We start from the raw sequence: 60948 nt of genomic DNA, 5'->3' as shown, positions 1-60948 counted from the left end.
GCAGAACAGACAGATATATCTTATCACACAGCGGTACACGCACGTGTCGCGCCCCAGATACCGACACAACACCTCCTCCCCTACTAGATCAAAAACGGTCATAGCCCCAACGCTCAGGAGGTCGCCTTTCCCGATTGCTCCTTCTTAATGAAATGGGTTCATTTTCAGATGGCAACCGGCCCAGTGGACTGGGTGCCACCTGAGGCTGCGCTGAAGGCATCGGAGGAGAGGCGACCTCTGATGCGTGTGGCAGGCATATTTCATTTGCAGTTGTTTTTTCATCATCAAGAACGGAATGTCGCAAATGATCAGCATGCACAAAACGCACTTTGTTTCCAATGACAACCAAATACGTAGTGGGAGACTTTACACGCACAATTTTGCCAGGACGCCAGTTCACCGAATCACCACGCACAGAGCGCACTAGCACCCGGTCACCAGTCGCAAAGAATCGCGGCTTCGCTCTTCGCTTATCTGCAGCCTGTTTCACCCTTTCGCTTTTCTCTGTCATTGCACTGGACAGTTTTGGTCTCAACAAGGAAAATCTGGTTCGTAACTGTCTTCTTAAAAACAATTCAGCCGGTGTCCTTCCGGTGAAGGTGTGCGGCGTTGTTCGATAACAAAATAGGAAGTTGTCTATTCTGTGCTGCAAGGTTCTTGTAGTTCCCTTTTCTCTGTCCTCCAGCAACTGCTTGAACAGTGCTGTCTTGGTAGTCTGTACAGCCCGTTCCGCCGACCCATTCGACTGTGGGTGGTACGGAGGGGTGCAAGTGTGCTTTACTCCATTTGCTTTCAGGAAGTTTTCAAACTCAGCGGCACGGAATTGCGGCCCATTATCAGTTACAACTTCAGCAGGTAGACCATGAGCAGCAAACATGGATCTTACAACTTCAACGGTTTTAGCTGCCGTCGTCGTTGTACACACCTTCACTTCCAACCACTTGCTATAGGCATCAACTGCTAAAAGGAACATTTTTCCTTCCTTCTCCGCAAAATCGAGATGAACCCTTTCCCAAGGGTGCTCGCACACTTTCCAGGGAGCCAAAGGCGCTGATTGTGCTGCAGGTTGAACACTTTGACAAATGTGGCAAGTTCGCACCGTTCGTTCTAATGCTTCGTCGATACCTGGCCACCACACCATTGACCTTGCGACCATTTTCATCTTCGTGATTCCAAGGTGCTGCTCGTGCAGCAAGTTTAGTACAACACTGCGCAAACACTCCGGAATGATTACTCTGTTTGTCCAAATAATGCAGCCCGCTTCAATAGAAAGTTCGAAACGTCGAGCCCAGAAAGGCTGCAGTTCCTGAGAAACAGATTTTGGCCAACCATGCCATATCATGTCGCGAACCGCAGTTAGCAGCGTATTGCGCGTTGTTTCGCGTTCAATGTCTTTTGCCGTCAAAGGAAGCTCGTCAAGTGTAGAAAAATAAAAAATGTCTTCAGTGTGCTCTGACGTTTCTGGCAAAGGAAGTCTAGATAAGGCATCGGCTTGGGCAATTTCCGTACCGGGCTTGTGCGCTATCTTATAGCTGTAGTTTGCGAGGAACACAAACCAACGGTGCACCCTAGCAGTTGCCACAGCACTGCTTTTTCTTTTCGGGTCGAAGAGTACGGTTAGTGGTTGGTGGTCTGTCAACACCTTAAATGTTCTACCATAAAGGTAGTTATGAAACCGTTTCACACCAAAAACAATGCTCAAAGCTTCTTTTTCAATTTGGCCATATTTGCGCTCTGCAGGTGACAGTGACCGGGATGCAAATGCAATTGGTTTATCTTTCCCGTCCACGACGTGCGACAGTACAGCACCAAGACCATATTCGGATGCGTCACATGTTAGTTGTATTTCTTTTTTGACATCGTACAACTCCAGAACATGCTCGTTAGTCAGCATCTCTTTAGAAGTCTTAAAGGCAGTATCACATTGACGCGACCAGTGCCATGCAGTTTCTTTGCGCAACAAGTTATGCAGGGGTTCGAGAACTGTAGCCAGATTAGGCAAAAATTTTGAATAAAAATTGATCAAGCCCAAAAAAGCCTTTAGCTGGGTCACGTTTCCAGGTTTTGGTGCGTTCTTTATGGCTGCTACTTTATCAGCTGTGGGATGTAATCCATCTCTGTCGATTTCATGGCCCAGATATCGTATTCGTTGCTGGAACAGCTTACATTTCGCAGTGTTGACCCTTATGCCATGTTCTCTTAGACGTATGAGCACCTGCTCCAATCGGTCATGACACTGCTTTTGATCTTTTCCCGCGATGACAATGTCATCTAAGTAGCAGGCTGTGCCAGTCAGCCCGTGTAGGACTGTGTCCATAACGGCTTGAAACACTCCTGGCGCGCAGGCTACGCCGTATGGCAAGCGTCGGAACCGGTAAAGGCCGAGGTGTGTATTGACGGTGAGCAGTTCTTGCGCTCGCTCGTCTAATTCCAGCTGCAAGTACGCCTTCGACAAATCTAAAACTGAAAAAACGGACCCGCCTTGTAACATTGTAAAAATGTCCTCTGGTAGAGGGAGCGGGTACTGGTCAACCTCAATTGCAGGATTTACCGTGACTCGGTAATCACCGCACAGCCGAAGCTCCTCACCATTTTTCTTTGGAACAATCACCAGTGGTGTCGCCCAAGCACTGTGGCGCACCTTATATATGACTCCAGCTTTTTCCAAATTAGCCAATTCCTGCTCAACCCGTTCTCGCAGCGCATACGGCACTGATCGCGCCTTACCAAATACAGGGGACGCATTTTCCTTAACTACAATGCTCGTCTTGAACCCTTTTATCGAACCGTAGCCAGGCTCGAACACTTCGCGGTATTTCTCGGTCAAGGTCATCAAGGGCATTTCTTTCGTCAGTGGCTGCACATGCATCACTTCATTCCACCGAATTTTGATTTTACTCAGCCAGTTCCTGCCAAACAACGTAGGCATTCTGGCGCCTTTCATCTCTTTAACAATTACTAGAGGCAAGTGAAAACACTGATCGTAGTACTTCACTACAACATCAATTATCCCCTTGATATCAATAGGCGTGCCATTGTACGTAACCAGTTCGACGTCTGCTGGCCTGAGCTCGGTGTTTGGAAAGTGCTTCGCGCACTCTGCCTCCGACATTACGGAAACCGCTGCTCCTGTGTCCAACTCCATGGGTACGTTTTCCCCATTTAACTGCACACTGACTACAATGGCAGGACTGGCCGCACGGTTGTCGGTGTGGCAAAGGGTCAGAAGTTCACTGTCCGACGATTCCTGCTCTAGTTGATGCACAACTCTAGTTTTGCACATTTTAGCAACATGGCCTTTCTTTTGACATTTGAAACAAACACTGTTCAAGAACGGACAACTTACAGGTGCGTGCCGCCCACCGCATCGATGACAATTCGGTTTAGTCCTTTGAGTCGTATCCTTTCTTTTTGGTTGGTCGGAGGCGTGACAGCTGTACGCCGTCGACGACTTGCTCTGCCAGAGGACATCACTGCCGCTTGACGCGTGCTCCCCACTGGTTTCCGACATCATTGCCACTGTGTCTCTCGCTGCCATTTCCATGGCCGTAGCGACGCTGCAAACACGGTCCCAGGTGAGCTCGGTGTCGGTCATGGCCAACAGCCGGCAACGTATCGCCTCCGAGTGTAGACCAGCAATCAGGCGGTCCCGAAGGGCTTGTTCCAGGAAGCTGCCGAAGTCGCATGAGGCTGCCGCTTGCTTGAGCTTCACCACAAATTCCGCGACACATTCTTGAGGTCCTTGCTTCCTTCGATTAAAATCATATCTTTCGCTCACCACAGACCGCTTCGGAGTGTAGTGCTTCTGCAGAGCCGACACGACTTCCTTGTAAGTTGAGTTGCTGGGCGTCTTTGGAAGAAGCAGGCTTCGGAGCGTCACATACGCTTTTTCTCCTATGGCGCTGAGGAACAGATGCAGTTTCTTCTCCTCGGCCACTCCATTCCCTGTGAAGTACAACTCGAAGCGCTCGATGAAGACGTCCAAGTTGCCGCTGTCAGGATCAAACTCCGGTAGCTTGCCGACTGCGAAAGCCATTCTCAGTTCGGGTTGGATCCCATCCTCGTCGCCAATTTGTTGCATTCCCAGTAAGCAGGCGTAGGCTTGACGAAACGGCTTTATTCACAGTGCTGCATACTGGCAGCTCGAAAGAAAACTCCCCCCGAGTACAGCACATGACACGCATATATACATATACTCAGCAGCCCGGCACATGCGCAGAACAGACAGATATATCTTATCACACAGCGGTACACGCACGTGTCGCGCCCCAGATACCGACACAACAAGCAGCAGCAGCCTGACTACACCCACTGCAGGGCAAAGGCCTCTGCCATGTCTCTCCAATTAACCCTGTCCTTTGCTAGTTGCCGCCCCTGTATCCCCGCAAACTTCTTAATCTCATCCGCCCACCTAACTTTCTGCCGTCCCCTGCTGCGTTTGCTTTCTCTTGGAATCCACTCCGTTACCCTTAAGGACCAGCGGTTATCTTGCCTTCGCATTACATGCCCTGCCCAAGCCCACTTCTTCCCCTTGATTTCAACTATAGGATGTCATTAACCTGCGTTTGTTCCCTCACCCACTCCGCCCTCTTCCGATCTCTTAACGTTACACCTATCATTTTCCTTTCCATAGCTCGCTGCGTTGTTCTTAACTTAAGCTGAACCCTCGTTAGCATCCACGTTTCTGCCCCATAGGTGAGTACTGGTAGGATACAGCTGTTATATACTTTTCTCTTCATGGATATTGGTAAGCTACCATTCATGACCTGAGAGAACCTGCCATACGCGCTCCACCCCATTCTTATTCTTCTAGTTATTTCCCTCTCATGATCCGGATCTGCGGTCACTACCTGCCCTAAGTAGACATATTCTCTTACTACTTCTAGCACCTCGCTACCAATTGCGAACTGCTGCTCCCTTGCAAGGCTATTGAACATTACTTTGGTTTTCTGCATGTTAATTCTTAGTCCCACCGTTCTACTCTGCCTGTCTAGCTGATTGATCATGCTTTGCAGTTCTTGTCCTGAGTGGCTTAGCAAGGCAATGTCATCAGCGAATCGCAAATTACTCAGGTATTCTCCATTAACTCTTATCCCCAACTCTTCCCATTCCAGTCCCCGGAATACCTCCTGTAAGCAGGCAGTGATGAGCATTGGTGAGATCGTGTCTCCCTGCCTGACACCTTTCCGTATTGGAATTTTATTGCTGACTTTATGGAGAACTATATTAGCTGTGCAATAGTTATAAATATCTTCCAATATTTTCACATAGCACTCTTCCACACCCTGATTCCGCAATGCCTGCATGACAGCTGAGGTTTCCACTGAGTCGAATGCTTTCTCGTAATCAATGAAGGCTATATATAGGGGTTGGTTATATTCTGCGCATTTCTCTATCACCTGCATCCGCATATCCGCATATAGCGTATGGTTTATCCCTTCGTCAGTCCAATTGTGGCAGTAGGTTCTTCAATGCCAGGTTGAATAAGAAAGGAGAGAGCACTGAGCCCTGCGGAGTTCCCTTGTCTCCCAGCTTAATGGTTTCCGACTTGATGTCTCCTAGATTTATTTCTGCTGTTAAAGCTTCTCCTGAATCATGTGGCAGCCAAGCAACACTGGCGCGCTTGTGGTTCGTGACGACTGACAGTCACGTGCTTGGTGGCATCTGTACAGCGCGTAGTGAGCACAGGGGAGTGAGTTGTTCGTTGTTCAGGCTAGGGTTCCGGAGGGAGGAAGGGGGAAGTTGGAGGGAGACGCACGCAACGCAGGTCTGTGTCCTTCCCTGTTCTATCTACCTTCTACCCGGTGTCGGCGACTTCATCACAATGTGCCACGGCCGCGTTCGGCTCAGCACCGATCGTGCGCGCGGCAGTTTTGAAGCAGACGTCGGCGCTGTCAGTTTGTGACGTCACTAAGGCTCCTTCAATATGGGCATTGCTGCCGGGGGGAGGGGATCGTAGAGCCTTACTTCTTTTTTAAGTACGCGTAATAACGTCGTGGCTAGTAGCTGCAACGTAAAAGCACGATTTGGTGGTAGACTATGTCATGTCCCCTTTAGCCACGCCTTAATTTTATCACGCGGTAGCGTAATGGGATAATTTCCATATATGAGGAAGGTCGTTTTCTAGTTTGCATTCATGGATCCCTGTGAGTCCTCACAACCCTTCTGGCGCAGTTGTGCAGCGTTTAAGTAATGTACGACTGCCCTGAGATGCCAGGTGCTCCCAACGCTGGGTCTTGTGCGACCCAGGTTGCTCTTTCCAAGCGACATCATTAATCTCACTGCCACCTGCTCACGGTCGGAAGTTGGCGCACTATCCGGTGGGCAGGTTGTGATGATGTCGCAAGGTCACGTGACCTAGGTGGACCACGTGCATCCTGGGTTGCTTTCTGGGGACCACCTGCCAGAACCATGGTCGTGATTTTTCGTTCACAGTGGTGCCGCCGACAATGCCGGCGCCTTTAGCGCTCTAGCGTTAAAACAATGGGCTCTGCTCATTGATGCTTACTCTGGATTAAAGATTTCATTTTTTACTTGGTCTGGCCCAATGCTTTGCAAAGCGAACTCGCACACAAAATCAAAGCGGCTAAACATTTCCCCGCAGAAATTTATTTGTTCACAAGGTCAGCTCGAGGTTTTCATTATCGGGACCAGTTGCAACAGCCTTTCAAGCAGCCACAGAGTTTCCGCTTGCGCCTTCGACACCACGCACAAATACTCGTGTTCCGTCTGCACATCCTCAACTACGGCCTTCACATCTGTCGAGCAGATAGCACTGGCGGTTTTACGCTGCCACGCCAATATCTACCCTCGCCGTGTAATATTGCCTAATACGCTCATAGCCACTTGGGACGCCACTTCCTTTTCCTGTGTAGGCGCTAGCAGCGATAAACGACGCTTTTCACAGAATGCATTCTTTTAAGTGTACAGTCTGCCCCGTGACTTAGTCGCACCGCGTTTCGAAAGAAAGCCTGCTGCAGAATACGCGTCAACCCGCGGCATCGCGCACGCTGCGAGAGCAAGGTGCGTATTTTTCTATTTTTCGCGACGTGTAGATAGCTTCAAGAGCCGCTTTCTTGGTGCTTTAAGACCTCGTATACAACTGTGAAAGTCCGCAGTTTATCGTATGTGTTGGAGTTTGAACGCATGTGTGATGGAACCAGAGCAGTGAAGTATCAGAATTATCACACGGAAAATTCTTCTGGTGCTGGCCAACTCTTGAAATCATAGCCATGGTTTTTCGGCAGTCAGCCATGATAATGAAAATCGTGCTTACCCCATGCCAAATATCGCCAAGAGCATGGTATTGAGCTTTCAGTTTAAATACGTGCTGTTATTTATTAAAGACGCTGATTTTTTCCCGAAGCAATAATCGCCAAATACCATGTGTTTAAATAGAAGCCCGCTGCCACTAAGTTTTAAATACAGGCTTTCTGAGGTAAAAATATTGTTTGTGTGGTATTGAAATACCAGCACTGGCCGACATTGGAAAACAGGTTACTGATGTTAACTAGGAAGCTGATCGATTAATTGCTTATATCTAACTATAGACTAGTACTGTTAGGAGGGTGGTCGCAATTACAAAGTTCTAGGCGGCCGTAAATAATAGTCACATCATTTTTTATGATTTCGAAAACGCGGTTGTTCTTACCGCTGTGGGTTAACAAATTTTGGCGAAAGATGCGCGCCATCGAAAAATGCGCCTCGCGGGCGCACGCAAAGCAAAGGCAGTGCCCCAGCCACGTCACCCCCTGGGCTGGGGCATGTGACAGGCCACGTGACAGTCCATGTGACAGGTCACGTGACATGTTCGCAATGGAGGAAGCATAGAGTTTCTTACTATTATACCTAGAGGGAAAGCTGGCGGCGCTGCACTTCAGCCACCATGGACGCTCAAAGCATCACCGGTGAGCTACTTGTTGCGGAACAGTCGTAGTTTTTCAGGAACACGGAGTGTCATTACTAAGATGTTTCATTCCAAAAACGCTGTCCGTGTGTGCGCAGACGACTTTCGCGCGAACGCAGTGTGCAAAAGCCATAGTAGTGGAAACGCGACGACACACGACGCCAATAAAAGGTTTTACTCTTCCGAAATGCCATTAAAAAATCTCTTAAAGTATCTAAGCAACAACATTTTTTTTGAAAACATATTTACTTTTAAAAGTGCGCCTGTTAATTACGCAATATTAGTTTTTTTAGTGTTCATCACTTGGCCAATAGGAAAGCTAGTCATCTCTTATTTTGGGCAAACTTTGCACTTAAATGCTTTTCTGCTCGTTTGTTGCAATCATTAGACAAGATATTGAATGTTAGGACATTCGTAGTTATCGAACAGCTTTATTTTTCTATTATTTTTTGGCCAAAAGTTGTAGTTCTGCAGTCGGTAGCTCACCGCCCCATGATGCTTTGAGCGCCCATGGTGGCTGAAGTGGCCTCGAGGGGCCTCCATGCAAACTCCCATAGAGGGGTCGCCAGCTTTCCCTCTAGGTAACAGTAAGAAACTCTATGGGAGGAAGGGGTGCAAGTGGGAGGTCACTTCGGGAGCGCAAAAGACACGCGTTTTTCGATAGCGGGAGCCTTTTTTTTGCGAGAGCACTAAAATTAAAAAAAAAAATGTCCAGCCATAACTCTGTTGGTAATCACGTTCTCGAAATTACACAAGCTGATATGGCTATTCATAACAACCGGCTGCAGGTATCCGCAGATCTGCAGATGCTATGTTGAACCACAACCTTCAACAGGCATTAAGTGTTTAGACTACCGACTCGTGTTCAAGGCACTAATGGCTGTCAACTTGACCAGCCGAGGCATCGAAACTTTTTCCGTCTCACTGGAAAACGGCCGCTCCTGTCACCATATGGCGTATTTTTCCTGCTACATTAAAATCCTTAAAACTGTCCACCTTCAAAATCTATCTCTCTTAAAAATTTTTCGCATGGCAGGCATGAAATCGCGCTTGATTCTTTTCACCTATGGCTGAGTGATTTTAAAGAAAATGATGTGTATACTATGGCACACATTTAAAAGAAATCGCTACCAACTGCGTAGAAAATTCTATTCGCAACAAAGTAAAGAAAATTCGGGAAAAAAAATTCCTGGATTACTCTTATAGTCTTGCACTGAAAACCCAGACTGAAAAGATTGACACGAACGTGTGTCTGCCGAAACGGCCGAAACGCAATGCAAGCTTCCCTGCGTCAGGCTGTTGGCCTTTCAAAGCGTCACTGTACTTCGACCACACACTGCTGAGCTTCATTATGAGTGCTCCGCAGATATTTTGAAAACACTTCCCTCACCTGCTTGAACCCTTTTCAGAGCCGACAGTGTAATATCAATAATTGAAAGCAGGTGCCCAACCTTCATATGTAGTTAGAAAGTTAATATTCAAAAATAATTTTAATCACCTTACGAGTAAACCTGATTCACCTGTTTTCTGCTGTCCTCCCAGATTGGCATTACTATGGCGCAGAAGTCATCCTTATACTTCTGAAGCCTGTTTTTAAAAATCAGTAGGGGTCTTTCCTGAAGCACCACTGGTACTGCGTACGCCTAATGCTGTGCTTAAGCGCAAGATTTCCCAGTGAGAGCTATAAGCGGCAAAAGAGATAGTAATGCAAACAGCATTCCGCGAGAGGTCATTGTATTAGCAGCTAGAGGGAACCTAGGGAGAAAATAAGCTCAGGTAGTGGTTTGCTCAAACGCCGCCATCTTTTCTTTCAGACGGAAATGTGCATGAAGATTGGAGCTTTACTGTTGTGGGCTGTTACAACAGCCTGTGGCCTCAGCACGTCAATGAACTGCACCCACATCGCTCCGTACGCAACGCTGCTGCAGCCCTTAAAGCGCTGCAACGTGACCGTTGAAAACGGATACGTCCACGCCGTTTGTACCATTCTTGTAGGGCTGGAGCTTCCGAAATATGTCACTCGTGACCCCGAGACGCTGACGATGGAACAATTGCTCGTGTCCGATGACCCTGTGGACAACAAAACTCCTCAGGGTAGTACCGTCTGCATGTCGCTCCGATCAGTCAAGATTCGAAAATCGGACAACTTTCCGCAAGCAACTGATAAGCAGTACGACCGATTCCTTACGTCCGAAGACCGCAATTTTCACCCCTTCATCATTTACTCCATGCTCGTATTCATTCGCCAGATGACACTTGAAAGCACGTTTGGCAAGCCTCCGCAAGCCGCTGTCGCCGTCTGCAACGGGACTCTATCCGACGGAAGCTGTTACTTTCACGTCTACGGCTTCGTCGACCGTTATAGGTACAACTTTACCTCTGAAGACAAGAATGCAGATTTATTCATTGAGTTCTGGAATATTCGCACCGTCAACACCGAGGCTGTGAACGTCACGTTCAAAAGCACAGTCGAGGAATTCCCTGCAAATGAGCTTCATTTTTTCGCCCTCACTCCTATAAAGCGTTTGTTATTCTATAAATGCAACTTTAATAGAATCGTACTTCAGGGTATACCGCAACGAGTGTTCCAAATCGAGCGCCTCGAGTTTTTCCACGCGCCCATTCAGATGATCCATCCACTGGCGTTCCGCAATCTGAACGAAAGTCTCAGGTATGCCTCGCTTATCGGCACAAAATTACCCGAAATTCCAGAGGCAATCTTTTTCTTAGAGCGGCTAGATACGCTCGACATGTCCGGTACCATTGTGCCACGTGACTTCGAGTTCCAGTACTGTCCCGGGAAATGTCGACGTAACAGCACCGTGCAGAGGCTAATTATGAGCGGCACCAATCTCAACTCTTTACCTAATAATGCCTTCTGCGGATTTCCGCTCCTTAAGAAGCTCGAGCTAAACAACTGTAATATAACTAACATTTCTGGGTCGCCATTTGAATGCTTGGAAAACCTCAACAATCTCTCTATGTCTGGCAACAAGATTACGCATTTGGACGGAGAAAACGTGAAGGGACTTAGAAAACTTATTTTTCTAAACCTCAATAAAAACCAGATTGTGCACTTCGAAGGCCCGCAAGTATTGTCCACTTTGATCTCCTTGACTCGACTCATACTGTCTCACAACGAGATTAAAGAACTACGACTTGGTGCAGTGGAGTATGCGCCTATCGAGGAGTTAATACTTGCGCATAATAGAATGTCAGAGTGGAAAGGACCTTTATTTACCCGCATGGGTAAACTGAAATCCCTGCTCTTAGAGCACAACGAACTGTCCACAATAAGCGAAGACATGTTGCGTGACATCAACCACATCGACTACGTGAACCTCAGCTGGAATCCCTGGGACTGCTCAGGCTGCCAGCGGATGAACCTTCTTTCCCTGATTCAGAAGCACCCTGCTCAGTGTACCGACTGTTTTGTCTGCAAAAAACCTAATGAGTACGAGGGAAAGCGTGTTCTCGAGGTGCCCTCGAATGAGGACGAGTGCGCCCCCCCTGACCACTACAGAATTTACGGTGTTCCTGCGCTCCTCTCTATCCAGGTCGCCTCCTTGATAGCCTACGCCGTTTACAGGAACCGGTGGTACTGCATTTACAGCCTGCTGTACCTCAGAGTAGCCATTAAAGCATATCGAAGACAGACGGACACAGAACGCTTTCTGTGGGACGGCTTCGTCTCGTACCACGCCTCGGACACCGAGTGGGTGCGAGACGTGCTCCTCCCAAAGCTCGAAGCTTCCATGAAGTTTCGTCTCTGCGTGGCCGACCGGGACTTCATCCCGGGCCTCCCGATCACCGAGAACATCTGCCGGGCCATATCGCGGAGCCGCGTGTCGCTGTTCTTGCTGGGCCGGGAGTTCTGCCGCAGTCGCTGGTGCATGTTTGAGCTGAGCCTGGCGCAGCATCGGCTGTTCGAGAACGACCGCAACGATGGCATGGTGTTCATAAGGAAGAACGACGTGGTGGAGTCCGAGATGAGCTCCATGCTGGCGTACCTCATCAAGTCCCGCACCTACGTTCAGCTACCGCCCGACGGCTCGAGCGAGGCCCTGAACAACCTCTTCTGGCTTCAGGTCCAGGCTGCTCTGCAACAGTAGCCATGCGGCTCTAAACTTTCCTGCTTCCAAGTATTGCGCTCTCATGAGGTTTCGGCCGTTGTTGGTGCTACTAGCCTTTTATTACACTACTACCAGTGCTGCCGCAGCGACATTCTCGATAAATAATAGAGACTCACTATTCGTCTTAGAGTCCACACACCGCTGACGCTGATAGTTCAGGACAAGGCTCGTCATGATGAACCAGGGGAAGGGCGGTTCGTCCACTTCTCCCATACTAGTTATGGACTTTTTTTCTTCAGCACATGTGCGGATTCTGAAAGTGTACGCTGTGTGTTCTGGTGTATATTTCCGTCTGTTGTACGAGCTTTCATGCGTTCGTTGTCGTCATTTTGTCACCAATCAGTGCGTGTTGTATATTTTGCACATGGTAAGCAATGTATTGAAACTGTGTTTGTTTGTCGTCTGTGCTGCAGCACTAGCCTGCCATCATATTCATAACGTCCTCCTTTGGTTCACCATCTTCGATAAATTCTTTTGTCTTCCAAACACATTTTGAGATATGCATTCTTAATTTTTATGATCTGAATGTACATGTTTCATGCGCACTGTGTACATAGCTATCAGTTCTTGTCTTTGCATAAGCATTCAATCATTGACCTTCTTCTTTGTATGTGTGTAAGAGAGAGGGCGAGGATCTTTCTTTCAAATGGGTGCCATGTTACTTTTGCAAAGCTGTTCTAAAGCCAGACAGTTGACAATATCGTGTTAAAAACTGTGGTATACCCCGCGGAGTTGTGCTGGAGATACCGGTGTGTGTTATCCTCATCTGTAATAAAGGAGTTACTGAACTGTTGCATTCACGATGGCTTTTTCTGGATTCATAGTTTTTAACTGCTTTCCTATTTTAAGCTGCAATGGCTTAACTGCGGAAAATGACACCAGATAATGAGGACTTGTGGCTTTAAAACCAGTCGTGTGACCACAACACCCCTTGAGGAATTCCGGCTGTCGTTAAGTGCTTGGAGAAACGGCCGTAAAATAAGTTCTCGGGTTGAGCACAAAAAACAGTGGGGAAATGTTTGTCCTGTAGAGTGAAACTACAATCTCATCGTGGTTCGTTTCTGCAATGAGCTGCAAAACGTAATAAATGACACTATAAGAACGATTATAACTTGGGGGTCATGCCCGCATTGAAAGCGTGATCTGAAGCGTTCATTGTAATCATCATAATCAGCACCCTGACTACGCCCACTGCAAGGCAAAGAACTTCTCCATATCCCACCAGTTAACCCTGTCTTTTGCCAGTTGCGCCCACCCTGTCCTCTCAAACTTCTTAATCTCATCCGCCCACATGCTGCCACCTCTTGCTACGCTTGCCTTCTCTTGGAATCCATTCCGTTACCCTTAAGGGCCATCGGTTATCTTGACTTCGCATTATATGCCCCGCCCAAACCCATTTCTTCCTCTTGATTACGTCTAGGACGTCATTAAACCATGTTTGTTCCCTAAACCATTCTGGCCAATTCCGGTCTCTTAACGTTACACCTGTCATTTTTTTCTCCATATCACGCTGCGTTGTCCTTAACTTGAGCTGAATTCTTTTTAGTTAGCCTCCACGTTTCGGCCCCATAGGCGAGTACAGGCAAGATATTGCTGTTGTATACTTTTCTCTTGAGCAATATTGGTAAACTGTGATTCATAATCTGAGAGAACCTGCCATATGCACTCCAGCTTAACCTTCTCCTAATTATCTCAGTCTTGTGATCCAGATCACTACCTGCCCTAAGTGCATTTACCAGAAATACTAATATATAGTTGCAGCCTAATAGTTGCAGCCTACAACATGTATTCCGTTACCGATTACAACACCTCGCTACCACTTGTAACTGCTGTTGTCTTCGGCTACTGTTAAACACTATTTTGGTTTTCTGCATACCCACTGATCTGCTCTGCCTGTCTAACTTTGATCATGCTTTGCAGTTCATGTCCAGAGTGGCTTAGCAAAGCATTGTCATCGGCAAATCGCAGATTACTAAAGTATTCTGCATTAACCCTTATCCTCTGAATACGTGTTGTAAGCAGGCGATGAAGAGCATTGCCAAGATCACGTCTCCCTGCTTGACGCTGGTTCTTTATGAAATTTTATTGCTGAATCTATGGAGGACTGGGATAACTGTGCAGCAGTTCTATATGTATTCAAGTAGTTTTACTTCAGGTTCTTGTACACCCTTGACTGAGTAGATGCTTCGCATTCTGTGCGTCTTCCTTAGAGAGGTCACTTCTGAATATGTTTAGCCATTGTCACGCTAGTTAAGGGTTTCATAGGAAATAAAAGCGAGAAAAGAGGCTAGTTGGTAATGCAATTTCAGGACTTTAATCCAGTGAGTATACAGAGAAGGAGGACGCACGAAAAATAACACAAACTGCTCGTAGCGTAACGATCAACTGAATCTTTATGTGGAAAACGAAAAACATGCATTTTATGTGCAAATGGGAAGGGCCTGAAAGCACTGAAAAACCCTGTGCGTGTCACAATTTTGATTCTGTTTTCTTTCTGATTCACCTCTTGTCTGTTAGTGTTCTAAAATCTAATCTGACCAGTGGTCAACACTCTTGAATGTGGGAAAATGCAAATTGCTCGTGTTTTGACGATTCTGAAATATGCCCGCGGAATTCTCCGGCTATTCCATCTTTACTGGTCTGGTTTCAAGAGGATAAACGTCCCATAGCGGCTCAGGCTATGAGGGAGGCCGTAGTGGAGGGCTCAGGATAATTTCAAACTTCCGTAGTTCTTCAACGTACGCTGCCATCGCTCAGTGCACGGGCGTCTACATTTAGCCTGCATCGAAAAGCGACCGCCTTCGCTGGGATTGAAACCGCCTTTTTGGGGTCAGTAGTCGAGCACCATAACCACTTAGCCGCCGCGGCGACTTCATATTCATTACTTACATCTTGTCGGTACACATGTTTTTTTCTGACAGTGGCTTGCAGTGCTTGCAACTTTTGCACTGGTTTGCAGGCGTTGATGACGCGTTGTTCTCTTGCAAAGTTCTCGAGTGCTCCTATAACCTGACAGTAAGGCAGCGGATAGTCCACCCCTCTTAACTGTACCGCAGGACAATTTGAGGCTTAAGCCACACCCTGCAAAAACTGCCACCCTTCTCGATAGTAATGCTGTTAACCCACCTACAGATTGACTCACTTTGCTTTCTTTGTACATTGGGCAAACGTGTAAGTGCTTTAAAAAACACGCGATGGAGCACGCAAGATTCGACAGCAACGCCTCGGAGGACATTTGGGCCACCACTGCAAGAATTGCGAGCCCACCGGATGGACACACTGCTGCGCGAGTCTACTTTTTTGGCCAAAAAGAGCGAGCGGTTAATACATGAAGTAGCGGAAGCTATTGCGATCGACGACAGCAGGGAATCTTGCGTGAATACCACATCCGTAGCCCTCACAGATAGAGAAAAAAAAGATACTTTAGACAGTTTTAGAAATTTATCGCTCCACTTTATGACAGAGTGTCGTTTTTGTTGCGCCCTGCTTTCTAACTTTTTATTTTGTTATTATTTCTTCGCCGTTTTGTTAGCCTCATGTTTTATTGCTTTGGTTTTAGTAAGTTTGTATCACTTCTAATAATTAATCTGGATTGGCGCTTTATACCTCCCGTGTTTTACTCGTGTTTTTTCCTTGTTACTTCTATTTTATCCGATGGCGTTGACCACTTCTGTTTCATCGCGACTGCGCAGTGTTTTTATTTTCTTGTCTCCTCCCCCATTTTCGGCTATATATGCCCCGCCGCGGTGGCTCAGTGGTTACGGCGCTCCTGACCCGAAAGACGCTGGTTCGATCCCGGCCGCGGCGGCCGAAATTCAATGAAGGAGAAATTCTAGAGGACCGTGTACTACGCGATGACTGTGCACGTTTAAGAAACCCAGGTGGTCGAAATTTCTGGGGCCCTTCATTACGGCGTCCCTCATAACCTGAGCCGCTTTGGGACGTTAAACCCCAATAAACCAAACCAAACATTTTCGACTATATATTGTTCTGTGCGCCCAAATAAACATCAGTTGTTACCCTTTTTGTCGGGATTCCTTGCTCTGTGCTGTCCCTCGTTGGCGGATTTTTTAAGTGCAATTTTAAGGGATATGCGGTAAATTAGTGTCACCTGAACATATTGTTAATTTCACTGCTGGTTCAAAAGTTTGGTGGTGGCATGAACTAAAATATAGTGTCCTTCAACTTGTCGCCTTATGCTCCACTCTTCCCTAAATACTACAGACTACCTTTGTTAAAGCAGCCTGAACCCTGGAGTCATTGACTTAACCAGTAAATGTTCTGTTAGCACAGCGACAAGGCTGTCCCGCGTATAGAAATGTTCACGAGAAAGGATGCGGTAAAAAAACGTCTTTAATGCATTTTCATAGGCGATTTGAAACTATAAAGAACACCTTCGAATGTCCTGCCTTCTAGAAGCGGCCACAAAAGCTAGCAGGATTGCATGCGAGAGAGGAATTCACTTTCAGAGAATTTTTGCCGCCTCGTTCTTGACACCGTCGTAAAGGCTGTTCAAGTAAAGAAAGATCGCAACTCGTTCATTCAATTAGGATTATTTCGCGCTCATTACTTCCGAAGTTTCTATTCTCGGGTAGAAATGACAAATTGGTGGACAAGTACACTTTAAAATTGCCTGCATTGTTTCCCACCAAATGTGACGTGCAATTCGTGATGACCTCTTCACATGCACGCAAAAGGGGGACTATCAGCGAATATTCACAGTCTGACTTGAGCTGTTTATTATCGTGTTACGAATCAAAAGAATGTGGGGAAGTGATGCAGTTAATTCAAGTAAACCCCAGCCGATGTTCATGATGGAAAACGAGCTGGAGCCCATGTGTTGTCGCTGATGACCTATGCAAATTCATCGATGGATTGCGTTAGGATAGGCTTATGATACTGAGGCAGACTTCATTAATTCAAACTTCATTACTCCAAGAAAAGTTACATTACCTCTCTGCATATTAAGAAACCTTGACCCAGTTACGGCACTGCATTTGATGCAACCGTAAGGGATTGTGAAAAGATTTAATTTGTAGCTCTTCGGTAGCGATCGGGGTTAATTTCCATACGTTAACAACGGAGTGGAGTAAGGGGATTCTGGCGAAAAACACCCTTGTAAAGTTTCGGGCATAGAGAAGATGTTTCTACAAGCGTGCATTGGCTGCCTTAGTTAATGTTTTTGTTCCTTGTGCAGGCTTTCACCAGAAAAAAAATACTGATGCATCAAAGTGGACAATTTTCAAAAAAACCACTTAGTGATGGGTGGAAGGACATATTTTATTTGCGCACACGTTGATGAACAACGAAGGCGGTACTTGGTTGACTTTCAGCGTAAACTGAAGCGCAACATCAAAAATATTTGCACTAACCTGCCAAAGGTACACAATACACGTGGTGCGAAGTAAAACAATAAAACTTGCATTATTTCTCTGTGACGTGTTCTCGTGTGCTCGCCGTTTAACAGAGGGTAAGATCCCCGGACGCGTGTTCGCCAAATGCAGCCGGTACAGCCAGCGATGACAGCGCCGCCCACCGGCGGGTAGCAGCCACATTAGGGCTGGTTATAAATATTCATTCAGAACGAGAGCTTGACATCGCTGCTATGGCGCAGTGGATTAGAGGCTCGTTTTGCGTATAGAAGGTCGGCCGTTCGACTCCGCTCTCTCTGCTGTAGTTTTATTCTTTTTTAATTTCATTTTTTTTTTCAAATTCTCTCCTTTTAGGTCGCAAATCGTGATGCTTAGTGCCATATAAGGCCGTTTAAGAGGATTTATTATCCCTTTTAGGTAAGGCGTTGTGACAATCTTCAGTCACCGTGATCAATTCACCGTGGTTTCAAGCCTTGTGGCTGTACAGGCTGCAGTTGGCGAATACGCTCCCCGGACCGTGGCCACAGGAGTCAACTGTCCCCAGGACCTACCTGGCACTGTTTTGCTACCTGATAGGGACTAGCTTCGGTAACAAATTCTGACTGTGCTCTTCGCTCCTTCTCCCTTTCCTTTTTCAATTTCGTCGTCTCTCTCCAGGGCAGCCAACCAGCACACGCTTCTGGTTAAAAATCACTGCCTTCCCTATTCGCCTTTATCTCTTTTTCTCTCGCTCTGCAAAACGTGAAATGATTTAGTCTTAGTGAAGCTTTCTCACATGGGCTTATAGCTTTCTAACAGGAATTTAAGTCTGCGCACGAAACGTATCGGCAAGTGGAGAAGCGCAGGCAGTATGTGCGGTAAAGTACTTAATATTGCGTACGCAGAAATTTTGCACAACCGCATGATTTCTGTGAGAAGTTGTTTTTCAATGCTGTTCTTTAGCGTGCGGTAAGACAGCACCATAGCAATCAATATGTACGCATATCCCTCCTCGAAACGCTAGCAGAGCACTTTTCTGGCTGAAAATGGTGAGTCGTACATCGCCCTGAGAGAACACATTTTCAAACTGAGGTCTTCAAGTGCAGGTAAAGTGCATATCTCGTGATCCAGAAGACAATAAAGGGTCCTACCGTCCCATGTAAAGGATTTAAGAGAAGGTTTACCGATGAAAAAAGGGCTAGATGGAATATAATATTGGGGCTTCGGGCTGGATCCTCCATATTTGGGTACTCGAAAGTACGGATTTAAAAAAAATGCCATGAGAAGTGACCTTCAGTTTAAGTCCAGAAAGTAAACGTTGCTGAAGTTGTACCCCGGCAAATGCACGCCGCCCGTAAATCGACTCAAGCTTATAGCTTCAGTCTTGACTTGGTGCACTCTTGTCGATTTCCCTGCGCCTCTGAGAACTTGCGTGAAAGAACAGGCGCAAAATATAATGCGTTTAGAATTTCCCAGCAGAACCTTGCCACGTAATGTACGTGATAGATTTTCGGTGCCTCTTGGAAATACCTGATTTGTATCGTGCCATGCACGTGACGTACAGCCCTCAAATGTTTGGGCATAAATTTTATAGAAGGCGTAAATTTGATCATCGTCTGCATTTATTCTCCCTTTTTTGGCTTGACTCGCTGATGATGACGCAAATATATCGATGATGTACCGCCTTTCGTTTCGGTTGATCAGTTCAATGAAAAAGAGCATCAATGGCTCACCAAACTGGAGAATACGGACGAAAATTTTCAAATTAAATTTCACTTCATCTGATACTTTCTTCAGTAGATATTGATAACAGCATTCGAAGCTAAGGTCGCGGATCGGGAGACATTCATTTCCATCCTGAAGAACTTTCTCCTCCAAGAATTTTCATCGGTATGTAGCGGCTCTCCTGATTACAGCAGCCTGACGGGCGAATAACGACTGAATTTCTGTGATGACGACGCAGCTGTCATGAACAATGTCATGATAGAAAGAGCTCACGAGACAGAAAGAGCTCATCACCTCGATTGTCACTCACAAGTTAAAAATCGTCCTATAATCGTGAAATTCAAGAGTTGCAAAACTAAAGAATCCCTCCTATGAAATGGAAGAAATCTGAAATACACGGTTTAGAGGTTTATAGTGTTGGAGAGGACTTTTCGCAAGCCATTCGTCACGCGCGAAAACAACTTGCTACATTTGCCACAGCCAGGTCTACCAAGTTTTCCTTGCGATTTAAAACACTTCACATTGGCTCGAATCGTTATATTCTTGACACTTCATCTAACACCGCAAAGCAACTCGCGTAGCAATCGTCCCATCACCCTGCGCCAATAAAACGCCAGCGCGCCACACCCTCTAATGTTCTTTCGTTTCCGTGATATTCACTAACATCCGCAGCTCCCAGGTGGGCACGGTGACTGCACCTCAGCGCAGCCATCTATCCCGCTAATCTTTGCGATGCAGACGATCAACCGGCTGTTCGCCAGCCTGCTGTTGCCTACCCTGGCAAGCATTCTTTCGGGTGCGTCGTTTGACTGCGCACCACCATGCTCCAGGGACGAGCCGGGACGCTACCACTTGCCGCTCCTCAGCTGCCCGCCCTGGATGACTGCGCCAACAGAGGAACAGTGGCTGCCGGCATCGATGGAATCATGGACGGCCACATCATCACGGACATCAACAGCTTCGCCGCATATAAAACCGCCCCCCGCCGCCGATCTCTTGCCTCTCCTCTATCTGCACGTTGGCAGCGGTGGTGGCTTGGCTAGAGCCAGTAGCAGGCCCGTGCAATTTCCTTTTCATCCTTCTCTCAGTCACAACAACAACAACAACAAGTCGCCGAAGTATCTGTTAAGGGCGAGCGCGGCTTCGGCCACGAGGAGTATCTGTTCTCGCTTCGGCGAGCGCGGCTTTTTGAGCAGCGTCCGCTCCGGCGGACGCAGTTGTTGCTGCGACGCGCGTCTTTTCTTGCCTTTATCTCTTTCTTCTGATCTCTTACCTCTCCTCTATCTGCACGTGGCAGCGGTGGTGGCTTGGCTAGAGCCAGTAGCAGGCCCGTGCAATTTCCTTTTCATTCTTCTCTCAGTCACAACAACAACAGGCGTAGCCATAGAGAAATATATTGGTAAAGAGCGGACACTCGGCGAAATCTGGCCCCAGGAAATGACGCGCAATCCTCCTCCTCCAATAGATAATCTGCCGCCTCCCGGATGGCGCCACCAGTCATTAAACGCACGCACGCGCGCGGGCGGGTGGCCGGCGCGGCGGCGGCTAAGACCCATCCGAGCAGCAGAGGGCGGAGAGTGGTGGGGGCAGTTTTGTGTTAGTGAAAGCGTGCGGCGTATTTGTTCGTGCGGGCAGACCGCAATTTTTTTCGTCTCTTGCCCTTCGACGCAGAACTCCTCCTGTTTATGACGGCGGCAAGGTGAGAAATGTTTATTTGTTGAAGTACGCTGCATTGCAAGCAATTTAGGCGGCCGCGCCGGCCTGCAGTTCGTGAAGCGGCGCGCTCGCTCTGTGGCCAGCCGGCTGTTGTTCATGGCATTCTTGCAGTTCGTGACAAAGTCAAGGAAGGAATGTTTTGTTTTTGCAAAAGTACGCTACATTTCAAGCACTTTATGCAAAATTACGCTGCATTTCAAGCACTCTAGCTTAGTACGCTGGCGCAGTTGTGAAGGGCGCGCGCACGCTGTGTCATGCTACGCCGTGGGCGGGAGCGGCGGGAGGAATGATGTTGTATGATGCAGCCTCGCCGGTCGGTGCGTAGAAAAAAAAAAACGTGCCCACGGCCTGTGGCCCGACGCGCTGTGCTTAGCGGTTAGTTTTGCTTGGTTTGGCGCTGAGTTTCTCGGGACGTGACGTTTTTGTATGGCCCCCGACAATATGTAACTTCTTTTGGGTGACATTTGTAGCTGTAAGGTTAAAATGTACAGATGGCAAATCGCATGTCTTTAAAAAGCGAACTGTCTGTTCCGCACCTCTCAAAGCCGCTGTGACCAGGAAGTCAAAAAATGAGAACGAAATCCTATAAGTTTACCTGCACATGCTTACATGCAGACCATTTCTAACCAAATGTTATCTATAGATATCGCTTGTTGAGCCCGAAACACGCCCAGAGCGTGTTCTAGACATGCGTTTTGCCCTCTGTACTTTTTTAAAGTGAGCGAACGGCGAAGACGACCGTTCCCGCGCAGCAAGTACGGGACCGTAGTTGGCAAGACTCGTGGATAAAAGATGACGCACGAAAAGCTCAAACCTTACTCTTGTACGTATGTACTACGTGTGAAAGACTCCGTTATCTGCGCTCGTGGAAACGCACATTTCACCCGTGCATTGACAACATAGGAATGCGCTTTTGAAAACCGGCAAAAAAAGACAACGCGTCGGCCTTTGTAAACTCTAAAGAGCTTGAAAACCAGGAACTGTTGCGGCGATAGTTTAATTTTCTATGCTTCTTAAAACATACGTTGCATCCGTGTATTTCTCAGTGCTCCTAACACATTTTGTACTTCTAGTTCGTAGTTCGTGTTGTGGCCGTCTGTGTACGAAATATTTTTCTCGAACAAAACGCGTACTCTGCTGTCCACCTAGGTATTAGAAGGTAGACAATAACGTCGGGGAATGTAGAAATGCTTGCAAAAAGTTGATTGGCATCTGCCGTGTAGTAAGTTATGTGTATTGTACTTTGCGCAACGACGTTCAGCACGCGAGGTTCGCAAAAACATGTTGACTACGCTCGTAATTTCATTCCCTCGCCGCTTTCGCAGCTTTTCACTGTTTACAGAGTTACAATATAAGGAGACTGAGAATGACCATACTTGCGAATTTTTCAGGTGATGCCACCCGTCGGCAACACCTGCTGTGTGCCGTGGTGCCGCAAGAGGAGTCTCCACATGATGCACCAAATGGTCAAAATTCATTGTATCGGCTTTGTTTATGTTGCACAAAATAAATGTTCTCATTTCACACAACACCTGGTGTCTTTTGTGGAGTGCTAATATTTGGCAAAGGCTGTGATGCAGCTGCGTTCATGGCTGGTAAAAAGCACTCGATATCTATTTAATTATACGCTGCCAAGGGCGCAGCGGGGCGCGGCGTATGCTAACATTCAAACCGCGCGCCCTGAAACCGGAACCGGAAGTCGCCTCAGGCAGCGAAGCTCAGCGCATGCAGGCATTCAAACTGCGCGCGCCAGAAACCGAAACCGGACGTTATGAGACTCCGCCCGCTTGGTGCGCTGCAGTCAAATGGGCCGCTGGGCCCTATGGGAGTGTCCGCTGTTTACCAATATCTTCATAGAGTAACATAAAAGTAAAGAGCGGACACTCGGGCCCTTTCGCGGCCGAGTTCGGCGCTTCCCCGTTTCCGCCAGATGGCACTGAACGTGCAAATAAAAAAAAAAGAAAGAGTATGATCTTGGCATGTCTTGGCTTCCTTCTGCGGAGTGGCTGATGCGCTCATTGTCACCCTGACAGAATGCACGTAGTAGGTTCACTGCCGCTTGCCAAGCGCACGCGATGCGTGGCATAACGCCTTTGCGGCTTGTGGGTGACGTGTTCGCCGCGGCGTCCAGGCAAGCGATCAAAGCCAAACGCTTTTGACGAGCGTTGCACGTCGAAACCTGGATAATCGTTGCGTGCTCCGTAATCGTCACGCTGGTGGCCGGCTGCTCAGCTGGGCATTGTGACACCGCCTCCTCCGCGAGAGTGGAGAACGCACAAGACGCAATGAAAGTAGAGCCTCCAAGATTCCTGTTATTGTCTATCATCTCTGAGGCCAGTGCGTTTCCCCGGGTCCGCTAGGTGTGCTGTGCACAAAAGTCGGCCGCTGGGGCCTACGGGAGTGTCCGCTCTTTACTTCTGTATTACTCTATGATATCTTTCTCTATGGCGTAGCGTCCGCTCCGGCGGACGCAGTTGTTGCTGCGACGCGCGTCTTTTCTTTCCTCTGATCTTTTAACTCTCCTCTATCTGCACGTGGCAGCGGTGGTGGCTTGGCTCGAGTCAGTAGCAGGCCCGTGCAATTTCCTTTTCATCCTTCTCTCATTCATAACAACAACAGGTGAAGCGAGCGCGGCTTCGGCCGCTTATCTGTTTTTTGAGCAGCGTCCGCTCCGGCGGACGCAGTTGTTGCTGCGAAACGCGTCTTTTATGCGAAGCATACTAGCCGCACAACCGAGCTCTTGCTGCGCCGCGCGCGGCCGCGTAGCTACCACTTGACCTACATCGGCGCACCACGTGATATGACGTCACAACAGCTGTGAAAGCTGGGGCTCAACTCGTGCGCTCGCTTGCGGACGCGCAGCCTCCGCCGGCGGTATGCTTCGCATCCTAGGCTTAACCATAAGCTAAGCCAGGCCATTTTTCTTTCCTTTTTCTCTTTCCTCTGATCTTTTCACTCTCCTCTATCTGCACGTGGCAGCGGTAGTGGCTTGGCTGAGCCAGTAGGCAGGCCCGTGCAATTTCCTTTCATTCTTCCCTCAGTCGCAACAACAACAACACCGTTCCTCTCATCTTTTAACTCTTTTCTATCTGCACGTGGCAGCGGTGGTGGCTCGGCTGGAGCCAGTAGTCAGGCCCGTGCAACTTCCTTTTCATCCTTCTCACAGTCGCAACAACAACACAACAACGGCACCGTTCTGTGGGCTCGGTGACTGCACCTCAGCGCAGCCATTTCACCCGCTGATCTTTGCGATGAGGTTAGTAAATCATATGCCTCATTTGCCAAAAAAATTAAGCAATTATGTTCTGGTGCAGTTCCCGATCCCACAGTGCTTTGTTGCCATTGCCGGCGAGTGTGCTACTGTTATTCATTCTTTGCTATCGTTATCAGGAGATATAGAAACTAACCCTGGTCCTAACGACAGCAGTACAGTACTCGCGGAACTCCAGGAACTAACCGCAGACCAAACCCAATTAATAGCCGAAGTACAGGGCCTGAAATCCGAGCTCACTACTACGGCTAAAACCATAACCGACTTATATGGCCGCTCTGGAAACACACTACCAAGCACTACTTCCGCTTCGAAACGACATTGAAAAGATGCACGCTGACACAAGCAACATGGCGCGTATAATCCAGGAAAAAAGCCGCATAGATGACGCTGAAAACAGGTCACGCCGTGACAACCTCATCTTCTAATTGTATCCCTGACACTACTGATAGCGAAACATGGGCAGAATCTGAAAAACTAATATGTGATGTTTGCCGTAATAAACTTAAAATAAATGTGGAACCTCACGAGATAGAAAGAGCTCATCGCCTCGGTCGTCTCTCACAAGATAAAAATTGTCCCATAATCGGGAAATTCAAGGGTTGCAAACTAAAGAATTCCTCCTATCAAATGGGCGAAATCTGAAAGTCACGGTTTATAGTGTTGGAAAGGACTTCTCGCATGCCGTTTGTCACGCGCGAAAACTACTTGTTACATTTGCCAGAGCCAGGTCTGCCAAGTTTTCCTTGCGATTTAAAACAGTTCACATCGGCTCGAACCGTTATATTTTCGACACTTCATCTAAAACCGTAAAGCAACTCGCGTAGCAATCGTCCCTTCACCCTGCGCTAATAGAACGCCAGCGCGCCACACCCTCTAATGTTCTTTCGTTTTCCGTGATATTCACTAACATCCGCAGCTTCCTCCCAAAGCGTGAACTCATATCCAGCGTAATTTCGTCATCCAGGAGCAATATACTTATATTAACTGAAACTTGGTTGAACAGTAACGCGTCCGACGCTGAAGTTTTAACAGATTTACCCGAATTCAACGTCTACCGAAACGATCGAAAATACTTGCGGGGGGACGGTGTTATTGTTGCAATTCACCGAGGTATATCATGCTCTATTGCACGCGTCACATCTGATATGAAATTATTATGGCTAATTTGTCGCACTCCCCCTGTAACGGTGCTTCTTGGCGTTTGTTATAGGCCACCGCAGTCTAACACAAACTTCTGTCGACATCTGAACGATACTATGAATCATGTTGTTAAATTCCCAAATGCGCGCATTCTTCTCCTTTTCGGCGACTTCAATTATCCGGACATTGATTGGCAGAGTTTAGGCACTTCTTCATTAACATGCAATACAGAGTCCAAGAACTTCACTGATGTCTGTTTAAATTTTAACCTCACTCAGTCTCGGAACCTACTCGCGTCACGCATGCAACCGCAAACACCCTTGACCTAATACTAATAGCCCTGAGTACCTATCATCCATTAGTTACCTTCCAGAAATCAGCGACCATAAAATCTTACATGCTCTATTTTAATTTACCCCCGCTCAGAAGCCCCCATTCAGAAAAACAATAAATCATTACGATAAAGGGAACTATGATGCAATAAATGAAGACCTTAACATGTTTTTTTCAGAGTACAAATCCCCATTCGACACTCACTCTGTTCACGAAAACTAGTTGATATTCAAAAATAAGTGAAATATGCTGTCTAATGTGTTTATCCCAGGGTTACTTTCCAAAATAACCTCGATAAGCCATGGTTTACCACGCATCTAAATCGTCTAGAAAACAAGAACAAACGCCTGTTTCGTACAGCCAAACGCAGTGACAATCAAGCCGCTTGGGAAAAATACCGCGCATCTGAGAAATCGTGCTTACTTGCAGTCCGTAGCGCCAGGCGGCGCTCATTTTATGACCCTGACTTACCGAAGCTACTAATCAGCAATCCTAGACAATTCCGGCAGGTTTTAAATCCTAAGCACAGTCATGATATTGTCACGCGCTTTCACAGAACATCGACGGAAGAACCAGACGATCAACAGTAGGGTTGACCGGAAGAGAAAAAGGAAGAGAAAGTGCAGAAGGTCGCTTGTAGGCTTCGTCGCCGTCCTGCCTCTATCGATCCCCTCTGTAAACAAACTCCCGTGCGTGCTAAGCACGTAACAATATTACACTGACTAACGACTTGCACGAAGCGGTTACTGACCATGCATGCGCAGGAATATTTCATAACGCATTTTCACTACTGAATTTGACACGCCTTCACAGTTACCATCGCTCAACACAGAAGCCGTCATGCCAGCTATCACATTCTTCGCAGATGGCATCGCTTCCATAATTGATAGCATGAAACTCGTATCGTCAGCTGGTATGGACATGATTAAAACAAAACTGCTGGAAAATGTAAAATCAACATGTGCAGCCTATACTTTGATTTTTTCGCAGTCGCTCTTTTCAGGGATCATTCCAGATGATTGGAAAACGGGGAAGGTCGTTCCAGTCTACAAATCAGGTAACAGGAATCCCCTATGAATTATCGCCCCATTACATTAACTAGTGTACCCCGCAAAAACATGGAACATGTCATCTACTCTGAAATTATAAATTTCTTAGACTCAAACGATTTCTTCCACTCTTCACAACATGGGTTTCGTAAAGGCCTGCCTTGTGAAACCCAATTAGCGGTGTTCCTTCACGACTTGCACACTAATCTTGACCGTAACATACAGTCTGATGCCATCTTTCTAGAATTTGCCAAAGCTTTTGGTAAAAAATTCCTCACCGTCGTTTGTTAGTAAAACTTGCATAGCAGAACTTACATCCTAACATACAACAATGAATTGAGCAGTTTCTCACTAATCGTTTTCAATCAGTATTTGCTAACGGCCACCTGTCTAACAGCCTCCCGGTTACATTACGCGTTCCGCAAGGATCTGTACTCGGTCCATTACTCTTCTTAATATATATTAATGACTTACCTGACCACGTTTCCTGCAGTATTCGAATGTTCGCTGACGACTGTGTTATTTACCATACTATTAATAACTCTCGTGATCAACTTAGTCTTCAGACAGATCTTAACAGCGTACTGAATTGGTGTAACAACTGGCTGATGTCCCTCAATCCTAATAAATGCAAACTCTTATCCTTCTCTCGTCGCCACAGCCTGCACCGCTTCCAATATTCCATTTCTAACACCTCGAGTGAATCAGTATCATCTTATAAGTATCTAGGAGTCACCTTGTCTTGTGATTTATCTAGGCGCACCCATAATGGCAGCATCATTTTAGCATCGAATAAAACACTCGGTTTTCTCAAGCGCCATCTCGCCTTCCCCTCTACACGTAAAATTACTCGCATATAAATCGCTTATCAGACCAAAATTAGAATATGCCTGTGCCATATGGAGCCCGAACCAAACTTAATTAATACATTACAAGCTGTCCAAAATCGTGCCACTCGATTCATCCACTCTTCACACTCATATGACGTCAGCATTTCTTCATTGAAAGCATTATCAGGACTACCGCCTCTTTCGTTCCGTCGTCGCATTGCAAGTCTCACCCTTTATCACAAATTATTTCATTCTTCACTCAACCGGTCACCGTATATCACAGCTGCAGCCCGCATATCTCGCCGCACCAGTCATACTCTTCAAGTTGCCCGGCCGCCATCGCATACTGCCACCTTTTCTGCTTCATTTTTCTTTCGAGCAGCAACGGACTGGAACGGCCTACCCCGTGATGATGATGATGATGATGATGTCCTCAGGCTGACATCGTCAACATCGCTTCATCTTCTTACTTTTCAAGAACATGTAACCGATCACTTACAGTGCTAAATAATATTCGCTGTTTTGTTTCCTCATTTCATTAAAATCCCACCCCAGATAGAAAAGGGCCTTTAAGGAAAATAAACTAAACTGAACTGTGGCGTTGTACAATATAGGATAGAAACCGGCACATCCGCGGCCGTTTACCAGCGTGCGTACCGAATTACATATCCCAACGCGAGGAGATGGAGTGGCAGGTGAAGGATGCAACTGATCGCGGCATAGTCGAACACTCAAAGTCGTCATGGGGGGGGCTCCTGCCCTATTGGCGGAGAAGTCAGATGGTCCCTACCGACTAGTAGTGGACTATCGCAAGCTCAATGCCGTAACTTGGATCGACCCATACCCCATCCTCAACATAGAGGAGACGCATTCTCAGCTGGGCTGTGCCAGGTACTTCACGGTAGTGGATCTGGCGGCGGGATTTGGGCAGATGGCGAGAAAAACGGCGTTCATGTTATCTCAGGGCACTATGAAAGGAAAAGGATTCCGATGGGCCTGGTCAACTGCCCTGCTATCTGGCAGAAGACCACTGATGCTATCCTGGTGTGCCTTCTGGGAAAGTTGTGCTTCCTGTATATGGATGGCATAATGATATACAGTGACAACTTTGAGAGGCATTTACGCGACATCGAAAAGGTTTTGGTGCGCCTACGAGAAGCGGGCCTCAAGCTCAAGCCTTCAAAGTGCCAATTCCTAAAAAAAATTACCGACGATTACGTTACTTCCTAATGCGAAATTTGAGCGCAGCAAATAAGCTGTTTCACCTTTTCGATAGATTGAGGCAAAGAAATCGAGCAACACATGTATGCGCTATCACAGAATTTTTTTTTATTTTTCACACGTATTCCTTTAACAAAGACTCCACTAACAGTTCTTGACAGTCATGAAGGAAGCTTTGTGGTCGGAGAAATAGACTGATATATGTTCGACTTGGTACACGAATGCTTGATTCTCAAAGACGAGATCTATACAAGTCCCTCGCGAGGTTGTCACAGCCGTGGGACGCGTTACGAGCGAGAGGAACGGGATGTTCTCCCGCATAAGTGTTAGGAAATTGCTGTTTGTCTTTATGTCAACATTAAAGTCCCCCACTACGAACATCGGTGTGGATCGATGGACGGTTAATGCGAGTTGCAGGAAGTGCACGACGTCTTTCGTGAGTGCGGTAGGGGCGAAGTAGGCAGCTACTACCAGCAAGCCGTTGGGCCTACGTAATCGACGGGGCCTACGTAATCGTAGGCCCCGTCGACGTGCCGGGGCCTACGTGAAATAACCGGCGCGTCGGCAACTGAAGAGCACCCTATCCGCCACACAAGAACAGGGGGGGGGGACCCTTTCCTCCTCTTTCGCCGCCGCGGTGGCTCAGTGGCTATGGTGCTCGGCTGCTGGCCCGAAAGACGCGGGTTCGATCCCGGCCGCGGCGGCTGAATTTCTTTGGAGGAGAAATTCGAGGCCCGTGTACTGTGCGATGTCAGTGCACGTTAAAGAACCCCAGGTGGTCGAAATTTCCGGAGCCCTCCACTACGGCGTCTCTCATAGCCTTAGTCGCTTTGGGACGTTAAACCCCATAAACAAACAAACAAACAAACTTTCCTCCTCTTTCTGCATGGCGGCGACGGTGTTCTATGCAGTCACGTTATCTTGACTCTCTAGCGGCGTCAGCGGCATCCAGCGGTATCAGTCGGTCGCTGCTAGCGCTGGGGGGATGAAAGGGGGGCGGAGCTGGTTACGAGGCCGACGACAACGCCGACGACGACGCGAAACCCAGGAACGGACGCCAAAGAGCTGCGCTCTAAAAGGAGGTTAAATACCTCGGGCGCATTTGTTTCAGCGGAAGGCATCGGGCCTGACTCGGAGGAACTACAATGTATCTCGGATTTTCAATCCCCAACTGGTATCTTCCAGGTCCGGCATTTTCTCAGCATTATTGGCTACTACCGAAGGCACATAAAGGAATTCGTTAAGCTAGCTTAGCCGCTGACCGCCTTAACCGCCAAGAATGTCGCTTTTCGCTGGTAAAAGGATGCGGCGGATTCTTTTGGGGCTCTGAAGAGAAAGCTCAACAGTGCACCGCTGTTTAGCCAGCCAGATTTTAATTTGCCCTTCGTTATGGCCACAGATGCGTCAAAGTTTGCGGTTGGTGCAGTGCTTTCGCGGGCTGTCGAGGGTAGAGAACATCCTGTCGCTTTTGCTAGCCGACTAGCTGAGCACCACAGAGCAGAAGTACGGAGCCACGGTGAGGGCGGAGTGCCTCGCGGTCGCCTGGTCAGTAATGCATTTCAGGTGCAAAATTTACGGCCGCCAGTTCAAGCTAGTCACAGATCCTCTGAAATGGGTTATAAGTGTCAGGGACCCCATCTTGCGGCTGGCTATATGGAATTTACAGTTGCAAGAATATTCTTTTTGAAGTCGAAGATAAGTCAGGCAGAGCACACAAGAACGCTGACGCGTTAAGCCGCCAAGCCAACGCGTAACAGACCCGGCCGAGTTATGCGAGGAGCAGCGCAAAGACCCCGACCTTAAACGAATAATTGAGAGCTTAGAGGGAAAGTCATCTGACCAGGAACATTTAGGCTGCTTCATAAGCAAAGACGGAGCCCTGTGCCGGCGGACGCGACCAACAAGGAAAGGGAGGATGGAAGGATGGAAACAACTTTATTGCACCAAAGAAAAAAAAATCTTCCAGGGTGGTCCCCTACTGGTCCAGGAGTCCACGGGCTTGCGCTTCACGTAAAGCCCGATCCACTAGCCATTTCTGGCCGGCGGGCTGAGCGGTCCGTAAAGCAGCCTCCCAGGAAGAATGAGCGGGATTGGGGATGGGGGGTACTGCCTTTGGGGAAGGACATTCCCAAAGGTAGTGGAAAAGTGTAGATCTGGGCACGCCACAGGTGGTAAAATCAGGAGGAAAGGTGGGGTGAAAGCATGAGAGTCGGTGGGGGGAAATAAAACAGCCTGTCTGTAATTGTCGCCATGTGGCGCTGGATGAGGGCGACAAGGTACTGTGGGGTGGTGGCAGTGTCATGCGGCTGAGTTTGTAGAATGTTGTAATTTGATGATATGTATACAGGATCGATGTAGCCTCTTTCGCAGGGTTGGGTGCCTGATCATCCGGGGTCCGGGAGGAGAGTTCTCGGGCCAGCGCATGAACGCGCTCATTACCGGGGATCGAGGCATGCCCAGGGACCCACGACAGAGTAACCGTTCGGTCGAGAGGGGTGACTGTGGCAAGAATACGATGTGTTGCCGGCGTCGCCACGCCCTTTAGGTAGTGGCGGTACGCGGCCTGGGAATCTGTGCAAATTTCGGTTACGTTTTTGTCAATGGTGGAGTGGGCCAGAGCAAGTGCGATGGCGGCTCCTTCCGCTTCTACAGGCGAATTAGTCCGGATAGTGGCGGCGGCCCCCACTGTGCCGTCTTCAGGTGCGACTGCCGTGAAATATCCTGGTTTCGAATTTTGTGCCGCGTCGACATAAAGGATATCGGAGCGGTTGCTGTATGTTTTCGTGTAATAGCTCGCTCGTGCCTGCCGCCTACCCTGATGGAGACTAGCGCTCATATTGCGCGGTAGGGGCTTCTGATATATGTGATCCTGAGTGCGCAGAGAGATCATGTAAGGTGTAGGACTTGTTGGGGTGGGAATGGGTGGATTGAGACGTAGCTGTCGCAGTAGGCGTTGTCCTATTTCTGTGCGACTCAGGCGGACTAATTGGTTGGTGCGTTGAGCCTCTATTAATTCGGTCACTGTATTGTGGGTACCAGTGGCCAGGAGACGTCTCGTGCTAGCCGTCCATGGAAGACGTAGGGCGGAGGTGACAGCCGTGCGTATTAGGATGTCTGCCTGTTGTGTTTGCCGCTGAGTGAGTATGTGGTATGAAAGGTGGTATATAATGCGGCTAATGATTAGTGCATTTGTCATATTGAGGGTCTCCCGTTCAGACAGCCCATGATTGCGTGCTGCCACCCTCCTGATAAGTGCAGCGATCTGTTTGGTCTGTTTTTGCAAGAGCTGAAGGGTGGTGGTTGCATCGAGTGTGTTGCTAATGAGAAGGCCGAGAATCTTCACCTGAGGCACAATGGGCACTGGATTGCCGTACATGTGTAGTTCGATCTGGGGGTCACTGGGGAGGGGCTTCAGTTGCAGGAGTTCCGATTTATTTGGAGAGCAACGGAGGCCTGTGTTTGCTAAATGAGTGGTGGTGATGTCTATGGCAGATTGCAGGATATCCTGGGCTGTTCCAAGGGATCCTCCCGTTGTCCAGAGGGTTATATCATCTGCGTATATGGCTGTGTGCAGCCCTGAGATAGCAGCAAGGGCCTTTGCCAGTGGCGCTAGGGCAATGTTAAAAAGTAAAGGTGACAGAACCGCCCCTTGTGGGGTACCCCGGTTAGGCAGGGGGAAAGGCTGGGAGGCAATATCCCCAAGGTGGAGTTCTGCCGTGCGTCCCTGAAGGAAGGCCCGAATATATTGCCATATGCGGGTGCCGCATCCCGTGGTGGCTAATGTCGTGAGGATATGGTCATGGCTTATTGTGTCGAAAGCCTTATGAATATCCAGGGCCAGTATGGCTCGCGTACTGGCTGTACGGCGCCTGGTGCAAAAGAGGGACTCTTTAAGGGCAAGAAGTACGTCTTGCGCCGAGATGTTTGGGCGGAAGCCGAATTGAACGTTGGATAGAAAGCCTGTTGTTTCTAGAAACGGTTGCAGGCGATTGAGAATGACATGCTCGAAGAGCTTGCCGACACAGCTCGTTAAGGAGATGGGGCGCAAATTTTGAACTGAGGGGTTTGCCCGGTTTGGGTATAAATCGCATGCTGGCATGGGTCCAGGCTGATGGGAGCGTCCCAGCTTGCCAGTGGTTATTAAAGAGCTCCTTGAGTTCCTGGAGGGAGACTTCGTCCAGATTGAGTAGTGCCTTGTACGTTATGCCATCCTGCCCCGGCGCCGTAGAGCGGCGAATACTGAAGAGTGCTCGGCGGACTTCGTTTAAGGTGATGTCGGCATCAAGTTCTGGGTTAGGTGGAGGTAGATTAGGTGGATCTGCCGACTGAAGAGATGTGGGTATATAAGTGTCCCGTAGTTGGCCAATTACGTCGGTGCCCTTTTGGAGCTCTAGTTGTATTAGGCGTTGTGTGTTTGCTTGTGTCTGAGATTTAGTGGGTGTTGGATCCAAGAGAGCACGTAGGAGGGACCACGTGCGTTTAGTGCTTAATGTACCCTTGAGGTCGTTACAAAATGTTGCCCAGTTTGCGCGGGCTAGCGTGTTCGCATATTCTTCTGCCTCGCGAGTGAGAGCGGCAATGCGGAGTCTCAATTTACGATTGTGTCGCTGGTGACGCCAGCGCTTGAGAAGTCTCTGTCGGGCCTCCCATAGATGAGCAAGATGCGGATCAATCTGCGGTGCCTTAGGGGTATTTTTAATGCTTTTGCTGTTCGCCTGTATGGCCTTCACCAGACGATCAGTCCAGTCAGTAACAGTACGGGGTTCTGTAGAATCAGCTGCCAAATATAAGCGCAATTTATCCCAGTCAGTGAGAAGCTGCGAACGAGGGTTGAAAATCTTGGAATCATAAGCTATAATAGTGCAGACTAGAAAGGAAAGGGAGACCAGAGCCAACCATTTGGCATAGTGTCGTTATACTTAGGCGTTGGACAGAAAGGGTTCTTCGCGCGTTTCACGATACGCCCTACGCCGGCCATTCTGGCATGCAAGCGGGTGGAACGCTTCTGCTTCTGAAGTGGCATGTGACGGGACGTTAGGGAACACTGCGCAAAGTGCCACTTCTGTCTAGAGAGAAAAATACCCAAGGATCGCCTGGCAGCGCAAATTGAGACGTCTTTGAGGTTTCGTCTCCCTTCGAGCATGCAGGTATAGACATAGTCGGTCCATTGCCCACGACGACCTCCGGAAACAGGTACATACTAATATTTGTAGGTCCCCTTTCGCAATATGCGGAAGCGGTGGCGATCCCATATCAGAAGGCAGACACGGTTGCGCGAGCCTTTGTCGAACAGATCGTGCTCCGACATGTACCTCCAAGTCAACTCTTAAAGAAACCAACTTCGTGTCTCAGCTAATGAGGAGAGTACGCGAGCTGCTTAAAATAAATAAGAAGCAAACAACACCAAGCCGTCCTGCTTGGAACGGCGCGGTGGAGCGACTAAAACAAACCGTGACCGGGTTCCTGTCACATTTTGTCTCGCACGACCAGCGTGACTGGAACTTGTGGCTCCCCTGTGTAATGTTTGCATATTATTTCGCAGCGTACGAAATCGCTGGCGACACGCCGTTCTCCTTCCTATATGGCAGAGACCTACACCAGCCCAGTAAAGTCCCAGAGGGCCCAGTCGCGTCCCATACGCCTCATTGGACGACTATAAGGTGGAGCAGGAGTTGCGATTGCAGGTTACAAAGGACACCCGTGTGGTGTGCGATGTCAGTGCATGTTAAAGAACCCCAGATGGTCAAAATTGTTCCGACGACCTCCACTACGGCACCTCTTTCTCTCTTTATTCTTTCACTCCCACCTTCCTCCCTTCGCTTACGGCGCGGTTCGGGTGTCCACCGAGATATGTGAGACAGTTACTGCGCCATTTCCTTTTCCACAAAACCAATTCTCAAAAGCGATTTATTTCGTACCTCCTCCATTCATTCCCTCACAGTGGAGTTGATAAGTCCAGGGATAAGTGAGACATTTACTGCGTCTTTCCTTTCCTCATTACCATTTCTTCTCAACTAAAGGCAAAAATGAAGGTTACAGTGTAATCTCCAGACTGCTCACACCCGATGATAACAACGAAATATCGTTTGCAATCTTTAAAAGACACAGCCTTTGTCAAAAGTAACCAGGCTGCTCGTTTTTCTTATCAGACGTATATTCAAGCTATTATGCCAGCCCTCAAGCTCTAAATCTCTGTATGGTAAGAAGAACCCTTCTTCTCACCTTCAAGGAACTTTTTGATCTTTAAGGAAGTCGTGAGGGTTCTGTTATAAGCATGAGAAGCAAACCATGGAGCCTGGTTACTTTTGACAAAGACTGTACATCGTACACGGTGCCTTCCAAAAATAGTAGCGCACAAAAATTTAAAAATGCCCGCATGTATTAAGGGTTATCAGAATTATAGTCTAAGGAGCGTACTTTTAGCGCCCGTAACCTTGACAACATTTTGTGGGTCGCGGACCGCGGGTAATCCGAATCAGTCGCGGTTAAACACCTTCCATCCGCCAGCTCCTACGATGTCATGCTAGGAGGTCCAATTGGATCAACCACGATGTCATGAGAGTCCGTCGACGCCATTGCCAGGAAGGCCTCTTTTCAAGAGAATTTGCCGCTTCGTTCTTGATTTGTACCCGACCTCTTTGAGTAATAGAAACGTTGACTGGTGCATACGTTCGTTGAGCCACATTACGCTAGAAAGGGCGTTATTGTACTCTTAGAAGTAATTTTGCCCATGTTTTAAAGAAAGAGGGCAATTAATGCCTAAAAAAAGAGCAAGAAAAAAAGACAAATAGGAAAATGTAAGATTACGCGATCGTACTTTTTATCTACCGCACCTTCAGTGATCTTGTTTATATTCTTGTAATCAAACGAAACACCGAGTGCTCTGAGCACTCGTGTAATTAGATGAGCTTATCATCCCCCAGCCCCTTTCACATTTTATCTTTCGCAGTGACGTCAGCTAGAGCATTACTACAGGCGCCGTGATAGAGGCTATGCGCTGCGGCCCTATTGTGTCTTCGATTGTCTGTGCGACATCCAAGAGAGCTGGAACGCCTCTTTTTCACTGGGGCCTACTTTTACTCAGTGCAATTTCAACCTGACGGACTGGCTTTCAGAAGCAGGATGAAACTTATGGGGCTGTGGTAAGTGCTACACTATCTTGAATGCTACCCTGTGTTGCTGTGACTTAAACGTGCGCTCAGCTTACCATGTACTAGAGGTTTTTCGGATAGGGCACTCGTCCGAAGACCTCATTTACATCACAAATAAGGCCATAGGGAAATGTGTAGATGTGTGATCCTGTATTTGGCTTCCATACAGATTACGAAGAGAAAGCATATGATTCAGTCGGAACATGAGCCGTCATTCAGGGACCGCGGACTAGGCCTTAGAGGAGGCACATGTAAAGGGGTTAAAAACGTCTACAGGAAGCATAGTTCTACACAGCATAAGTGATAGAACACCGATCATAAATGGTATCAACACGACCTTCTGGCCTATTAACTCCACATTTTTGATTATGTGTTCAGAGGATTGTAGTGGTAAGCGCTAGGGGTATTAGTAATGTCCGATTTATTGATGACATTATCTTGTTGCATGCGGTTGTTTTCTTTCTCTTCTCCTTTCTAATCAGTTATCCTTAAATGATTACCACATTAATGTCCTGTTCATGAACACCGCAAATAAGAAAACTTGTCTGTTGAAATTAAGAAAACGTTGAGTGTTGTCTTCCTTCATGTATGCCTTAACTTAACAAGCCCCTGTTTTCCTTTCCGCCCGCCGCGGTGGCTCAGTGCTTATGGCGCTCGACTGCTGACACAAAAGACGCGGGTTCGATCCCGGCCGCGTGGTGGAATTTCGATGAAGAGTGAAATTCTAGATGTCCGTCTACTGTGCGATGTCAGTGCACGTTAAAGAACCCCAGGTGGTCGAAATTTCCGGAGCCCTTCACTACGGCGTCCTTCATAGCCAGAGTTGCTTTGGGACGTCAAAATCCCTATCAACCATAAGCCATCTTTTCCTTTCCTTTATCTGTTTAACTGCTTTGCCAAGAAACCCAGAGGAGTAGCTGCACAGCATTATTGTGGTCACTGAGAGGCAAAGCACGAAGGTAGGACAAAATGTTGATATGAAAAAAACTAAATTTCAACGGTATTGGAAGGGAACGATAGTTTAAGTAGGCAGTGGGGTGCTGAAAATGGTGAGGACTCGTTGATACATACCAAAGGTGACAACATTTCTGGGCGATGAGAAAGAAATGACCAAGGGAATACAAATAGGGTCGAGTGCATTCAGCAAGCAGTCTGAGGTCCTGGAAAAACGCTTGGCAATACTCTCCACGAGAAAAGTTCATTATAGCTGGTCCTTTCCCTGTACTCATCCATAGAGATCAAAACGAGGCAAACGGAAAAGCCTTGTAATAAAATTGAGGACAGCGCAGCGAGATGTGGAAAGAGAATTTATATGGACAACGATAAGGGAGACACAGAAAGCAGAGCGCGGGTAAGGCATGAAACGCGAGTTAGTGATATCTTCGCTGGAAATAAGAAATGTGCACGGAGGGGGGGGGGGGGGGGGGGGGGGGGGATAGATGTAACATGCGGGGAACGGATAATCGATGACCTATTAAGGCTGCATAGTAGGTTTCCAGCAGGGCACGGCACAGATATTAATTAGGAGAGGCCGTATCCGGCGTTGGACGGGGCTAATTGCAGATCATCGGGAGATTGCTTTATCTTGCAGTGAACATAACCGGGCTGGCGATAACGATTAACGGCGATGCCTCTTTTCCGTATAGATAAAACACTGTGAACCTACCATTGTTTACTACTCTGTGTCGTCTATAATTCCAAGTTTTCTTACACTGGAAGAAGTCCTTACTCAGGGAAAACGTTACGAAAAAGAGCTGATAACCGTCCGACAACCGGAATAAACTTTCTGGCGCTGTAAAGCTGTTTAGGTGTACTCTCTCTACTGCGCTGTAAACTTCGAATAATATTTGAACCCACTTACACTTATATTTTGTGCAGTGACTATGGTTAACCGGCTGACGAGGCTCGCTCCGCCGTCCTCTGTTTGATTTTAGTCCCTGAGATGTAGGCTATGCTGTATGAGGATTGAACGGAACAAATAATTTCGATTAGGCAACCGGCACACATGCTCAGCAGATTTTAAATTTCTTTTACTCATACTCAAAAATTCTGGACAAAAGCAATTTTTAACGGGAAACCGGTTATGAACAAATTTTTTTCTTGTAGTGTAAGATTTGAATATAACAATCAGTATATCCGCAGATCATCCGACAGCAGCCTTGAATTTTTTTCTATTAATGTTTGTGCTATCGTCAAAAGCGTTCCCCACTGGTTTTCAATGGCTTTCTTAACTGTTCGATGTGATCGAAGGAAATACTTTGAAAGAAAGCTTGTGCTATATACTATAAGAAGAACGGACCTTTACCTTTAATATTTCCATAAGAGTACTTACAATTTTCCTGTCTTCAAAATTTTTTGTCCTATAATGTTCGAAATGGCGGTGCCAATTAAAGGACTCCAGGTGGCCGAAATTAGTCTGGAGCCGTTCACTTCGGCGCTTTTTTTGTGTCTTTTCGGATAAGCCGCAAAGTGAAGAAGAAAGTTCCAGGCTTAGGACTTGCTTTTTTTTGGCCTGTTCACAGTAGCGTTGGCGTCATAGAATGGTAGACTGACTTTGTATGATCAAAGTTGCCTCCTCCACTAGTTAAGTTTGACACCACCTGGCACCACGCGAACTTTTATGCATTTAGATTGCATAAATCACTCGTAATCGCCTGCAAAAACATATACAGGGTGTTTCCCTCAAGACTTTACACAATTTTTTAAAAAGGCTTTTTGAGTTACAAGAGCGCATTTTTTGGCATAGCATTGTCAGCGGTGTAGTACGTCAGAATACAGCTAACAGGTGCTATCTAGCAGGATAGTTAACTAATATTGAATAGTTAAATTTTTAACTACTACTTTTAGTCTCCTTAATTATTTACAGGCATATAGCCAACCGTAAGTAATATCTATATCAGTTTTCAGTATTTAGAAAAAGCGGTTACTCTAGGCGCTGTGGCCAAACAAATTTTGCCTACATCGCGTCAAAATACACATGAGCTTTCGAGAAGCTTGCAGGCAAAGCAACCTCTCCAGTGCACGTAACTCGTCGAAATAGCCAACAGGAAGCTTCCAGCGTAAATAGACGATTTCATGTTCCTCCAGGTGTAGCTTTGCTGAAATCAGTACATATTGAGCGTCATGATTGCTTTCTTTGTTTGTTTTTACGCAATATGTTTCGTCAAGGACGTGACAAACAATTAAAATCTCAGTGACAAAAAAGTGGCTCTCAGCATCACGCGTTTAAACAAACTTAATTACTTTAATTGCATCTAAATATCGAGCCACAGTGTGGTGTGGTTCGTACGAATAAATGCGAAGCGATTAATTACGACTCCCTCGGTCACCCTCCGCTATCACAGCACCTGCCGCCTCTGGAAGTTTTAAAAGATAAAAAAAACAACAAAATTGTCGCGCTGCCGTGCTTCTCGACGTTTGAGCGTGGTTTAGGTAGCTTTCCCCAAAGGTGGGGAAACGGCATTGTATTGTGTTCCAGGCAGTTGTGAGCACGTGTGAGAAAAAACGGCGGACAAAAGTGCGACTTCTCTCTCGAGCCAGTGCCCTCGGTGTCGAAAGTGGGACACGTGGTCATTCCAGGACTAGAAGCACGGGTACGCAGCAATAATGTTTTGGTAAGTACAATATCTGCCACTGCAGGAAACACTATACAAAGAGCCTTGTTTTTCAATCTTTTTTTTGCTCCTGTTTATATCAACTCCTTCCTTTCTGCGTGCGCAGGGCAGTGATAGTGGCGCTCTTGAAGATAGTCAGTTTCTCGTGTTGTGGACGGACAGATGGACGGACGGACGAAAATCTGGCGACAAGGAGAGGTGAAAACGTAGCCGTTAAATGCATCCCTGAATTAAAAAAAAAACACATATACACCATGGTACTCAGTTAGTCCTCCCTTTCTCGATTGGGTTATGGTTTCATGGTATATGAACACTGAGTCCCAGAAGCAAACCCAATGGAGCTGGGCTCCACGTCCGCACGTCCGCCTCCAACTCTGGGCCCGTGTTCAAGTGACATCTGGCGTGTATATGGAATGGGTTCTCCGTGATGGCTGTAGCATGACGGAGGTACTCACTTTTCACTAAGGCGCACCTTTTCTGGTGCGTGCTACAGCGGGAGAAATAAGTGGGAACCGGAGAAAAGAAAGCGATTTATTACAGCCGCAAACGTCTGCCATCATCGTAACCAAGCATGGACTAAGGCAACTGCCGTCCCGAGCGTATTTTCGAAAGCGACCGTGAGGCGGCTTTCTACGGTGCCCCTATTAGAAGCCTCCTTGCAGACTGCCTAGCCGCTATAGTTGGTGCAAGGGGCATTTTGGGCGCTCTGCCCTGTCACTGCAAGTGCGAATTGGGCCCGAAAGCTTGCAGATGGGAGCACGGAATGAAGAGTCTTAGGAGAGGGTTCGATCTGCCAAAACCGACAGATCTTGTTGGATGAGAGATTGGGACTTAACGTCTGTGACTACCACAGTAGAAGTTGTGACCAGAGTTCGTCTGGCCAGACAAAACGCTGAAAAAAGTGACGTTCACTGATCATGTCGAGGTAAACAGTATGAAATGTTTTGGACTTGCCTACGAGTTCGTTTCTCACTGGGCTGACAAAGATTGTTGTTTCTCAACTACGTAGTGCATAAAGCCATGCGTAGTACTTAATTGTTCAACGTGCTACATAATTACGTACGTGCTACTTACGCGAAGTGGCTCGTGCCCAAGATATTCTATCTTCGCAGACCTGTTTCAGAGAGAAGGAAGTCATCTTGAACGACACTATCTTCAGCGAAAGTTGCTCCATTTCCTACTATTTTAGGTAGCCTAACATGTCCAACATTCTCGGAAAAAATATTATGAAAATTGCAAAATTATAAGATACTGTTATGCAACTATTGAAGGGGATGGTGGATTCTTTTGATGTGTAGCAAAACCTTTACTTTGAAGTGTTTCCATCACTTGCACCGAACAGTTAATACTGTCATAAAAAACCAATGGAGAACGCTTTTGGCGATAGCAGAAACGTTAATAAAAAAAAATGCAAAACGGTCGTCGTTTGATCTGCATATATATCGATATTTATAGTGATATGCTACGTTATATGTAAAAACTGCCTTCCAGAACGGTTTACCGCTCAAAAATGCTTTTGCCCAGAATTGTCGGGTATGAATCCAAAACTTTTGAGGGTCGCAATTTGGTATATCACAAGGGAATAAACCCATAGCTAAAAATGCGCGACAACTCCCTTTCTCAACTGGATAAGAATATCTCTGACCCACAAGTTGACCGGAGAATTTTTCCCTGACTCACTACGGATGGTGACAGCGACGCCTTCTATCTCAGAAAAAAGTTCTCAACAAAGCAGGAACTTTTTTAAAGCTATCGCTGCAAAGGAAGTTGTTACTTTCCCCAGGAACCCCTAGAAATGCTCCACGTTTCCTCAAATTATGTCAGTTTCCTTAAAATTTTGATACGTTACGTGGTGAACAGTGCAGATAAGGGAAAGGACGGTGCGGTGCAACGGTAAACTACGAAAGAAAGCTGTTAGGCCCTTTTTCAGCTGCCGCGTCTTTTGTCTTCAGCTTCTTTTAGTGCGGTCGCACTTACATTAACGACCCCCCCCCCCCCCATTTCAGCGTTGTGTGTTTATCTGTGTCGGAAGCCTGTTTTGTGGCAGGCTGCTACCCTGCCCACCGTGTCAGGCGGCAGCCTATTTAATCGCTAGAGGCTGCCCGGGAAGAGCAGCCTGGGTCTCAACCCAAGGACCACCGATGGCAACACCTGCCATAGCACCTACCTTGTGCCACTTTACCACTGCTAACCTGCCCACCGGCTGGCTTACCTGCCAAGGTGTAGCCTGCGGTAATCAGGCTAGAGCCTGGCCGCTAATTAGGTGGCAGCACCCCTAAGCACACCGACCTAAGAGGAATCAGCACCAACGGTTAGGAGGAGAACGTGATTCGGATGATGCTTGCACGGTAGTTAAACGGAAGGGGAAGTTGGGGCGGTAATTAGGTGGTAGGTCGTAGCTCCAACCGACCATTGACGTCACGCTTGCGCACGTAGCCGCTTTTGGCCTGAATACCAAAATTGACTGAGATTTTTTTTCATCTTGGTTCATTTTATTACGCAGGATAAGGTTCCTGATGTTGGGCGAGGTACTCCTGCGGGCGCAATGCTACATCCAGTACTCCGACAAGCGTTGTACGAGTGGGCAGGACGATCCGTACGCCTACACGTATGATGGTAATAAGGACTTCTTTTCGCTTGCGGTGACAGTTCAACTGAGACGTGAAATGATAGAATTTATGCTAACGTTCAACATTTTGAAAGTGTACTGTGTATGGTGCATTTCAAGGAAAAAATATCGAGCGTTTCGTGATAAGGTTCAATATTTTCAAAGCAAATCCGCTCGCTGTACTGAAGTGATCCGTAGAAAATAGTCACGTTTCATCATTGTCTCGAGTGTCCTGGAATTGTTACGTATGGTTAGCAACAGAAACATTCTTCGTCCATGAATTTTTTGTGTTTAGCACGTTTAGCATCGCAAATGGCTGAATGCGTCTCTAGAACTTCACAAACGCCCTTGATTCAACCGTAACATGCCATAAAAATTGACTTGACAGTGCGTCGTACCGGTCTATGTGTATATGAAAAAGCGGCATAAGTGGAGGGAAAAGAAATAGCAGCGCTTTTTCAAGACGGGACAGAGAGTGAGGCAACGAGCCCGTATCATACCTCTTTCGGCATAAGTGGAGTGTATCAAGATTTCGACCATCGCCGTTTGCGCCTATGTGTTGTAGGATGCTTGAACATATCGCGAATGTTCTAACCTGAAAAAAAGAACATATTTTGTCATCACGCTGTCTTTTATCTAACCCCAACTTCTAAGAGGAATTTCACAGAAGTATATCCAAAAAATGGCCTGGCTTAGCTTATGGTTAAGCCTAGGATGCGAAGCATAGTTTTGCGGTCTGGCGAGCCGCCCTCTCCCTGGCCGACATCTCGCTGCTCAACTGACTCAACGAGTGCGTCGCCCATGGAGGAAGGAAACCATAGGAGAGGCCATGGAGGAAGAAAAACTAGGAGGGACCATGACGTCACAATCTTGAAGCCTAGTCATAAAAAATATAATGGAAAGCATCATGGGAAATAGGCCCTCACGTGACAAGGCAGTGGTAGTTCTTAGCTGGATTTCGGTTTCGGTTTCGCTCTCTCGCTGTACGAGCAACTAGGCGACCATCTGCTTGCGTTCACTGACGGCTCCGTGGTGAGCGCAAACTGCTCGCTCGCCGCAGCGGCCACCATCCCCGAGCGACGCGTGCGCTGACTGCGGCGCAGTGGAGACACTTGGAGCACATGCTCCTTCGCTGTGCCGCTTCTGCAGTGCCGCGTCGCGAGATTCTCGCGGCCTGCTGGGCGCTGGGAATCATCCCGGACAGTCTCGAAGCGCTCCTGTGGCCGCGCGGCACTGCGCGCACCCGTGATATTCTAGCCTCTATACCCGTGACAGAACAGTGGTGAGCCTCTGTGCGTTCATCGAACAGGCGGGCTTGACTTCCCGCTCGCTCTTCGCCAGGTAGTGCACGCGTGACACGAACGCTCCGTGGGTGCTACCTCCGACGGTATACGCGGCCGGGCGCCCCACCCCGGCCGCTAGTGCAGTATGCCGCGCGCGCGATTAGTCCGAGACAGGACGCTACGAGCGCGCGGCTATGTATACATACAGTTTACTTCTTTTTGTATGTGATTGTGCGCAGTGTCCGGGAGACCCCGCGCAGGGGCAGACGTAAAGCCGCCGGCACTCTCTCTCGACAGCGAGAGAGAGAGAAATACTTCACTGCTGAATTTCACGTCGGAACCGCCTATGTGCGCGCGCGTATTCGGCACGACTTGTGCCTTGAGAATAGCGGAGAACGGAGGGCCCATGGGCGGGCCGAAGTCCGCCTGCCCGAGAAATAGAATCTTGCGCAGCGCGCCGGAGCGCTCGTTCAACACGTCCGTCCGCCGTGAGCGCTCTGGAAGCCGCTGCGCCCTTTTTTAGAGGCTCGTTTCTTCGCCTACTCTCGAGTTCTCCGCTCATAGCATGCGCTGAAATAAACGCTCCGTATGCGTGTATAACGACGAAAGGAATTCCTCTCCATTCTCTTTATGAACCACAGTTGAACAGTGACGAGGTCGCGGCCGCACCCTTTGATGAAAAGTTTACCCGCAGTTTTCTACAGTGCACCCAAAAACTCAAGAGTGTAATCAACAGAGACGCGGAGCCTGCAGACAACCTCGAGCTCGGTACGCATTCCGCCAAAGCGCTGCGCTGCGCTACTTCGGAGCACGGACGTTCACTAAAAAGCACCGCTGGCTGGCAGTCTGGTAACTGTGGAGGAGGGCCTATTTCCCATGAGTCAGTGCGCAAAAGGGCCCTCGGCAGCGGCGTCAGAGGAGGATGGCTTGCAGAGGCTGAGCGCACTCCCTCCTAGTTTGGGAGAGGCCCTCGCTGTCCGAGCCGCGTGACAAAAAACGTGCAGGAAGTCACGTGGTTTTGCAAGGCCTACTGGGATTTCTTGGCCGACAGCGCAGCCAATAGCAGCGTTGGGCGCAGCGGCGTCGTCTGCTTCACGCATCACCCATGTCGGCAGAGCCGGTGGAGTAGAGTTGGAAATTCGCATTTTTATTCAATCGTTGTGGTCCGCGGGAGGCACAAAGTTCCAGAGGCCTGTAGTCGGTGCCGGTCTTCATTGCTGTGCGCTTAGTTCATTCAGGATGCCGTCTTGACGAAAGCGGCTGTTTTGGAAGCCCGCGACAGCTTTCTCTGAAAAGGCTTGGCGCTGCAGCTTCGCTATTCTTTTTCGGCTTCGCGTTTTGTGCGGTTGCGTCCCTCAACGCTGCTAGTCTTGTTCCAAGGAGAAATTGACAGTGCCGACGGCTCATAAAGCGATAGACGACGGTGACACGCTGGTTTATATGGTTACCGCAGCGAGGGAAGAAAATGCCATTTGCGAGTCGGCGCTTGTTTTGTGTATGTATACGTGTTCTGCGTGTTCCTTCATTTTTGTGTATTTTTACCGCGCTGTTTTAACCACGAATAAATACAAACTCGTCCAGACCGTGTCCTTGTAAGTATACCCGTTGCGTCTACATTCCCCTATGCATGACGGTCACAATTGTTGGCGACCGATATGCGTGGGCCGCGCTGTGCTCACCGAAGCGTGCAGTGCCAAGAAAGCCGCGCCGCATCCAATGGTATCCGTCAGCAAAGCGATACGCGAAGCAGTCTGAAGCAGTCTGAAGCGTACCATATCTGTTTACTATACGCTGTGCGAGCGATATGTCAACTGCGTGCAAGTTTTCTCCGATATGGACCCTGTGGATCGACCGATCCGCGCGGCTGTCTCGATCGAGTGCTGTTGTGCGAGCGTAAGGACACATAGCCGGGTTTAGGATGCGCAGTGTTAGGTTTAAAACATTTGCGCTTAAGGGTGGTGAAGTGTAAGGCCATGCCATTGTAAGATTGAGTGTACAGCCTTTGTCAAAAGTTTGGAGCCCAGGGGGGTTTTCTTTTTAGCCACACTCTGTCGTTCTTAATGGATATCTAGCGCTCCAAATTTCCTGGACATAAGAAGATTTGTGCTACTGCCTCCTGCAATAGGTAGGACATCCATGAATGCTCCTGGAGTCCCATTATAAAGTTTGGAAGTGAACCCCCTGGGCTCTAAACTTTTTACAAAGACTGTACCTCGCAACTTACCGTTTACCGAGATGCCGAGTCGACCTGCGACCACCTCGCCGAGTTGCAGTTTCTTGCATTCAGCTGATTAAACGCATTAGTGAAGTCCAACATTTGTAGTTTATTGGAAAATCAAATTATGAGCCTTAAAAAGGTTTGATACAGCATAACACTTATTACAAAACATAGCTTGCTACGTGAAGCAAGCGAAATCTTTTAACAAAAGTGATAACACTCGTGTATGGAAGGAGAACACACATAAAAAGGATTCAACAAATATACTAGAAAGAAGAAGAAATGCACAACTGAATTACATCACTTTGCAACCATGAACTATTCTATCAGAGAGAGTAAAAACATATAGGAAGGCAGTAAATGAGGGCTTTGAGACAGAAAAATATTTGTGGACCATTCTTGCCCAATTGTGTGAAAGCTTTCATTTCTCGGTAGTTGTTTCTGCATCACAAAGTTGATAAAATTTAAGCAATGTAAATGCAAAGTAATTGGAGCACTGTGTGGAAGTGACTTGAAAAATTGGTAACAGTTGTCCCAGCTGGTGGAAAAAGTGAATCATTTCCCTCCCTTCTGCTTCATGTATTCCTTTCTGTAATATATGCAAAGAAAGAGAGTACCCTGCTGACACTATTTCTATTGTTGCATTGTTGTATTAGACTCTTATCTGCCTAGCCTGGAACAGTATAGAAATAGCATAGTTTTCTGTTCTGTTTGTTGTGTGCTATGTGGTACTTGTGTGCACATGCTGTTTTATACTTGTCAAAGCCACGAGCCAACCAACATAGTCTGCACATAAGACGGGCATTTGAGCTGTGCACAACTAAGGCATGATGACAGCTAAAGAATGATTAATATAGTGTACAAATTGCGGCTGGTAGAATGATAAGGTTTTCCTCTGTATGCATATGTACCAAGTGCATGTGGAAAAGTGTTTTCATCATTTAAGAACATGAATTTGTTGCAGGTTGCAAAACTTATATTTTTTATTTATTTACATTAACTGCAGGCCAATGTTTTGGCCCAAGCAGGATGGGCATACAAATGTAGCATACAACAAGAAGAACATATACAATGCGAGGAAGAACCCATAGAAACAACACATTTCTTAAAAGAACAACTATATGATAAAACTAACATTGGGTAATAAATGGCAACAACACACCTCATGTATGATATGAATGCAAAATGCATGACAAATAACTCTTCTGGAAGGAAAACAGGATATGTTAAGTATTCAAAATATGGCTTTCTAGTCCTTTCACAAAATCTTTGCTCTTAAAAATGTTGGGTGGTAAAGAATCCCCTTATATGCTAGAACTTATATGCTAGTGCTTACTCTGTTGCTGCGTGCAGTGGGATGATCACCCCCTTTTGACACTACTAGTATGAAAGGCCAAAATCACCTTCAGTTGTGTTGAATATCTAAAACTAAAATTTTAAGTATGGTACACTAATTACTCTCTTGATTATTCCGGCTTCTATAGTATGAAAAACATGCACTCCATATTTTTACAAAATACGATACTTCAGTCACCCTGTACCCTAAAGGACAGTAGGGCAGGCACGCTAAAGAAAGCTCTGGGAGACTGCTAACTGCAGCCCTTATTCTTGAACATCAGTGACCAATAGTAAATGTCCATCTGTGAAGCTACAGCATATGGATTCATGAACAAGAACTAGCATTTGCACTCTGGACATGTACTGCTGATGTTACTTAACTGACTTCTTTTTGAAAATGTGCGTATCGTTCATTTACCACAAAAGACAAAAATCTGATTTTAGGAAGCAGGTAATTTCTGGTTGATTCAGTAGCAATCAAGCTAAATCAAAGCCCCGATTACTCTTGAAAAAACTGACAGTGACTGCCATCAAGCATGAGCCTAAGTCGGTGGTGTACATGACGCATTCACATTACAAAGCTATTCTTTTCAATACTCAGTATGACAGGTTATAATGTACTCTAAATTGTGAGCGGCCGTTTGAATAGAATTTTATTTTGACAAAATTTTGCGCACTATGCTGAGCCAGACCACCAGCATGTATACGCGGGTGCGAACTCTGCGCCGTTTACCCGGCTTGCTCGCGCTGGGGGTCGCTATCCCGGACGAACAGCTGCGCGCGCCCCAAATCCAAAACTCTACCGTACCGTTTGCTATACGGTTTGCCGCTAGTAAGCCGGGCCACACGCAAGGGCCCCGTTTTATTGCCCGTTATCTCCTCCCACTGCTGACTTCGCGATTGAATCTTTGCGCGTTTATTGCTTTGAGCTAAGCACGTGCCGTCATGCCAACCCGCGGGGAGCTACATAGCGTGGGCGGGGCGGACGAGTCAACCTTTTTGTTTGCCAGCGAGGGGTGCCAACCATTTTTTTTAGGACGTGTTCGGATGACTCGCTTGCGCGTAAATTGCGCACCCTCTTTTTGGAGCCCTAATTAAAGAAAAAACGTGCGCAAATTACGCGAGCAAATACGTACGGTGCTCTATCCTTATGGAACTTCTTTATGATCTCCTTTGTAAACGAACTTTAGTTTTAAGGAATCACAGTGCTCTCTTAGTTATAAAACAGTGACACTTCCCAGGCGCTATGGCCGAGATAACAACAAAAAAATGCGCCGCCATACAGATTACTGCTAGGCGCAAACATTTGCACACTACAAGTAATAATATCAAATGGAAATGATGCCCCAAAGAAACTGTGGTGTGCTCGATGCTATAGATGACAAGTATCTCTTTTTATTTTCTTCTAATGAGGGAGTGCGTAAGCTAATAAATAAATCATGCACAGTAAGCAGAATTTCATCAGAGCCATATATAAACCGCAGCCAGTTTAGCAGTAATGACACAATTACTTTTTATAAGTGCGGGAATACTGTAGCCGCGCTACTCGATCATAACGTCTAGCTAAAGGCATTTATTCGCAAATCATTCTATTTCTTGCATGAACACCTACAACGTCATATTGAAAGCATACATGCATTCAAGCTATACACATTCTCAATAAGAGCATTTCTTTCCAATCTCTTGAGAATGTATCGAGGTGGTTCCTCACCTGAATTGGGACGGCATCCGCACGTATACGAACTACGAGCGGCGACATCCGATCGAAGTGCTCGGGCAGAAAATGTTTTGAACATACGCAGGTCCATTTTGCTGGTTCCCAGTCGCTTTGGCCTAGTCTAACGGCCTCAGTCCACTGCCTCCTTCGCTCTGGATCTTTCGGAAACCTGTTTGAAAACAATTATTCGCTGCACTCGGACAAAGAGCCACCAATAAGGCCGGGGCGGTACGAATACCACGTTCACGCCGTGTCGTGCGTTATGTTCTGCGAGCATGCATTTTACTCATTACTCAGTCAATTAAATACGAAAACAAAATGCAGTATACTTACGTGTGGAAAGTGACGCCCGGTTCTTGTCCTTGCGTGCGCGACCAACATCCAGGAACGCAGCAGCTGGGCATCGCAGCGTCTTTGTTGTCAATGGGAGCAAAGTCTCACTTTACGCCGTGTCTGACAGCTGCCGACAGCCTGGCGCGGCGCGAAATCGTCTGCTCGCGCCGCTCAGCGTTGATCTTCGCGGCGCTCGCATGCCATTGGCTGAGAAAATGGCCAAGTGTCATGGCGGAGCCCTCGCTTCCGGCTTCAAAAAATGTGACGTAGCAGCCTCTCCTCTTTTCTTTCTTTCCTCCATGGTAAGGAGGCACCAGGCACCACAGTCGCCACAGTTCTTTCCTCCATGAGACACCACGAGGCCACGAGTCCCGTCCTTGCGGTGTTTCAAATATTACCGGTAACCAACAAGCCCAATTCACAACACTTGCTCTTTTTTTCTTTTTTTTTTGCGTTTTGTGCTCGTAAGGCAAACTGCTAAGAGCTCCGTGCTGCTAAGTGCTACTGGTGTTATTCAAATTTGTTGTCGAGTTTTTATTCGATGTGCATCGCCACATTCAAGTTGTTTATGAAGAAAGAGAGAGCGCAGTAACCGCAGTAACTGTCTCGCACTCCAGCCCGCGGCTTCCTGGCCTGAGCCCGCCACATTGTCACTCTACAATGTTTGGAATGGGGACTACCCAGATATATGTTTGACAACCTCCGCAAAATCTGAGTTAATTGGTAACAGTACTCACTGCCTTTGTATACACGTCTAAAGTATTAAAGTGCTGGTTAGCTTTGGTGTTAATGTCTACAAAATTTCTATATGCCACACTGCAATGTTGTAAGCTTGAGTTATTGGTGCCTGTGCTATTTACCAACCTGTCATCCAGAGGCACATGTATATGCCAAAAGTAGGCATACATTTTTTTTTCCAATTCTCTTGCAACAGTATGGCCAGCATATCTATTTGACAGCCCATCCTGTGAAAATCTGGCCAGTGTTGTGAGCGAAAAATCATGGGCATGCTTCTGGGAGGTGGGTAGATGGCAGGTGACGTGGCCTGCCATCGATTGGTTTGCAGGTAGTGTAATGTCACATGACCACAACATGGTAAAACTGGCAGGAGCTGCAAACTCAGATGGAAGGGTAAAATGGGAATTCAACCCGGAAGCCTTGGCTCCCAAATCAGACAAGCTGCTCTAGGCAGGCAGGTTCGTATGGCTTGGTTAAATCAGGGCATCACATCACGTGGTCTTTCATGAAATGTGACAGCTCACAACTGCATAGCATGTGCAAAATAACAAAAGCAGGAATTAAAGGATTAGCAAATAACTGCATGTACATGAACGAGGATCCACAAGGGGAGCCACAGACGGGAGCCATTAACACTGCATGGAGACATGGAGCTTGACTGTCCCTCAAATTCTTCATGAAAAAAACAGGGAAGCAAGTTAACCATTATGGACATGATGTTGTAATGCAGTGTTGCATCTGAGTGCATCAGCACCCAGGTAGCACCGAACATTAGAATAGTGTTATAAAAATGTTATGTAAGTTGGAGTAATGTTACATGTTGCATAGTAACTTTACATTAATATTAAAAATTAACATATAACGTTATAAGTTACATAGGAAACGTTACTTTCACATTCTTAACAAACATTGTTTTAATATAATCTTCTAAATTTTATTATAATGTTAGAGTCGCAACTATAAAACAACATTGCAAATATATTTCGAGCATGGATTTCCAGACATTTTCTCACTGTTCTTAGAGTAAAGATGTTTTTCAACTAACAGTACCTTCTAACCACATCTCTTAGATAGTACTCGCCATAGATTACATGAAGAGCCCCATTATTTTGTCACAAAACTTTAGTTATTACCCATTCCCCACTGTCACTCATGGGACATCCCGCAGTAGCGAGTATATAAGCTCGGCGGCATGATATCCGTTTGGAGGTGAGTGAATACGAGTTGCTGTGCTGTAGTGTAGTGGAGAAGGTGTCGCTCTTGTTGTTGGTTCTTGCAAAGTGTTGTAAGTTGTGTGCCGTCACCACTGGCAGGCCTGCATGCTTGTGCGGGGCTGCTTCACCATTTTTGAGAATGTTGCATTTATGTTGATTACATGTTTCATGAATGTTTGGGGAAGGTTATTCGAACATTTATATGTAACATTACAAAAACATTAGAAAAAAAAGGACATTAAGGACATTGAAATAACATTGTAGGGTAACAAAAATGTAACATTATCGCAATGTTTCGGTGCTACCTGGGCATGTTGGTTCATGCTTTTGGTGGATTTTGGTTCTCTTTACAGGCTCCAGCTTTGTTCGTGACGGACAATTCCAGGCCCAAAAAAGATGCGTTGCACGCAACATGGCCCAGCGCAAGGCAGCTAGCTACTCTGCCATTTCCACATTCTGCAGGCCGAGTGGCGTTGGCTGACCTCTGCGCAAAACCATGTGCCAAAAGATGAGCGGCGTCACTTCACGAGGGCTTTCCAGCAGGTAACGCAAAAGCTTTCATTTGACCGACTCCTTAAAACACATTCTACAAACAAAAAAGACACACACTCTATACACAAAACAAGCTTTCTTTGGCTGGAGCATTGCATGACCTTCAAACCAAGAAAATGCTACGAAAGGGATGCTGAGGAGAAAACAAAATTTGGTTGCATTAATAAATATATCACTGCATATCAATGACCAAGTGACTGCCCTCATCAATATCATAGCTTTTAAAAGCGAGGATAGACAAATAAAAATTAAACAGATTACTGTCACGGCCATTTTCACAAGGATACTGAGAGACGTAAAGACCTATTCTTTTATAGTAGATCTCTAAGGCTAGGAAACATTGCCATTCGCTTGTAAACAGTCGTCACAGAGTCCTTAGCAGTGCTACGTCATGAGTCTGAAGTTAGTTTCAGTTATTTTTCAGCAGTGGGTACCTCTTCTGCATCCAAATTAGTGCACAGCACTAGCCATTTGTTCGTTTTTATCAACAAAGTGAGTTACATTTCAAAGCCTGACATCTATAGTACACATCTTGACATAAACATACAATGGCATGAAAAGAATTCTGTGTAGCTTACCAGTGGTAAAACAAAAAGTGATATGGTTTTAACATACTTAAACTGAGTTATTATGGTGGTAGTTCGGGCTTGTTGGTAATACATGTCAACAAAAATAGCGCATGGACAGAACAAGAATGAGTAGGAAGTAAAAAGCTTTTGTGCACAGATTGATGGAGATGACGATGTGCAGTGCACAGGGCGAGAGTGTGTTGTGGTGTGCATGAGGGGCCATCGGCGTTCCATGAGCCGTGGCGTTTCATAATCACTTCTCAAGAGAAATTCCCGGGTTTGAATCTGCCCCGTTGTATTGTTTCTCCATTTGTTTATTTTTTGTGTGGAAACGCAGCAGGTGGATATATAAGCATTAGACAATTTTGCTAGGCAATTAATGCTTTTGGACTAATAAAGCAAAGCTATGCCACTTCGTGTAGGCAGTGTAATTACCACTTGATTCAATGGCCACTGAACTGGATGGAGATCAGGCAGCGCCAAACAGTAGTTTTTTTTTTTTACTCGCCATCAAACTTAAATATATGAAGAGGCCCTCAAAACAGACTTATGGGTCCCATGCAATGGAAGAAAGACAGATGACTAAAACAATAAATAAATATCTTCCTTTCATTATTTGATAAAATCTAGACCTCAATAACACTTTAAGAAATTATTGTTCATTCAGTCACGAAAATAACAACTCTTCAGGTTCCCAGTAGTATTCAAAGCAACGCCATTTCAGTTGCGTGCTATCTCCTTGCATTCCGCCCATTTAAGCCTTGTGGCATGCTTCATAATGATGAACTGAAAAGGCCCAGCTAGTATTGCAGCAAAATCTTTCCCAGACCAAATGGTTTATGGAACAATTTCCAGTTGGTTCCAATTGGAACCAGCTGGGTTCCTGTTGGTCCCAACTGGAAACGGCTGGAAATTGTTCCATAAACCAGTTGAGCTGGGAAAGATTTTCACCTGGGATATATAACCAAAGAGAACAGATAGGAATTATGTGTGGAAGCACCTGTAGGGAAAGAAAATGCTCCTGTAAAATAGTGCACAGTGTTGCCTCTCACCGCCTCTCTGTGGATCGCATTGACTTGCAAAGCATGAATTGCTTCATTTTCAAACTGTTTGATTTATTTACGGTTTCAGACCAACTATTCTTCACGAATGCAAGTTACCTATAGTTGGATATAGTTGGATACGAAAAATGCCCTTCAAAGGAGGCCCTCTGCCGAATGGCATAGAGTGTGGGTGCTTACGTAGCTTGAAATCACAGGTGAATGGCAGATGGGCCCATCAAATGGGATTAGCAGTGACGTAACAATAATAGGTCATTGCCATTAAGGACTTCCTTTGAGGGGTGTTTGCCACTGTGTTCTTGAGCTGTATCCGACTACAGTTTGTCACAAAGCCCATTGTGGCTTAGGCGGTGCAGACTGGGCACTATTATTTTCCTTTTTTCTTGCCCACACAAATTTGTGCAGTTTGTTACATGTGGTGCCATCAATCAGATTTTTAAGAAAATTTTTTCTTCACAGTTCAAATTGATGTAGCCCTCAGAAACCTTTTATGAATATTTAAGCATTAAGTGTGTTCATATGACAGGAAATTGCTTGCCTGATCAGTCTAGCCCTGTTTGGGGTAAATACCTTTTATTCGCAAGTGAGTTCATCATAAATTTACTAAACCAAGTGGAGTTTGATCCTACCTGTAACCAAACAATATCGTCAAACGCTTTTGCCAACTTGTTTTTTTGCAGGACTAAAATAAGAATTCCATTTTGTTCGCAACAGCTTCTCTTTATACTGTTAATTATTTGCACCGGTATTTTTGTTTGTGTTTCTTTTGCATTTGCCACTATCAGTGTGTATTGTTGCATACTCTTTGATACTAGTCTATTTTGGAACTTTGATGTTTGACTGGCCGTCATCTTGCTGTTTGCTGACTAGTAAGCGGTCGGGACCTCGTCAAGCTCTCCGAGCTTTTAGTCCCGTGCTCCTCCTTCTCAAAGGAAATAAAGGTGATTGATTGACTGATTGACTGATTGATTGATTGATTGATTGATTGATATACTTTTTGTGTTCTGGTTTCAGATTCTGTATGCGAAAACAGCAGAGCAGCTCCAGAAAGCCAAGGAAGAACTCCGCTGTTTGAAGCATGAAGCTTTTGTGAAGAGGGTGAACACCTTTCTTAACAATGAGCAAGAATGGGTGCTTTTTCACCGTGCAGGCACAATGACTAGGGGGCACAATACAAACAACTATTCCGAGGCGTCCATCCGCATTCTGAAAGATGTTGTTCTCTGCCGCACAAAGGCATACAATGCAGTAGCCCTAGTCGACTTCACCACCACAACATGGGAAAGCTACTTGGAGGCACGGCTGCTAAGGCATGCTCACAATCGAGATGCCCCTCACCGTGTTGCGTTCCAGCACCTGCTCCAGAAGCTGCCCAGTGATTTTGCCCAGTCCAGCTAGATGGCACTTTGTATAGTGTGCCTTGTTCTTCTGGCACAGGCTCCTACAAAGTGGACGCCGACATTGGCACCTGCAGCTGCCGGATAGGCAGCCAAGATGCTGTTTGCAAGCACCAGGCTGCTGTGCAGAAAGCCTTCGGTGGCTTTTTCCCAAACAGCCCGGAGCTGACTCCTGAAGATCGCCGACAGCTTGGACACTTGGCGTTGGGAGACCGCTGCCTGGAGCTAGAGTTTTTCCTTCCGACGATGTCAGCAGGCTGTGTGGATGCGACTCCAGAAGCTTCCACGTCCACATGCAGCGATGAGGCAATGGAAGATGTGTGCCAGCTGACGAAATCTCCACCAGGGCCACTTCCAGAGCAGAATGAGAAGTTAATCCTCTCAACTACTTTGAGCAACACTTGTTGCTGGGCTAGTTGGTAATACATACTTCTGAAGGAACAAGCGCACAAAACACAACGGACAAGAAAAAGGCGGAACACGACGGACAGGAGCGCTGAACTTACAACTTTATTTCGGAAGTACAGATGCAACGTATATATATATAGCCATGTCAGGGGGGCGTGCCACACAAGGAAAGAAAGAACAAGTGGAATCTACAAGGTCATGAAGAGACAAGCGACACAAGCAAACTTCTCACCTTCACTTGTTATAGTAGTTAAGATCTTTGGTTTGCTTGTGTCGCTTGTCTCTTCATGACCTTGTAGATTCCACTTGTTCTTTCTTTCCTTGTGTGGCACGCCCCCCTGACATGGCTATATATATATATATATATATATATACGTTGCATCTGTACTTCCGAAATAAATTTGTAAGTTCAGCGCTCCTGTCCGTCGTGTTCCGCCTTTTTCTTGTCCGTTGTGTTTTGTGCGCTGGTTCCTTCAGAAGTACAGTCGGGGACAAAAGTCTCCGGACCACGTGTTCCTCAAACGAAGCCTATAGCTCTACTATCAGACAGCGGCTGGAGACCGCAATTGTGGAGATGAAAGAACAAAAATTTAACTTTTACCTCCACAAGTGTGGTCTCCAGCCGCCGACTAATAGCAGAGTTATCGGCTTCGTAAGAGGAACACGTGGTCCGGAGACTTTTGTCCCTGACTGTACTCTCAACTACTGTAATGAGCAATTGTAGCAGCATATCAATTTTTTTAGCTTTATGACCATCAGAATGTCATCACCGTGAGAGTGATATGGCCCCGAGTTCATTTCCTGGCTGCTAAGAATATTCTAAAAGAAAAAAAGGGGATGTGAACAGGTTCTATGATATACTGTAGATTATATAGATAGTAGATTAAGCCGGAATTGGTGTTGCTCATTTCTTGCAAGGCTGCAGTGGACAGGAAGGCAAAGCCTGTAGAAACATGCCTGTCTCCATCACTCAGAACAAAGGACATAGCATAACCGTTTTGTATGCCCACAGGAGGGCTGTGTGTCGTCCCATTTCTTCTACTTCGTCTCATGTATCACGTTGCTTTAGTAGCTCAGTATACCTGTGACAGGAGTGAAATAGGGCAGCTTTGGTTTTATTAAGGCCAAGTTTTAAACTATTGCTTTGAGTCCATGAATTTGTTTTGTACAATGCGTCATTAGCTTGATTAGTTAAATCCTCACAGTTGTTATTTTAAAAGAATATACTAGTGTCATCTGCGTACATTACATAATGGGCATTTTTATCGAGATGAACTATCTTGTTTACATATATCCTTTGAGGCTATGATGCAATAGCATAGCGCTAACAGCTCCTCTCTGTGGCTTCTCTTGCAGGTTGTTTAATTAGTAATCCCTTCACATATGCGTCTGATATCTCACATATTCATTAGCATACAGTCATAAGTTACCAAATTATGTAAAAACTACCCGCATAGATACGTGTAAACCACTGCTTTGACCAAGCCACATGGATGTGCCTATGTGGCCTAGGAGTAGCGTGCCTTATTCTTCGCCGAGGGGTCCTGGAGCTCCCAATTGCCATCTCACCTCCCAGTCTTGAATGACAAGTCCTAGTTGGCAGCTTCTGCCATGCTGTGTTGTGACTTCATGCAGCCCAGAAATCGATTAGTGCATGACCATGTCACCTAACTACCACTTGTAGGAGAATTATGCTTCTGATTCTTCGCTCTTAAGGCTGGCATTGGTAGGTTTTTCTGCAGAACAGGGCTTTTAAAACTATCACGTTAAAAAATAATGCACTAAACTGAGGGTAGCACAATGGTTGGACTAACAACTAGAAGGGTGCCAGTCACTAGCACAGCCATGAATGTGTCAAAGTCAGGATGAGAAATAAACACATAAATTATCCAAAATTCGATTTCTTATCTGTCATTGTTATAGAGGGTGTACCCACACAAGAATATGTGCGCATCTTTATCAGGAAGATCTGAAGGATTTCTTGTGCTTTATGTGTTTCCCCATGGTCTAAAATGCAACCCTTACCAAAATTCTGTGAAAAGTGGCACTACAACCTAGGCGAAATGCCTGGCCAGCCTGATCTTTCCAAGAGGAATGATAAGAGAAACAGTGGTGCTAAAAATGATGATGCCCAAAGTGAGAAAAAAAGAAAACATATGCGACCAGTAAAAGAAAGAACATTCTGGTCATTCCTATACTTTGTCTCACTAGATGTTTGCATCACTGTGAAAGGCAGCGGTGCCCTGGACCAATCAGGATCATGCACACTATAATAGGCAATTGTGGTCCTCTTGGCCCAGGCCACAATAATAGGCACGTATGGTCCTGAAAGGGTGAAAATCTTTCCCAGCTCAACTGGTTTATGGAACAATTTCCATTTGGTTCCAGTTGGAACCAACCGGAACCCAGTTGGTTCCAACTGGAACAATCTGGAAATTGTTCCATAAACCATTTGAGCTGAGAAAGATTTTCGCCAGGGAATTGCTGCTTTTCACAGTGCTGCAAACATCTTGTGAGATTAAGTGTAATTTGCATAATATGGTGCACAGCACAAAAACTGTACCCATCAGCTTTCTGTTTTGTACAGAACTATGTACACAGCATATCAAAATGTTATGCACGATTCACTGAATCAGCATACATGCAGAGGTATTCTCACCATATCATAATTATTTTCATTAAATATCAATTGCAGGACATGGAGGCCAAGTACTGTTCACTAGAAAAGGATCTGCGACGTGTACACAAACTGGCTGAGGACAGTGATGTGTATGCTGCTCTGCTGGATGCAGTCACAGCCCAGCTCAAACACGTGAACACAAGCAGTGCTGCACAGGCTCTACTGCTGAAGCTGAAGGTCTCTTCAGCAGTAGATAGGAGGTGTGGCAGAGTAATCAAAGTGCAACCAACCAGCCTGGCAAGACACCGCCCTGGCTTACCAAGAGGCTCAAGATGTGTTCCACCTGGGCGTCCAGTAACAGCATCCACCAGGAAGACAAAACGTGGGCACAAATTAAGCCGTAGCATTGGACAAAATGTTCCAGGCGCCAAAAGCCACTAGGGCTTTTTTCATGGCTCACAGTTCACTCCACAGTCGGGACCGACTGCACATGTCCTTAAAGGGACAGTGAGGAGAGCTCTATTAATATTTTTTTAAAAGCAAAATCCAATAGTTCGGCATTTCATGGCTCTGTTGCCACTTGGCCAGCAGTGAAAGATGCATTTATTTCTAAGAAATTTGGATTCGAAGTTGAAAAAGTTTTTCCCGCCGCTCTGATTCAAACTTGGGATTCTCTTATGACGACACAGGACTAAGTGACGTGAAACATGACGTGCACATGACGTAACGCAGACTTCGTGATTTCTGGCGGCCAGCAGTGCGGTCTAGCAGCAGCCGAAAAGAAAGCTACCGCCGGCCCCACGTTGAAGCCATCTATTGGCTATTGCAGCCGTCGCTACCGTCGCTTCGTTTACGTTTGCACTGGTGTTTCGCCAGTGTTACGATGGATCCCGTTCTCGAAATCGTCAACGAAGTTCTCGCAAATAGACATCTTTAGCATACAGTGTACCTTGTTACCGTTAGCGGAATACCGGGAGCCGTGAGCAGGCGCTGATTGGTCCCGATGCTGCAGGCGCACGTTGCTGCTGGATACTTGGCGCCATCTGGCGACGTCAAGGAGATTTGCGCATGCATTTGCTGCGCCTCAGGGATTGGTGACTTCTCGTGTCCTAGTGTTGCTAGAACTAAACTATTGGTTCTAGCAACACTGTTTTGTCCTATGACGTCATCACGCTTGTACTTGCGAGTTTGGCCTGTGGCGGCAATACCTGTATTTTGGTTCTTGCTCTTTTCTACGTTACAAGAGCGTTGTTGTCAGTATGAGTGGCGTTTTTGTAATCAGGAGCGGGTATTCTGTCGACACAAGCCAACTTCAATTTCTCCTCAGTGTCCCTTTAAGGATGTTTGTGCTCTTTTTGACATCAGTGCCCAACTATTCATTCTCAATTCCTCGGTTCATCACCGCTTCAAGAAAGTAGTGACACCAGCCGCCTCGTCCACAGTGCGCACCGGCAAGGGCAGTCTTGCTTCTGAAGAGCCCACTCTGCCCTTACTGGCTGCTCTACTGGCCTTCTTCGCTTGGACTTTCCCTCTGCTCTGAACATCTCACCAGCTCAACTCACCTACTCTCAGTGAAATTTTCCCGCTTCCCTCCTGAAGCTGCCGTTTACATTCCTATGTGCCCTTTTCTGCCCATGTGAGATGGCGACTACCTGGCACGTCCCATAGCATGACACCAGTACACTGTCCCTTCTATCTGCTCTTTGGTCGACACCCAGTACGGCCTTTCAACATCTCACCACCAGCTGCTGACACTGCCACCAGTACTTATGCTCACGATGCCATCGCCCGTAATAATGATGCCGCCAGATTGCTTATGACAGGCTCTCTGCCTCCCAAGGCTCCCAGATGTGCCGTTACAACAGTTGCCACCGTGATGCGCACTATGTTCCCAGTTCTCTAGTTCTGCTCTGGCTCTCCTCCCATCCAGGAGCTTGCACTCTCACAAAGTCACGGACACAGTGACTAAAATGGTCCATTGTGAACTGGAGGTCCTGGCACCTATAACACCGCCACCAACCACAATATGACCACACTTCATGTCATGTCGATTTAGGCTGTCGTGAGGCAGAAGCTTGTGGATCTGCCTTATGCGTGCCCGTCACACTCACTCATCTCAGTCATCTCCCCTTTTGGCTGCTGTCCCATACAACTGCTGCACTCTGAAAAACTAGATGAGGTAGCCCCCAAAGGCGATGCTGCCTCAACGCACCGACCTAGAAACCTTCTACACACTAATAGACCGACCTTATTAGATATTGTTGTCAACGGTGTTTCTCTGTACACACTTAATGACACTGATGCAGACATATCTGTGATGAGTTCTGCCCTTCACCATTGTCTGCACAAAGTTCTCACGCCTGCAACATCCCGTGTGCATGTCGCAGATGGCAGCATGCCTACTGTAGAGCGGCTATGTATATACCGCTTGGGTCCACATAGCTAGCCACAGCATTCCAGAACAGTTCCCATTTTGAAGACCTGTGCCCATGACCTCATACTAAGTTTGGATTTTTTGGCCATCCATTCCACCCTCTGCTATCTCAACAACATGACTGTGTTTTCCCCCACTTTTTCTTCTCACCTCGTTGACCTTTCCAAGGTCTTCTCTATTTTTAATCAGGCTGGTTTCCAGCTCAACGCGTCTAAGTGCCGTGTCACGTGACGTCACGTTACAATCTCGGGACATTTAGTCAATGCTAATGATGTTCATCCTGACCCAGCCAAACTTCAAGCTGCGAAGAAGTTCCCGCTGCCCCATTCCTGTAACAACGTGCCCAGCTTCCTGAAGCTGCACTCATACTTTTGTCGATTTGTGCCTGGCTTTGCCGAAATTTCACGCCCCCTCAACAATCCTCTTTAAAAACACGCAATTTTCTCCTGGGGACCAAGCCCAGCAAATGCCTTTGTCGTGCTTATCGCTGAGCTCACCACCTCATTGGTCTTGACAAACTTCAATGTGAATGCACCTACCAAACTCCACACTGATGCCAGCGGTCATGAAATCAGCACTGTACTTTTTCAGTGCCAATTAGGGTCCTATTGTGTCACCACCAATGTAAGCCAGCTCTTCTCCATCGCACAGTACAATTACTTGATCACAAAATGCGAGTGCTTAGCTTTAGTGTGGGTCAGTTAGCTTTCCTCTCTCAAAGTCCCCAGTAGCCCAGGTAGCACATGACAGAGGGCCAATATTGGAATACTGTTGGCAAAGCATGGCCCTAAGTAGGCCCAGAGTTCCCAATGAGTTTCCAATATTGGTTGTGCCACTCCTTAGCACATCCAACAATGGCCCTGGTTGTCCGTCGCTTTACCAGTATTGGCTGAGCCATCATTAGATCCTGGCTATCATGGGCCAGGTTAGCCAGGATTTTCCCACTGTTTGCCATTGCTGGCTGTGCCATCATCGAATCCTGGCTACCATTGGCCATGTTAGCCAGTGTTGTTCC

General features: G+C 46.9%; 2 protein-coding genes and 2 pseudogenes across 2 annotated transcripts; 3 read left to right on the top strand and 1 right to left on the bottom strand.

The window, feature by feature from the left end:
* Positions 1-2292: 2292 nt before the first annotated feature.
* LOC149339150 (uncharacterized) lies at positions 2293-4276 on the bottom strand. The gene is made up of 2 exons (XM_089550881.1): positions 3347-4276; positions 2293-2307 (listed from the first exon to the last, which is right to left on the bottom strand). Exons 1-2 carry the CDS (start codon positions 4079-4081, stop codon positions 2293-2295), a joined length of 750 nt encoding a protein of 249 aa, XP_089407007.1. The 5' UTR covers positions 4082-4276.
* Positions 4277-9726: 5450 nt separating this feature from the next.
* LOC149339149 (uncharacterized) lies at positions 9727-12835 on the top strand. Its single transcript, XM_089550406.1, has one exon. The coding sequence runs from the start codon at positions 9727-9729 to the stop codon at positions 12016-12018; it is 2292 nt and encodes a 763-aa protein (XP_089406532.1). The 3' UTR covers positions 12019-12835.
* Positions 12836-19847: 7012 nt separating this feature from the next.
* LOC149339148 (uncharacterized) lies at positions 19848-24929 on the top strand (annotated as a pseudogene).
* Positions 24930-28199: 3270 nt separating this feature from the next.
* LOC149339147 (uncharacterized) lies at positions 28200-54894 on the top strand (annotated as a pseudogene).
* The last annotated feature ends 6054 nt before the right edge of the window (positions 54895-60948 follow it).

This window comes from Amblyomma mixtum, chromosome 6 (assembly GCF_055824585.1).
Source record: "Amblyomma mixtum isolate Tamu chromosome 6, ASM5582458v1, whole genome shotgun sequence".
In the NCBI taxonomy this organism is placed as follows: domain Eukaryota; kingdom Metazoa; phylum Arthropoda; class Arachnida; order Ixodida; family Ixodidae; genus Amblyomma; species Amblyomma mixtum.
Note: the sequence above shows the minus strand (reverse complement) of the source record. Positions and strands in the feature narration are given on the sequence as shown.

Bases quoted from the DNA above. Each gene is read 5' to 3' on its own strand.
- LOC149339150 (XM_089550881.1), bottom strand. From the start codon at position 4,081: ATGCAACAAATTGGCGACGAGGATGGGATCCAACCCGAACTGAGAATG.
- LOC149339149 (XM_089550406.1), top strand. From the start codon at position 9,727: ATGTGCATGAAGATTGGAGCTTTACTGTTGTGGGCTGTTACAACAGCC.